Source organism: Phoenix dactylifera, chromosome 3, assembly GCF_051530095.1.
Source record: "Phoenix dactylifera cultivar Ajwa chromosome 3, Ajwa_hap1_PhDact_Kaust_v1.1, whole genome shotgun sequence".
NCBI lineage: Eukaryota > Viridiplantae > Streptophyta > Magnoliopsida > Arecales > Arecaceae > Phoenix > Phoenix dactylifera.
This window is the reverse complement of record NC_143192.1, coordinates 33,218,636-33,290,724: the sequence shown is the minus strand read 5'-3', so window position 1 is coordinate 33,290,724 and position 72,089 is coordinate 33,218,636. Positions and strand designations below refer to the sequence as shown.

Genomic DNA, 72,089 nt, shown 5'->3' with positions numbered 1-72,089 from the left:
CGGCTCTGCCTCCACCCACTTGGTGAAGTAGTCGATTGCAACAATCAAGAATTTCCGCTGGGCTGAAGCGACGGGGAATGGTCCGAGGATATCCATTCCCCACTGTGCGAAGGGCCAGGGTGCGGTGATTGGTGCCAAGGGGACTGAAGGGACTCTCTGGACGTTGGCGTGGCGCTGGCAGGCGTCGCATTTCCGTACATGATCCTTTGAGTCCTCCAACAAGGTAGGCCAATAATAGCCTTGCCTCATGATCTTGTGCGCCAAGGACCTAGCCCCCAAGTGCGATCCGCAAACGCCCTCGTGGACTTCGCCGAGGACATAGGCCGCCTCCGAGGGGCGGAGGCACCTTAACAGGGGGGCGGTAAACGAGGTCCGATACAGCCTCCCTTCATAGAGTACGTAGTGGGCGGACTTCTTGACAAGTCGCCGAGCTTGATCTTCGTCTTCAGGGAGGATCCCTTCGGCGAGGTAGGCGACGAGCGGGTCCATCCAAGACGGCTCCGGATCAATCGCCATCACCGCTCCAGCCTCGCCGATGCTCGGGGCCTCCAGGGTCTCCAGGTAGATTGCCCTCGACAAGTTGTGCGCCTCTGCGCTCACCAAGCGGGACAACCTGTCGGCCCTAGCATTTTCGCTTCTGGGGACCTGCTGGATGTCGACACTGCCGAGATCGGGAATGAGTGCTTGCACCTTCCGGACGTAGTTCTGCATGGTTGGGCTCCGGGCCTCGAACTCCCCACGGACCTGCCCGACCACCAGCTGGGAGTCGGTGAAGACCTTCAAACGCCGGATGCCGAGCTCCCTGGTGAGTTTGAGTCCCGTGACTAGGGCCTCGTACTCCGCCTCGTTGTTGGTCACTGGAAATCCAAATCTCAAGGCATACTCGGCTATCACTCCATCAGGTCTGGTAAGGACCAGCCCGGCTCCTCCACCCTCGGGGTTCGACGACCCATCGATGTGAAGCGTCCAGGTCGGGAGGTCGAGGCTGGGCATTTCCGGCGGTCTAGGTTCCGCCTCCTGCACCGTGCACTCAGCGAGGAAATCCGCGAGCACCTGGGCCTTGATGGCGGGTCGAGGCTGGTAGCGGATGTCGAACTCACCGAGTTCTATTGCCCACTTCACCAGCCATCCCGCATTCCCGGGGTTGCTGAGGATCTGTCGTAGTGGTTGATCAGTTAAGAGGGTGACAGAATGGGCCTGGAAATAGGGGCGGAGTCTCCTGGTCGCGGTCAGCAGCGCGAAGGCGATCTTCTCAGCCTTCGTATACCGCGTCTCGGCATTCCGTAGGACCCGGCTGGTGTAGTACACGGGCTTCTGGAGCTTTGCCTCTTCCCGAACTAGCACCGCACTGACCGCGGTTGGGGAGACCGCCAGATAGAGGTAGAGCATCTCCCCTTCTTGCGGCTTGGACAGTAGGGGAGGAGACGCCAGGTATTCCTTGAGCTGGTCGAATGCTGCTTGACATTCGGCCGTCCAGAGGAAGTCTTTCGGGCGTTTTAACACCTTGAAGAATGGTTGGCAGCGTTCGGCCGATTTTGCCACAAATCGTCCAAGCGCGGCGACCCTTCCAGCGAGCTCCTGAACCTCCTTTACTTTGGTCGGAGGGGACATACCTTGGATGGCCTTAATTTTGTCCGGGTTGGCTTCGATACCCCGCTGGTTGACAATGAAACCGAGGAACCTCCCGGCCGAAGCGCCGAAGGCGCACTTCGCTGGGTTCAGCTTCATGCGAAACTTCCGCAAGGTGGTGAAAGTCTCCTCCAAATCCGCGATGTGCTGGTCTGCATGGCGGCTCTTCACCAGCATATCGTCCACGTACACCTCCATGTTCCGGCCGATTTGCTCTTTGAAGATTTTGTTGACGAGGCGCTGGTAAGTGGCGCCAGCATTCTTCAGACCGAAGGGCATTACCTTGTAGCAGTACAGCCCCCGGTCTGTTATAAAGGCAGTTTTCTCCTCGTCCTGTGGGGCCATCATTATCTGGTTGTAACCGGAGAAGGCGTCCATGAAAGACAGCAGCTGATATCCGGAAGTCGCGTCGACCAGTTGGTCTATTCGCGGAAGCGGAAAGCTATCCTTAGGGCACGCCTTGTTCAGGTCGGTATAGTCGACGCACATCCTCCACTTCCCGCTCGCCTTCCTGACAAGTACAACATTTGCCAGCCACTCGGGGTAGCTTACCTCCCTTATGAATCCTGCCTCCAAGAGCTTGTCTACCTCCTGGTCGACCACCCGGATCCGATCCGGGGCACAGTGTCTCTTCTTCTGCTTTATTGGTCGGTGGGTCGGGTCGACGTTGAGGGCGTGAGAAATGACCTCCGGGTCGATCCCAGGTACATTGGCCACCGACCAGGCAAATACATCGGTATTGGCTCGGAGGAATTCCACCAACCGGGCCCGAGCTCCCGGATCGAGATTGGCGCCGACCCGGACCGCCCGGTCGGGGCGGCCTTCCTCGAGGGGGACTTCGACCACACCCTCGGCCGGCTCCCCCTGCCGCAAGGCCACCTCGTCTCTGGCATCAAGGGACTCGACGCTTAGGGCTTCCACGGGCTTCTTCCCTTTGAGGGTTGCTAGAAAATATTGCCGTGCGGTCGGTTGGTCACCTCGGACCTCTTCGATCCCGACCGCCGTGGGGAACCGCATGAGCAAGTGGTACGTGGAGACCACCGCGCGAAGGGCGTTCAGCCCGGGTCGCCCGAGGATAGCGTTGTAGGCCGAGGGAACACGGACGACCAAGAACCCGAGTCGCACCGTGGCTTCTGCGGGTGCGACGCCCGCAGTCACAGGCAGCTCAACGACACCTTCCGCCGGGACAGTGTCACCGGTGAATCCTACGAGGGGGGTGGACATTTTGTGCAACAACTGTCTGGACAAGCTCATCTTTTGGAAGGCCTCGTAAAACAAAATATCAGCTGAGCTTCCACTATCCACAAGAACACGCCTTACATCATAGTTTGCCATAGTGAGGGAGATCACCATGGCGTCATCGTGGGGAGGTCTGAACCCCCTTTACATCCTCATCAGAAAAGGTGATTACATTGCCGACCCTCTGCCTCTTTACGACGGCCGTCCCTGACGCTTCCGTCGAGCCCCCTGCGTTCCTCACGGGCCGAGAGCAGCCCCCAGTGATAGTGTGGATCACGCCCGCAATGGGTCGATTCTGCTCCCGAGGCTCCGGAGGAGCCGGGTCGGCCGGACGCGGGTCTGCGGGGGGACGTCGGTCGCTCACATATCGACCGAGACGCCCCCGACGGATAAGAGCCTCGATCTCGTCCCGAAGCTGGAAGCAGTCCTCTGTGTCGTGGCCGTGGTCTCGGTGGTACTCACAGTACGCCCGGGAGGGCCTCTTTCCAGGGATCCTTCGTATCTGTCTCGGGGCCGGGAGGTCCTCCCGCCCCTTGATCTCCATAAGGATCTGGGCCCGGGGAGTCAGGAGAGGGGTGTACCGGTTGAAACGTCGGGGCGGAGAACGAGGGCGTGGGGCGCCGTGGTTCTTCGCCGGCGACGGGCTTCTGCGCCGACGCTGGGGCGTCGGGCTCCTCCTCTGGCGTGCCTCTTTCCGCCTTTTCTTCCCAAGCTTTGGAGGGATCTCGGCAGCCTCCTTGCTCCGGTGGGCGGCCGCCTCCTCGGCGTCCGCATACTGGTTCGCCCGGGACAACAGCTCTGGGAAGCTCCGCGGCAGGCGTTTGTCCAGGGAGAAGGAGAGCCTGCCCTTCCGAAAGCCAAGCTTCAGGGCTGAAAGAGCTACCTCCTGACTCAGGTTCCGGACCTCCAGCGTAGCCCTGTTGAAGCGGGTAAGATAATCCCGCAGGCTTTCTCCCTCGTTTTGCCGGACGTCAAAGAGGGAGTCGGAGACCAGTCGCCGCCGGCTACTGACGGCGAAATGAGTGATGAAGAGGCGAGTGAACTGGTCGAAAGACCGGATTGAGTCAGCCTCCAGCCCAGCGAACCACGCCCTCGCCGGGCCACGGAGGGTTGCCGGGAAGGCCTTGCAGAGAAGGGGATCTGATGCTCCGTGGAGGAGCATAAGGGTCCTGAAACTCTCGATGTGATCCCGCGGGTCTGCCGCCCCGTCATAGGGCTCGATCGCCGGCATTTTGAACCCCGGGGGATTCGGGGTTCGCAGGATCCTCGAGGCAACTGCCGGCTGGGAGGAGATCTCTAAGTCGGCGAAGGGATCTTTGGAATGGCCCTTCAGGATCTGGAGTTGTCGGTGGAGAAAGTCCACCCGCCGATCCAGGGAGCGCGACCGGTGGGTGGGAGACAAAGAGCGGCGAGTGGGGGACCGACTGGAGCGCGGGTTCCTCGAGGACTGGGGGGTCTGGGAACGCGCCCGGGCCCGCCTCTCGTACCCCGCGCAGCTCCGATGGGAAGGTCCCGGCAGAATAGACCGTGCTCGAGAATCCTCCTCGCGCCGGCGCTCCTCCCCATGGGAGAGGAAGGAGCGCGGGTTGAGGAGGACAGGCGAGCGCTCAGGGAGCAGTGGCTCCTGAGCCCGCTGTGGCGCCCGGGACATCGCGCCCTGCAGATTCTGCACCGCCTCCGCGAGGGTGCGAACCTGCTGGGTTAGCTGGTCGAACTGGGCGGCTTCGACCATCTGAATGGGCGGTGGGGCGGTGGAGTGTTGCTGAGAGCGTGTTGGAGATGCAGCGGCCTCCCGGCCAGTGGCGCGAGAGGCCCCGCGACCGGAAGCATTGGAAGCTCCACGACCACCTCGCCGTGCCATTACGATCGCTCTGAGATCCATCCCTTCCTCTAGCGCCAACTGTTGCTAGTGGTCCAAACCGAGAACGATTGGCACAGCGGTGTGAACGGGGTTCCCTTTGAGTTGCTTTGGTTGCGCTCCGCCCTCCGCCGTGAAACCTGCAAGCAAGCCTCGCACCACCACCGGGGTAGTGGGGGCCCTCCGACGATCAAGTCAGAGGAGATCGAAGGAGAAGGAGAAGGAGAAGGTAGCAGGTGAGATGATACTCTGGAAGATATATCTTACCCTCCCCCTTCCCCCCCCAGCCTCATATATATCAGGCTGGGGGGTTTTTTCGGGGATTCGTCATCGTGTGGCACGATGGGGCTGCCACTGACATGGCCGTTACAGGGCGTCGTGGGGCAGCGCTGGGTACAGCCATGGCAGGGCATAGTGGAGCTCCGCTTTGTACGGCTGTTACAGGGGATCGTGGGGCAGCGCCGGATACGGCCGTTGCAGGGAGTAGTGGAGCAGGGGGCCGCGGCGTGCCTCAGAGGAACAGTCTGTTGTTGTCGAGAGATTGCCGACTCGGGGTCGGATTGCTGGATCAAGGGGCAGCAGACTCGGGGTCGGGCTGCGGAGCCGAAGATATCCGACCCGAGGTCGGATTGCTGGATCAAGGGGCAGCCGACTCGGGGTCGGGCTGCGGAGCCGAAGATATCCGACCCGAGGTCGGATTGCTGGATCAAGGGGCAGCCGACTCGGGGTCGGGCTGCGGAGCTGAAGATATCCGACTCGAGGTCGGATTGCTGGATCAAGGGGCAGCCGTAGTCTTCCTGGGCGCGCGTGCCGGTCACGTGGGGCATGGTGGCTAAGTTCCCCCGTAACAGATTCCATTTCGGATTGCATGGCTCCAAGCCATTTATCAGAGTCATACCTCTGCATTGCATCCATCTATGTGATCGGATCCTCATCATTTTCATCAAGTTCGATAGGATCCCCATCCCGGACCAAGAAACCGTAGTATCTGTCCGGCTGACGTGGTACTCTACCCGATCGCCTTAATGGTGCATCTAATATGGGTTCTGGATCTGATCTAATCAAATCCGACTCAACTGGTTCAGTAGATGGTGTCGGATCTTCTACATGTTGAACTTCTCTAAGCTCAACATTAGAGCTATTTGTTCCTTCACCAAGGAATTCCTTTTCTAAGAAAATTGCTCTATTGCTTACGAACAACTTTTGTTCTTCAGCAAAGTAGAAGTAATATCCTTTAGTTTCTTTAGGGTAACCAACAAAGAAACATTTGTCAGACTTGGGTTCAAGTTTGTCTGTCTTCAAATGTTTGACGTACATCGGACACCCCCAAATTCTAAGGTGAGAGAGCATCGGCTTACGTCCAGTCCACATCTCATGTGGTGTTTTATTTACAGACTTACTTGGAACCTTATTTAGAATATAGCAGGCTGACTCAAGAGCATATCCCCAAAAGAATATGGGCAGATTAGCAAACCCCATCATGGATCGAACCATGTCTAACAGAGTTCGATTTCTCCTCTCTGACACACCATTATATTGTGGTGTACCAGGAGGAGTCCATTGGGAGAGAATCCCATTTTCTCCTAGAGATGTCAAAAATTCACTGGAGAGGTATTCACCTCCTCGATCTGATCGAAGAGTTTTAATACTCTTTCTAGTTTGTTTTTCTACTTCATTACGATATAATTTGAACATTTCAAATGATTCAGATTTATGTCTCATTAAATAGACATAACCATACCTAGAAAGGTCGTCTGTAAACGTAATGAAATATGAATACCCACCTCTAGCATCTGTGCTCATTGGCCCACATACATCAGAATGTACAAGGGTCAATAAATCACTGGCTCGTTCACCTTTTCCGGTAAAAGGTGATTTGGTCATTTTACCAAGAAGACATGATTCACAGGTTGTCAATGATTCACAATCATTAACATCAAGGATTCCCTCTTTACTTAACCTGTTCATCCTATTCTTGTTAATATGACCTAGCCTATGATGCCAAAGGTAGACATCCGTGACATTATCTATTCTAGGGCGCTTATTGGATTTATACATTACATGAACAGGTTGTGACAAAATGTAAATGCCATTACTCAGAATTCCATTCATTACAACAACACCATTCCAAATGACATTGCAATAATCCTTTTTTATTGATATTTCATAACCATTTTTGGCCAAAAGGCCTACAGAAATGATATTCAATAGAAAACTTGGACAATAGTGACAATCACTAAGGACATTTACATGAGAGCTGAATTCAAGTTTAAGAATTCCTAAAGCTAGAACTGGAACTGGTCTTCCATCTCCAACATTCAGGAACATTTCTCCTTCTTCAAACCTCTTACTGACTTGTAGCCCCTGCAACGAATTGCAAATATTAAAAGGACTACCGGTATCCAATACCCAGGTCGAATTATCACAAATAGAAAAATTGCAAGGTGTTATCATATAAGTACCTTGATTGGCAACTGATTGCCCACTTTTCTTAGGCCGGTTCGGATCGAGGGATGCAATGTAAAGAGGACAGTTCCTCTTCCAATGTCCTTGCTTCTTGCAGAAGAAGCACTCCGCCTTGCTCTGATCAGCCTTTTTATTCTTTTTCTGACTAGGCTGAGCATGGTGCACCTGTTTCTTTTGGATTTTATTTTTCTTTTTCCCTTTCTTAAAGGAGCGACCCTTGGATGAACCTCCCACTAAATTCACCGTCTTCTTAAGAAGTTGGTGATCATTCTCAAACGTCTGTAGTAACCCCAACAATTGGTGATAATTCACTACAGGTTTCGTCATACGAAAATGAGTGAGAAAAGGACGGTATGATCCAGGCAATGAGTTTAGTATGGCATCCTTCCCCAATTGATCATGAAGGGGAAAGCCAAGAGAGCTTAGACGCTCGATCAACTCAATCATGTACAGTACATGATCAGTTACCGAGGTCCCATCTTTCATTCGGGCGCTGAAGATGGCACAACTAGTTTTGTGCCTCTCAACGTCGTCAGGAACGCCGAATGATTCATTCAACACTTGAATGATATCTTCCGGCTGCGTATTCTCAAAACGCCTACTAAACTCATCACTCATTGCTGCCAACATGATGCATCGAACAGTGATCCGGTCACTGAGCCACTTCTGATAAGTGTCTCTGGCCGATCTTGATGCATTAGCAGCAGGCTGCTCAGGTGCTTGATCCGTTATCACATAAAGGATCCTCTCATGCTCTAGCACTATTTTCAGTTTTCTATGCCAATTATTGAAATTTGGACCAGTCAACTTGTCATTGTCCAACAATGAGCGAAGTGATAAATTAGTGGCCATTTCTGCATAAAAAGAAAATTTGGCTATTAGTATATGAATTGACTAAACACAGTAGACTTGGACTTTAGTCTAAAGATATTCCCACTATTTTATACAAATTGGTAGCCTCTACCTCTAATTCGAAAAATTACTCCTAATTCTTTAGTGGGCACTAGAACCCAATAGATCCCATATAGGCCCGAGTGTGGCTCGGCCAACCCATATGCACTTATTGGTAGGTTCTTAACCAATTGCTTCACCAAGCAACTTCTAGTGATGATTTTGCCCTAGGTTTTCCGGCAGGCGTGTGGCGCCTCCAACGAATATCCTAGTCAGATCCAACCATTAAATGATAGGGTTAAGTCTAATCAACTAATAGACGACCAAGCCCGAGTGTAGCTCGGCTCACCTGACCGCCTATTGAAGGTACACTTAACTCATCATATATTGAATGACAATTCCAATGCTTGATAAGTACCAGGCGTGTGGCGCCTCCAATAATTATCAAAACATTGGACCCATTATCACCTAACTTAATGGGAGGCTATGACCTAGTTATCTCCATAACCATTTCATTTTAAGGACCTAATAATTTTAGAGGATTTCATAATTAGGATAGATGAGAAGATCCGGTTAGTCTAATTTCTCCCACTGACTTTACCAAATCAGATTAGACTCAAACCGGTTAAGGAGACACCTAAATCAGTCATACTGATTTTCCTTAAGGCATGGGCTAACTCGAATCATTAAGTGATCCAATCAAAATGTGATTGACCATGTCGGCCAGGTAAGTGAGATCGGTGGAAGGGATATGCCATTAACTCGACAAAGACGAATCAGTGCGAGTAGCTTCCAATTAAAAACCACCGGTCAAAACTGCCAAACTTACCTTAGACACCGACTGGTTAATCAATTTCGATTTGATTACTCAAATGACTCGGGCTACACCTCTGAGCCTAAATCAAGTTCCATCTTGGTCTAATCAAAGACATGGAATTGATCAATCTACAACTATTGTATTTAACCTAGAGTTTCCTTGACCTAATCTAGTTACTACTTAATTAGATTTGATCAATTAACTCTAATTAGACCATGTTTGATTCTAACCTTAGGTCTAACCCAATCCTAAGAACTTGATTCAAGCTAACCCATATGCCCAAAGAATTATGCAATGTCAATTAATTGAGTTACAATTCTATTTCATAACACTTAATTCTCAATTAAGTTTAGACTTATGAAAGTTTTGATCATTGCATATTTCTTTTTAATTACATATTAATTACAATCTTTCAGTTCTTAAAACATATTTTCAGATCTGAGTTTTTGTAATTAATCACATGTAATCAGATTTAATTCATGTTTAAGTCATTATGTTTTATGTTCATGCATCACATATACATAACAACATGAATTAATACAAACAACATACATCTTATGTATTTGTTTTTTCACTTTTATTTTAAGATCTGATTTGTTCATTAAAATCAGAGATCATATGAATCATAAACTTTATTTAGATCTAATCTAAACAATATTATGATTTCAGATTTATTCATGTTACTAATCCTAACACAAACATGCATCATATGCATCCAAAATTTCAGATCTACTTAATCATGCATAATCAGCAATTAAATCAATCATAAAAAGCACTTTAGATCTAATCTAAACATGTTAATGATTTCAGATTTAATTGCAAGAATTAAAACATAAAAGTTTAAACATAAACCTGGCTCTGATACCACTGAAAGTGAATCCTAGGTTCTTCGGTGTTTAGCATGCTGAATTTTTTTTTTTTTTTGAAAACCATGGCTGAACCTGATCGGGTTGCCTACGTACCCCTTCATAAGGGGGATCAAGCCATACGTAGTTCTTTTTAAGTTTTAAAACGCAGCGGAAAAACCGAATCAAACAATTTAATTCATGCATGCTTACAAGATCAAATCTAGAAATCAGCACCTTAAGAACACATAGGATTATGCCGGAATCGTTTAAACAATTATGCTAAAACTTTTATGCATGATTAACTATCAGATCTGAAACTTAAGAATTCTATTCCAATTAATCTCCGAATATCCATCGAATGGATTCTGGAGACATCTCCGTGAGGAGCCCCAAAAGAGGGTAAAATCTTGGGGAATTGGACCTAGACCTTGACACCATAATAAATGATTAATGCCAGATTAATACCTTTTATGATGGATGAAAGTTGTGAATCTGATTCTTGACTTCACAGCCACGCACACGAATGGCCTCTACGAGAAGTACACGCGAAGTCCTGAAGGATCTTCTTCCGCAACAGTGCTAGCAGCTGCAAAACACTTGAAAGCTGAAATCTGCCCGCCGGGATTCAATCAACTCTTGATCAATCGTCTTGAAGCAGATAGAGATGAGGTTTGTAAGGGAAGTAGAGGACTCAGATCAAATCTTGAATCTTCTAGATATTCACCTTGAAAACCCTATCTAAACTGGAGAAGAAGAGGAGGAGGAGGCGGGTGAGGAAGAAGGCTGCAATGGATGTGTTTTTGGTGCCCATGTTTGACCCCTTTTAATGGCCTCCGAATTTTCATTCAAAATTCGAAATTTATTTTCAGAAAACCTCTTTTAGTTGGCACATGCAAAGGAATAGGAACAACCCAAATCAGATCTCAACCAAATCTGATTTAAATTCAAATTTTAAACACATGTGCAAGAGGGAAGGAATTTGAAATCCATGCGGCAAGGTAAAACACTTCATAATTTCGAAATCACCTCTTGAAATTCGAATTTAATCCATTCAAAAACTCAGACGCCACCTTGGCTGATGGTTTGAGTGATTAAAATCATTTAACACATTGCTTAATGTTTGAATTTAAATTCAAATAACAAACAATGTCGCCATGTGTCAAGCAATGGGTCCATGTGCCATGCAATAATTTTGGTTTATTTAAAATTCATGAAATCCAATTCCATGTCACCAATAATTGCCACATCATCTGAGCCTAATCCCCTTGGGTTGCACCTAATCAAATTTGGTCAAACCCGAATTAAAACAAAGCAATTTGGTTGAACCCAATCTAATCAGGTCAGACCCTGATTGAGCTCAAATTGAATCCAATTCAATTTTGGCTCATGCAAACTCAATCAAATTGAATTATTACTTTGTGTTGGACCTAATTCAATTAGGTCAATCCCCAATTAAGAACAAATTAATTTAAAATTAATTTGATCAGCTTAAGTCCTTTTTGGTTCTGACCTAATCCAATCAGGTCAAAACCCTGATTGAGCCCAAACTTGAATCCAATTCAATTTGGCTCATCCTTAGCACAATCAAATTGAGTTTATTAGTAATTTAATTACTAATTAATCCTTCAATAATTACTTTAATTATTTTATAAGATAATTTGCCAATCAAATTGACCAAATTATCCCTGAATGATTCTTAATCATTCATCAGCTTTCTTGATCAATCAGGAATCTTCTATGCGTGTGACCTCATAGGTTCTAACCTAAGCCGGTAGTATAGGAACAATTTTCAACACTAATCGATGTGACCATCTAGCAATGGTACCCGACGTCCGGATAGGTCGAATATATGCGAAGCAAATATTCTGGAACCCTGAACTATGGTTACTGTATAATTCAATCCCTTTGACTCCTAATGCCAGGATGACTTAGAGCTCACTGTCAACCCTATAATTAGTACATCCATTATGTGATTAATTTTAGATATCCCGTGACTCCTCACTGGGATTACCCTGGCCAAGATTTTGTTAAATTAATCAGAAGACATTATCTCCTGTTTTCAGGAGGGGTCAATTCCATCTTGACTCACAACTGATTACGCAAGTACTTGACTGCACCCAGTGACCTTCCGTCACTGAATTAGAAATTCAGGTAGTCCGGTACCAAAGTACAGTGAGTTGCTTGCTAGTCACAGGTTGCGGTCTCAGGTCAGAGGGCCAAACTTATACCCATATCCACTCGGAACATCTCTCGACAGTAGAGCATTCCGGAATTGGTCACGTTTAGTGAAATGTACTTCTACACTTCACTTGTGTGGTATACCAGTGTCTCCACACTCCTTGGTTAAGAGGACAACCAACGTATATGTCACACAACGACCTAATCTCGATAATGTTGTCGTCCTAGTAACAACATATCATTTCGTCGCAAACAAGTTTAAGGACTCAAAGATAAATCCTCCTTTATTATAACATAAGTCCTAAGGACTTCATCATATAAGAGTTCATTTGAAGATGAAATGATGAATAATGCCAAATAACACTTTATTAATTTGTCAATTCATTTACAAAATTCAATCATCAATATGCTGACGATTGACATTTAGGATACAAATTCCAACACAAGTGGCGCCCCAACTTCGTCCCCGGCGTGGGTGCCACCGGTAGGGTGGTAATCTGGCTTCGCTTGCCGGAGCTACCACTAGATTATTGGAAGAAGTCGACCATGATGCAGATAGCCACAAGGGCCGGTAATCCTCTAGCATTGGATGGCTTCATGGAGCAAAGTAGGCGATATGGTTTCCCCAGGGTGAAGATCGAGTTGGATTGTTCTGAACCGCTCAAACCGGGGACTTTTGTAAAAGGGAGATCGGAGGGGGTTGAGGAGAAGTTTTGGCAAGGATTCATTTATGAGAACTTGCCTGCCCCTTGTTCTAAATTCGGGCGGGTTGGACACTCAATGAAGGATTGTGGCTATTCCTCCCCAGCGACGGTGGTGGAGGAAGCGACGGAGCAATGTGGTGCTGGGAAGGATGCAGCCGAAAAGGATCCCTTGGAAGGACCAGGGAAGGCAGATGGGGAGGGAGAAGAAGCGGAGGAGCTGTATGGACCATGGATGGTGACGAATCGCATTTGGAATCAATAGACGGCCAAAGCAAGGGGTTGGAGGAAGGAGGCGACCGAGTTAGGGAAGAGGCAGGACTCGGTGCCGATGTCTTCACATCCCGACCCTTTAGTGTCTAGGAGCCGGCTGACAGTTAACGCTTCACCTTCCAATACTGATGGATGGTAGAAGCCATCCAAGGTTGCTCTCCGGAAGACACCGGAGAGGGACGTCTCGGCGGCTACCTCGGATGTGTCCAAAGTCGGGCCGAGTCAACTCGGACACAAGCCTGAGTCCGGCGCTGAGCTGAGTGACAAACTGGGATTGGACCAGTCTGAATCCGCTATAGGCCGGACTCCTGGTAGGCCCAAGCCCAACATAGAGCAGCGGCTGGGCGGACTGGGCCCAAGTCCACTGAAGCGGCAAGGAGCCCTTCTAAGACCCAAAAAGCAATGGGTTTGGCGAAGATGGGATCGGAGGCCTCTGCGATCGTGGAGGCACGGCGACCGGAGGGCGGCGCTCGCCGGAGGAGTAGAAGCTCTCCTCCACCTCTCGCGATGGTGCGCAACCGTCCCCCATGGGTGGATCCTGGGGCGCCGGCGACTGGAAGCAGTTTGGGGACACGGAGAAGTCGGGTCGGAGGCTGGCACGGGTGTTTTCGGCGGCGGCGAGCCTATCGAAGATGGGGACGTCGGCAGCTCAGGGTGTGGCACTAGATATGGCGGCGGCGGAGCGGGAGGAAGCGTCCAGGGCGGCTGATGGCCACGACACTGGCAAGGGGATGAAAATCACAGCCGGTATGGTGAAGGCCTCCGCAAACAAACCATGCCAATTGGCACGGATGAACGGCAAGGCAGATCCTTTGGTTGGTTCGGCTCTGGGGAAGACACAGAGTGCGGAATCGAACAGCGATGGCAGGGGATGCTCTGAAGGTGGGCAGTAGGGGGGGATCAGTGATTGAAAGCGCTATGGATCCTGTGTGCCGTGTGGCACGGTGGAGGGAAGCATGTTAATTTTCTGCTCCAATTGATGGCATCAGTGAAGGGGGTGACTCCCGAGGAATTGATGAGTGGTGGGGAACTTGAGTTGGAAGTGAGTCGCGGCAGTGGCCCCGAGGGAGAGGGCTGCGTCAATCCACCATGTGAATAATGAAGATCCTCGCATGGAAGTGCCGTGGCGCCGAAAAATCTTTCTTTGCCCCGGCATTTTGTAGGTTGGTGCATCAGCACAATCCGAACATTTGTGTTCTACTTGAGACCTGACTATCTAGGAAAAGTCTTCAGAAGGCTAGGAGGGCGGTATCGAGGTCATGAGGCTTCTATGCAGTGGAAGCTCAAGGATTGTCGGAAGAATTATTATTACTTGGGTGCCGGGTTGTTATAGATTGGATATCTTCAATGTTTGTAACCAAGAGGTGATCACGGTGATCTCGGAGGACAGTAGAAGTCCTTAGGTTCTTGCAGCTGTGTATGCCAGTACGGACTTCAGGAAGAGAAAGATTCTGTGGAAGGAGGCTTCTCAGTTGATCAGTTAGGGCCACCCTATGTTGTTGGCAAGTGATTTCAATTGTATTACCGAACCATAGGACAAGATGGGGGGGGAGGCTTTCTCTTATACGAGGAAGACAAAGGAGTTTCAAGACTTCATTATGGCGAATGGTTTGATAGATCTGGGCTTCATGGGTCCAATGTTTACATGGTGCAATAATCAGCAGGATCGGGCTCGAGTATAGAAGAGACTTGATAGAGCATATGCGGCAACTGGGTGGGTCCAGTCCCATCCAAATCATCGAGTCAGTCATTTGCCCAGGATTGCTTCAGACCACAGTCCATTATTGGTGAGCATGGACACACTTATCCCTGTTCGGGCCCCCTTTAGATTTGAGAAGTTCTAGATTTGTTATCCACTGTCCTGGGAGATGGTAAGGAAGGCATGGGGAGCTGATGAGGAGACGATTGCGGAGATGGAACCATAAGGAGGTGGGGAATATTTTTAGGATGATTGAAGAGTCTGAGGAGGCCATTGCCAGGCTACAGGCTCAGGAGGTCCGGAAGGGAGGTTTATCGGATGAGGAGATGGGGAGAGCTTAGATCGCTATTAGCGTTGCATGATTTACTTCTTAGACAGTAGGAGATATTATGGAGACAAAGGTCCAGAGTGCAGTGGATTCTGGAGGGTGACCAGAACACTGGGTTCTTCCACCAAGCGACAGTGATAAAGAGGCACCGAAACAGGATTAGGACCATCAGGAGTGAGGTCGGGCAGCTAATAGAGGACCCTGATTTGATTCGAAGGATTGTGGAGTGTTTCTTCAGGGCTAGGTGGATTGGGCAGTCGAAGGGAGAGAGTCTAGCGACTATACCGATGCCCTCAGCTCGTGTGTCGAATGAGGAGACGGCAGCACTGATCAGGCCGCTATCGGAAAGAAAGATTAGGGAGGTGGTATGGTCCCTTGAGGGGGACAAGGCTTCAGGGTCGGATGGCTTTCCACCGTTGTTCTTTTGGAGGTATTGGATGATAGTTGGATAGGACATGATAGCGGCCATACAACAGTACTTCAGCACAGCCGTTATGTCTACAGAGTGGCAGAAGACCTTTGTTACACTGATATCGAAACAGCAGGATGCCTTTGAGCCTAGTCATTTTCGCCCGATTAGCCTATGTACGACCTTGTATAAGGCTACGGCGAAGATGCTTGCAATTAGATTGAGGAATATTCTACCGAGGTTGATCAGTCCAGAGCAGGAAGCTTTTGCGGGAGGGCGGAGCATTTCAGATAATGTGCTTATTGCCCAAGAGTTCATGTTTGATCTAAGAAGGGCCTCGATGAGGAGGTGCTTGATGTGGATCAAGCGCGATATGGAGAGGGCCTACGACAAAATAAGATGGGATTTTTTGTGCAGCAGTCCATGCAGAAGTTTGGCTTTCATGAGACTTGGATCAGGTGGGTGATGGGTTGTGTTAGAGCTGTGGACAATCATACAATGAGCCTGATGATCACTATGAACTGTGGACTATAAAGCTTAGAAGCGGTCAGACAGAAAAGCTGGCGGTGCTGGTAGTCAGCTGTCAGGTTAAAAGCATGTATGTCGACGATATACGAAACCAAAAGAAAGCTGCCCCTTCATTTGCTATCTTGGTGAACGGCACGCCATCCTGCTTCTTCGAGTCTACTGGAGGGTTGCGCCAGGGCTGGCCCCTCTCTCCACTGATCTTCATTATTTGTGCAGATGCGCTTTTCAGAGCTCTTCGACATGTTGTGCTCACCCAGGAGTTGGAGGCTTATAGGCCCGTGCCAGATGCCACCCCGATCTCTCATTTGCTCTTCGCGGATGACTGTTTATTGTTAGCCCAGGCGACTCGGCAGGCAGCTAGGGTCATTCGCAGGATTCTTTGGGACTACTGTGCAGTATCGGGACAACAAGTAAATTTGACCAAGTCAGCTATCCGCTTTAGCCTGAAGACTAGATCAGTGGTGAAGAATGCTATACTAGAGATCATGGGGATAGGAGAGCAAGAAGGATTGCTGAGATATCTGGGGGTCCTACTCTTTGGTCAGCGATTGCGTTGCAGGGATTGCGCTTCACTCGAGCTCAGCATCAGAAACATGTTAGAGGGATGGCAGATGCATTAACTATCCATAATGGGTAGGATTATCCCGGCGCAGTCAGTTCTCACTTCGATCCCCATCTATTTACTGTCCAACTCCTTCATTCCAGTGATGTGCCTTAGGACTCTTGAGCAACTTGTTAGGAACTTTATCTGAGGGCGAAGTAGTGGTAGAGGGGGTATACACTTGCTGGCGTGGGAGGTTGTCTGTCAGCCGACTAGGTATGGAAGGTTTGGGGGTGCAGTCATTGGTATCGAGACGGGAGGCATTAGTGACACGCCATGCAGCCAAATTTGTGCTTGAGCTGAACAATATGTGGTTCTCCTCGATGAGGGCCAAGTATGAAGCGTTGTTACTCAGTGCTCGAGCGGGCCATCATCATTCATCGGTTTGGAGGGAGATATATGCCAAAGTCGCGCTGGTGTTTTTGGAGATCAGATGGGTTATTAGTGACGGGCGATCCATTGATGTTTTGGAGGATAGCTGGATGACCGAGCAGCCGATCAGTCGTCTACTGACTACAATGGACTTGGCAAGGTTAGCTAGTTACAGGGTTAGCGACCTGTTGGAGTCAGGCGGTGGGCGGTGGAGGGAGGGATTGATCCAAGAGGCTTTTAGAGAGCAGTTGGTAAAGATGGTCTTGGCTCTACCGATCCTTGCCTAGGTGGAGCCTGACAGGCTAGCGTAGGTGCCGACGGAGCGATCGCAGGTGCGAGCCAGGGATCTTCATCACCTAATCAGTGGGGAGTCCGCTCGGCAGATCGAGGGAGGATGGATTTGGAGGATGTAGATTCACCCTCGTGTGCCACTTTTCATCTGGAAGGTGGCATGGGATTGCCTACCGACCAGGGGCTTGCTAGCGCGGTGAGGTATGAGGATTACTCAGTTTTGTGAGGTGTGCATGGATACCGAGGAAACTATTGATCATGTGTTGCTACAATTCCCCAGGGCCAGGAAGATATGGAGTAGATCACCTATTTCTTTGCCTCACTCGGTGAGGATGGCATAGGACCTGATCCATATGCTAAGGGCCTCAGTTCGAAGGCCTAGTACTATTGAGGGGGGCATCCTTAGAGCATACTTATCTTATTATATTTGGCTGGATAGAAACGCTAGTTTGTTTGAGGGCAGGAGGGCGTCCTTGAGGATAGTGGGAGGTCACCACTGCCGCGCTTTATCCTCTTTCGAGATGGCTAGGGACATTTGGGGTACTCTTGCCGCTATCATAGCGCCCAGGTTCATCCTAGTTCATTGAGTTCCCCCATCCCTTGGTCATCTCAAAGTAAACTTCAACGGTAGCAGGTCGGTGGATGGTGCATCTGGAGGAGTGGAATTTGTGACTAGAGATCACCTAGGCAGACTGATAGCAGCTGGTGGCCAGCGTACGCCTGGACTTACTGTGGTTCGGGCGGAGCTTTGGGCAGCCTGAGAAGGCATATCCTATGCGAGGCAGGTACTTGGTGCTATGCAGGTGTGTCTTGAGAAAGATTCTGCTATGGTGATCGACTAGATCCGGAGAGTGGACAGGTTTGGAGATGGGCATCCTATCATCCGGAAGACTCGCAGACTGGTTCAGAAGATCAGAAGATGAGCGATTTTCAGGTAGCACATGTGTTCCGGAAGGCGAACCGGCTAGCAAACTGGGTCACCTCCTTTGTCATCTGGCATACTAGAGAGTTCCTCTGGAAATTTGCAGTAGATATACCCATTCTGTTGCACTCTTTACTTTCTCGTAACTTGGCAAGATGTACTCACGTTAGAGCTATATGAATTATTGTTTTCATCAAAAAAAAGTATCTTTTGTGGCTGATGTATGTGAAGCTACACAGGTTTGTACATTTAAATATACAAAATACTATATACATTCATAAATACTTGTATATAATTTATTTGAATATGGAACATAAACACTTAAAATTAAGATAACTACAGCTATTAAGATAAGAAGGGGAGGTGCAGGAATAATCCAAACTTGAAGAGGTGAAACTATCATGTTTTTCAAAAAAATAATAAAAAATTAGAGTCAAAACCAGAGTAGAGCTGAAATGGGTAGTTCCCATGATAATAGAAAGAATATATAATACAATATATACTCTTACTAGTATAAATATGTATTCTTCTCAGAAAAATGAATATAGTGTTGTATTAAAAAATTTTACTTCAATGTTAGAATATCATGCGATCCTTATAAAGACCATGTTATCAACTTTGAGGTAAACTAGATAGATTTGAGTTGTAATATGGCATCTAGCATGAATAGTTTAATAATTATATATTATGAATTGATATTGTAACTAAAAATACACACTCAAAGAAAAAAAAGATATTGTAACTAAAATAGTTAGTTTCGAAAATTAGCAATACTTTATCTTATTATAAATTAACCTCAAGAAAGAATTATGTAAAGCCCAAGTTTTGCATGCCTCAAGACAGATTCATATCAAAGTGGCTTAAAATTTCAAGCAGTTAGGTTCACTTCTATATTATGTTAAATTTCATTAAGGTCTTTTTCTGGATATATCAGGCATTTTCCAAGTCAAAGACATGCCAAGGACAAAACCTAACAAAAATGTTTGCATTAAGTTAAATTATGACATATCAATGTATTGCACAACTTTGTTAAATTATAACAAAAATGTTCTATCGATCATTCGATCCCCTCTGAATCCTCTATTACACTTTTCTTTTTTTCAACAGCTCTATTCTACAATAATCTCAAGGAGTCTTTGTACAGGGTATCATCACTCCGAAGTAGGAATGAGTGTTTCGGTATGCCGAGCATCCCTTCTACTTCCCAATTGGCAGAGAAGCCAATAGAGAATGCCAGAGAGGAAGAAGCTCACAAACCAGGCGTTGTTGTAGGCTATAACGAAAGCTTCCGAAGTGTGGGATAGAATACCGACCTTGTGAAGGAAGCCTGGGATTATAGGCAAGATGCCGGCCGACAAAGCCACCATTGCCGCGATATTAAATCCTTTGCAGTAGTAATAAGGACCTCTTGGATTCTTCGAATACAACGCGCTGACCTCCAAATTCGTGCCCTTTACAAGGTAGTAATCCGCGAGAATTATCCCGCCAATCGGTCCCATGAGCGCCGAGTACCCGAGCAGCCAGGTGTAGACGAAGCTCTCGCTGGAGCTTAGCAGCCTCCAAGGCTGGAAGGCGATGCCCAAGAGAGCGGTGAGAAGAGCTCCCCTCCTGAAGGTGAGCATAGTCGGACTAAGATTCACGAGAGCGTTCGCAGGAGCTACGACATTGGCGGCGATGTTGGTGGTGATGGTGGCGAGGCTGATGCCGAGGATGGCGACGAGCGTGGTCGAGAACCCTCCGATCCGTCCGAGGAGGTGGATCGGATCGGAGATCACGCGGCCGAAGATCGCCTCGGTGGAGGACGTCACGGCTAGACCGACGAAGGTGAAGATTCCCATGAAGAGCGGCAGCCCGGCCTGGCCGAGGATCTGGTCCTTTTGGCTCCGGGCGTAGCGAGTGAAGTCCGGGATGTTGACGGCCAGAGTAGCCCAGAAGCTGATGTTTGCAGTGAGGGATGGGAAGAAAATGGACCAGAATTCAGCTGACGAGAGCCGAGAAGAAGAGAGCGAGAGCATTCGGCCGAAGCCGCCGGCCTTGACGTAAGCCCAGCAGAGGAGCGAGGAGGTGAGGACGATGAGGATCGGCGCCGAGTACTTCTCCAGCTCCCGAATTCCATCCATTCCCCTCCAAACGATGCCCATCTGGGCCAGCCAGAAGGCCATGAAGCAGGAGAATTCGAGCGCCGAAGTTCCCAACCAGGGGACTTGAGACGGAGCAGAGGATGATGCCTTCAAGGAAGGAGGGAGGAGGAGGAAGACGGCCTCGCCGCCGATCCACGTCTCGATACCGTACCATCCGCAGCCGACTAAAGCTCGGAGGAGGGTAGGGACGTGGGCGCCGCGGACGCCGAAGGCGGAGCGGGCGAGGACCGGGAAGGGGATGCCGTACTTGGTCCCGGGGACGGCAGTGAGGACGAGGGGGACGAGGACGATGAAATTGGCGAGAACGACGGTGGCGACGCCCTGCCACCAGGCCATGCCGAGGTCGACGAGGCTGCCGGCGAGGTAGTAGGAGGGGACGCCGACGACGAGGCCGACCCAGAGGCTAGCCATGTCCCACGCGGAGAAGGTGCGCTGGGACGGCGGAGTCGGGGCGAGGTCGGAGTCGGTAGGAATGCCGCCGTCATCCATGTCGGAGGATTTTGGGGAGATGGGAGAAAGTGGGGGGCGTCGGAGTCGAAGCGATGGGAGATGGCCGGAAGGAGTGATGGTGGCGGGGAAGGCATGGTGTTTGAGTGTGAGAGGGTGGGAGTGGGGGCGGAGGTGGTTTGGAGCGGTGGTGGAAGGGGTGGGAAGCAGGGGACGGCGGGGAAAGCGATGGAGACGGAGGCAGGAGGATTCCATGAGGGACTTGGAATCTAGTTGGGCTCGGGGTGTGGAATCTGGGGCCGGGGAGAGGGGGATGGATCCATAAGATATCGAATGAGAGGTGGTGGTTGTGAACCTCTCACGAGGAACGTCCCCGCCAGCAAATGACCAAGTGGGAAGCCACAGCCCGTTCGAGGTTGGATTAATATAAAATGTTATCGCTAGAGATCACCAAGTGGAAGGCGGCGATCATCTGATACCACTCCGCTCTCGTGTACTGCTTAGACTACCGGTGATTGATAGTAATTTTCGAAAAATAAGAAAAATATATATTAGTTTGGTAGTTGGTTTGTCAAAGCCGTCGACCACAAGATAATATGTTGAATGCATCAAAAGTTTGGCAGATTAAGAATCTTGCATATTTTATCTAGGAGCGTAAGCTAAACGCGGAACTGAACTATTTTAAACTGATTTTCTAAGACCGAAATCGACTATCAACAAAGACAGTTTACCGACTTGAAAAATTCAGTCCAATTCGATTAACTTTATTAGGTTAATATTCAATGATCTAGACTAAATGGACTGAATTAAATTGAAACATAAAATATTTTATTTTATATAGGGTTGATATTCAATAAATTAGACTAAATAGACTGGCAAAGTCTAAACATAACCACTATATTTTATATATAAAAACTCTATTATATACATAAAATATATATAAAAAGTAAAAAATTTGTATATATATATGTGTGTGTGTGTGTGTGTGTTGAATCGGATTAGCTTGGTTGGAGTCGATTTTTCAAAAATTCAAATCGAAATTGAACTCATTTTTTTTCAGCTCAAGGATTTCTCATATCAAAATCAAATTGAATTTAGAAAAAAAAAACTAATATAAACCAAACTGAAGAAACTGACTCGAATTGAGTTCACAGTTCGGCTCAATTTTTTTTTGCACACCCATAATTTCATGCACATGAAAAGTTCTTGCAAACAGAAAAGTGTACGTAGCTGGGGACAAAGAACATTGGACCAAGTAACCTAGCCTTACGTGGAAATGAAGATCGAGAGTTTTAACAGAATCTGTTCCGAGCTAGAAGCTGTTCCGCGCCGCGGACGGTGCATGCTTAGATGGGGCGACACATTGCCCACCTGTCCGTCTAATTCTCAACTGTGTCAAATTAAGATAGCATGCCAAATAAGGCAGGTTGAGAGACGGGCCACATCTGAAGCATGCACTACAATACAAGCACAGGATGCTGACTTTGAAATAAACTGATACCCTAATGGTTGCTCAGGACTAGGCCATCATAGATGCTTTGATGACCTGCCAAGGAGAAAGGCTGACACCCAAGTATCATAGCCACTGCCAAGCTCTGGTCCGATTGATGCAATCTAATAAAGAGGCTGCTCGGCAGGTACTACCTTTGATTCACGACTGTAGATCCCATATATTATATTTTGAGGATGTTCTTAGCAACAGGCGGAAATGGCCACAAGCAGGAGGCCACTTGGTCAATTTTGCCTGCGTATAAGAAGGGTTTCACCCCAATAAGGTTGGGGAGATGCTATATTCTGACATCTCTGAGATCTATTTCCTCAGAACTGTGTAATGACGGTCCTTCAGTGACCATATCTAAAATTAAAAAAATGTTCTTACTGAAAGAATAGCGCACATATAGAAATTGGTGTTGAAGAAAGTATTTGCACAACTACCTGCTATTCCTTAGTTTTATTTTCACTCTTTTTTAAAAGCAATAAATATTTGCTGCTGGAAGCTCTAAAAATGTTTTACAAGCAATTTTTCAGAAAAACAAAAAAGGTTTCCCCAGATTAGTTCATTTTTCTTCTTGGACTACTTTTTGAAAACACAAACACAAAAGAAAGACCATAAATCCTTAACTCGAGTTATTTCACAAACTGAAAAGTTGGAAAATATAATCACTTTTATATAGTTCTGAAGTAGCAAAATCTAGGGCTAGAAGTCTCCTACAACCAACAAAGAGGAAAACAAAAGGAATTCCATTCAATTTCTTTTATTGAGACATCGATGGGACCAAAAGATGCCGCTTGTGAATCCACTCAACATTTCCACGTCAAAAATAATCGGGGAGCACGAGAGGCAAAGAAAAAATGGAGAATAATCGATACACCCAGGACAAACCTGATATCCAAATTTTGCTACCAAAACTCCAGGCCCCTGCAACTTTTCTTCCCTCCTTCCCTTTAATCTAATTTGTTAATCCTATAGTATGGAATAAGCTCTGATCACCTCAACAATGGGTGCACGGCACAACGGGCACTTCCCTCCACTTCGAACCAACTCACTAGCACAGTTGAAGCAAGCACACATATGCCCACATCTGGAGGAGAGGGAAAGAAATATATGTATTGGCCACCTTTTTGTTTCCTCTTGTGATCGCTACTCTACTTAATTTAAAAATTGTGCTCCATGTTAAAAGTTTGAGGAAGAGACGCACTGACCTGTATAAGAGGGAATCAATATGGCTATCACAACAGACACAGCAAGTTCCTTTCCTAACATGACCCCATTTGGATCCATCCTCTGATGATTCTCCACCCCTCCCTGAAACAGAGAGTAGTTTGAATTCAATGGTGTTGGTATTGAGGACTAGATGTTCTTAAGTTGAAGTGGGCATGCATTTAACATATTTACACATACATATATACCTACATATACATATATACATGTGTGTGCGAGTCCGGCGCACGCATATAACCTGACTACTAGGGGTGCAAATGAGCCAAACATGAGCAAGCTGACCAGCTCGAGCAAGGGTCAACTCAAATCAAGCTAGGAAACCATAGCTCAAGCTTAGCCCATATATAGCTGGGATAGCTCATGCTCATCTTGATCTCATCAGCTCATGCAAGCTCAAAAATTTGAGCCAAGCCAAGCTAGAGCTAATTCGGCTCAGATCAAGCCTGACTCGACATTTAATTTGGCTCAATAATAGCCTTGAATTAGTAAGTAGCTCGTGAACTTGATTATGAGCTCAATTTCATCATGAAAATAGCTTAATAAAAGTTATCTAAAGTAGTAAAGCACTAAAGCTTTTATCCAAAAACTAAAAAAACTCTGTAACGAGGAGAGAATTCCTCGTCACAGAAAGAAAAGAGAATTCCTCTTTTAGCTCAAACCTGTGCAGCAATCAAAGAAGAATAGAAATTTCTATTTAGATTTGAATTTGGAGAAAACTAGATGAAGAGATGATATGATCGCAGACATACCTTGATGGAATTACAAGCTTGATCTTCAAGCACTGGAGTCTTGTATTTTTTTAGAAAAAAAAAAGAAACAAGAAAAATAGCATTGCCTTCTCAAATAGTGTCTTGGACGGGGAATCTTGAAGCACCAGTGTCTTGAGAGGATCTTGCCAGGATGTTGACACATTGCCACCGAGGTCTCATGGGAAAGAGAGGATCTCAAGGCAAAGCAACATGAATGGAAGTAGAGAGTACTAGAGAGGTAAAGGAAACCTAGAAACCTCGAGGAAGAGGAGATTAAAGAGGTCCAAGGGAGCTGGAGATGCACAAGGAGAGTTGGAAGGTATGGTGGTGGCTGGTAGGAGCGGGAGCAGATAAGGATGGAGAAAAGGGAAAGTGAGTGTTTAGCAACTGTGAAATTTGGTAGAGTTGGTCATTAGTGCTTCTGGCTTCTTAAGACCTATGACTGTTAATAGATCCTACAGTTGGATTAAAACCCAACGGCAAGTTAGCCTTTACCAAAGCAATAATAGATATCTATTTACTAATATATAATACATATTATTTATTAGAATACAATATACATATATATAATTAGAAATTTAATTTGTATAAATTCCTTTTTTAGTGTGCATATATCTATATATTCTGGTTGATGCCAAATGAGACAATCTAGATCAAGCTCAGCTCTTTAATTTTCCAGCTCCAAACACTGGCTCGAGCTCAGCTCATTCACTAATCGAGCTGAATATTGAGCCAAATACAAGCTGGCTAGCAAACAGTTTAGTCATCTGATAGCTCTATTGACTACTCCCCTCATGTCTATCCGAGCTTTGTGGCCCACCCTCCACTTATCCCTGATGGCATAGCTGCCAGTGACCATCACTAGTAGCTCTCTCTCTCTCTCTCTCTCTCTCTCTCTCTCTCTGTGTGCGCGCGCGCGCGCGCGCACTCTCACCTTCCCATCTGCATGCCCATGCCCCCCTTGCCCTATGACCAACCCACCCCCACCATCTATGGCATTAACAACCACCAAAAATTTCCTCTCTCATTCTCTCTTCCTTGCTCTTCCTAGTAGCATTGACCTGCCAACCCCTCCACAAACAACAACAACAAGAAAATCCTAACCCCAAAATTCATAAGTATATTTTTCTTGATATAGCATACATATATGTGTGTTTAAGTTTATCCATCTATGGTTCAGTTACAGGCCCACATATCCATTTTGTTACTATGGTTATGTTCATATTAAGTATCCAGAACATTTATAAAGGTTAAGGTTCACGAATCTCTTGTTACAGGCACACTGCCTACATCTATAATAAGAATTTGAATCAGTTTATGTTTCATAGAATTAAATCATGCAGCATGAACAAATAAATGTACACTAACATTGCAAGAACAACTTACGGTATCACAACTAGTTCACAAGAAACATGATGGTCTAGTTCAAGAAAATTTGTACTAACCTTTTCCAGAAGAGCAATTCAAAGCGGCTGAAACTTCCTGTCGAACAGAGCGCTGCAACTCTAATTGCATATCCATGCATGCCTCCAACATACGCTGCATATTACTCATCCCTTGCTGAAGCCTAGCCATGTCAGCCCTTAAATCATTAATCATATCCCATTCCTGCACCAAAAACACCATGTCGGTTTCAGAAATAGAGTATTGCAGATGAATATGTGATATTAGGAACTAAGATTCTCAAAGCATGTTAGTCAGCAGGAGCTTTGTTAGGATGAATAGGTATAACCTATAATTATAATACATTTTCAGTTACAGAAGTAAATGAGCATTTCATTTTCCTGTCAATTGACAAAAGCTTATTAACTGCAGGGAAAATATATAAAAAGCATATAACTAAATCATATAACAAGAAGATTAAAATATATCAGTTTGACAACGTAGACCCAGAAATATCAGATTGGATTATTTTAAAACTAAAAGCACAGGGCAAGGTTATTGTCCTAGAATGTCAAAAATGCATCAGAGGGTAAAATCGTGTCTAGTATTTGCTCCATTCAATATTCTAAAATTTCAAACTGCATTTTTTATGAAACATAATAAGGAATCATAACATTATGAAAGGTAGCGCACAATATATGAACGATGAATGCTCTGTCGAGTCCAATGATTGTGATGCAATTCCGAGTGCCACATTGGTTGTGGTGGTGGCACTGGTGGACGTGGCAGCACAAGTGGAGGCCTGGGACTAGTTTCCTGCTGGTCCTGATTCAGATCATCTCTCTGCTGGGCCTGATCTTCCACTGGTGATGCAGTAGGCATGCTTCCTTGCAGATCCCAATCAAAGGGAGCACGTCCTTGCCGTTGAACATATGATTGTATAAGTTGGTCTAAACTTTCACGGAACCCACTTCGAAGAAGATTAGAGACACTTCTCCTACAGAATGAAGTATGACGGAGTCAACACACGATAATAAATCACACAATAGTCACAGGAACTTTCAAAAAAAAAAAACAAAAACAAAAAAGAAAGGAAAGGAAAAAAAAGAAAGAACAATTACCTGCTCAAGAGTTCCCTAAGCTCCATGCTGTACACATTGTCATCATCAGGTGGAATAAATCTATTGACTCTTCTCATAGAAATGGATTCTTGATCTCTTGGAGGATCTGAATGTCCATCTTGCCAGTCTGCAACATTTTCTTGAGAATCATCCTCATGCCACTCCTCATTTGCTTCTAGGAGATTACTATCTTCTCCATCTTCATCTTCAGGTGTTTCACGAGACCATTCCTGGTCCATATGCTCCTGCCAGTTCCCATCAGATTCTTCTCCGGTTCCATCATGCCATTCACTATACCCAACTTCAATAGACTGTTGCCAGTCCCTTCGACCATGTTCTGCATCTTCCTGCCAACTCACCTCTTGAGTATCAGATTCTTGCCAGTCTATATTATCATTTAGCGTGTTACTTTCCACTTCTGTGGCTTCATGTATCTCAGTTGTTTCATTTGTCTCATCATTCACATTAGTAATTTGAGATGAATCATGGTTAACATTTGACACCTCCACTATAGTACTTGGTTGATATTGATCATTTCTAGAGCCACTGATGTTATGATGAGGCTGATCATTCCTAGAGCCATTGCTGTTATGACTAACCGAAGCATCGGAATGGCTGCTAGCTTGACCACGGACAATATTTTCAAGTCTGTAGCGAAATCCTTCCCTAGATGCAAAAGATAAATTTTGTCATGACCTTACAAGTTCTTGTCAACCACGCTCAAAACAATAAACTAAAAAGAAAATTGTTAGACACGAAACAAAGAAATAACTTCTCCACATGCAGGGGTCATAGTGGCAGGAGCCTTGCACATTGGGATGCCCTTTTTTTACTAGGCACGAAACGAAATGGTAATTTCCATAAGCACAGATCCATTTTAAAGAACATAGAAAAAGATAGTGTAATGTGTGTGCGCGCGCACGTGCTTTTGTGTGTATTACATACATACGTACGTACGTATTGAGAATATGGTACCTCAATCAAATTAGACTACTTGCTCTATCTACAAAAAAAAGTCCCCAAACCCAGAGAGACAGAAGATACTTCAGCAAAGACAGAGGATGAACGGTTGATCATTTGATCCCGTATCAACAACAACAGTCAATAAAGCTTCGTCGGTTTATTAGTGGACTGTCCAGCATGTGGTATGATTAGCTTGAAGGGAATGGAATTAAGAATACAAGCAAGTGTATGGATTTTAGAATCTCACTGTGACCAACTTTTTAGTCAATTGGTGTAAGATATACAGCTCAATTAGCTGGCTAAGTTAACTTTTAATGTACCAGTTTTAACTTCATTCAATTGTTGTTTGACTTGGCTTCCTCTATGTTACTAGTAAGGTTTCGCCAGTTGGGTCATTTTCGATCATTTTTATTACAATTTCCAACCACATAGTAGCTGTAGCGTGTAAACCATGAAACGATAGCCTTTATTAGTAATTGACAGTGGTAAAACCCCAACCATTAAATCATGGTGGTAGTCCTTTAAAATAATGGTATGTGTGAGTAAGAGGATAATACGCAAATGTTGATGGTCATAAAAAGTTGAATCTGTGTCTTCTATAATAGCAAATAAATTTGTACAATAAAAGGTAATTTATGGTGAGACAGAGACATATTAATGCTTAACTAAGTACACAACATTGGTAGTTTATTAAGGTTGCAATAGAAGAAAGCATGAGGTCACATGTGATGGATTTTTATCCACATAACAACAAGGCAGAGAAAAGGACGAAATGCAAGTGTTTTAAAGCTTTTGCATAGGTGGCATATAAACCACTAGCATATGAGATTTGAGGTACCTATATGCAGTGCACTGCATAGTCGGCCTGCGGATTGCGTAGACGAGCCAAACGACATCTGGGCTGCTTTATCCGGATCCAAAAACTATGCAGATTTGGGTACGCATTTATACAAGTCAGGCTAATTAAAATTGAATTCAGGTGGGTGATAGATAGTATACTTCAAAGTTCTTTAGTATACTATAAATTTGAGCATAGATTACGCTTCCTAGGAATTGTAATTTTAATAGATTAACATATCTAACCATGCTAGAATATGAAGTCAAACAAGTGAACTTGTGAATATTTAATATTTAATATTTATTTATTTTTAAATAATTCAATTCTAATTTTTAATTCTTCTATAGACGTATATTATATATTAATTATTTTTTAAATATTTGAACAATGAGTTGCATGTGCACCCCATATTCTGCAAATGCACTATGCAGTGACCTGACCGCCCCAATACTGTGGGCCTTTACTAAAACATTGGCAAAGTGTAGCTGAGATGTCAAGGATTCGCTACATTCTCATTAAGGCAAACATGTCTCTTGAAGACTTTGCCTAAGAAATCGAACTTGTATTTTCCCTTTCCACTGTGTAGCTTGCACCACCTCAAGACTTTAAGCATAAAAGGCATAACATTATCATTTATTAAATATGCAGAGCTTTAGGAATTAGTGCCTCCATCTGTGCACTTGCAAGATAATTCACAACAATTTGATAAAAGAGAATGTATCTAATTTTTCCTTCTTTAATCAGTGAGGATATTCTGAAACTACAAAGCCCTTATAATGTTCTCATAATAACAATAATAATCTTATGAAATTGAATATGTCTACGTTTTTTTATTCCTCAGCTAATGCATATCTTTCATTAATCATGCAAAGTAATTGAATGCAAGATTCAGATCCTATATGCTGCTCCTATCCCTAAATAGGGAAATAGAAAACTTCAATATTAGAGCGCTTATGCAGGTCACCACACATGGAAAAAGTTTTAAACTTTTAATCATAAAACAATCAAAGAGTCTGGAGCCAGCTGTAACTAAATAAATGGCCATTTTCTAAATGTTGATCATTCATAAGTTCTAGAAAAATAATAGTAGTAACAATATCAACTTGTAAGCAGGCCATCAAGGAAACCATACCTCAAGCCAGTGACAGGATGGCGTTGTCTTAGCTGACCCAGCTCTCTTGCTGCAACTGACGGTGGTCTCTCTTCCTCAGTTGATCCTCCATTTCTTAAAAATCTACCTCGGAGTAATGACTGGAAGATGATTTGCATTAGATTCCAAAAAAATAGTCATACAAGCAAAACATTATCTCAGTATTTCTTAGCAAAAACATGAACATAAATGTAAATTGGAAGTAGTAATATTTCCAAACTCTAAGGATATCACCTTAGTATTTCATATTTAGTTCCCTTGCACATATCATCTTATATTCATTGGTAACATGTTACTATAATTTACTATTTCGATTTGACCTGTTTGAATGGCATTTGTCTGTAAGAATGGGTATTATGTCAAAGATATGATGGGTACTGCCTTAATTTACTAATATGATGTTAATCAAGATCCGCCGTACTAGTACCGGTCGGCGTACCGGTGGCGGCCCAGATCAGATCCGGCCCCGTACCAGTTCCGTACCGGTTCTCCAACAATAAACTACCGGTACCGGATTCCACGCTGATCCGGTACCGGTCCCAAACCGGACCGGTACGTGCCAACCCGTACCAGCCGGTATGGCAGACCATGATATTAATATTCATGTAGTCATGTGATAATTTGAGTTCACTAGCAAAATAAACTTTTCAAGGAAATATAAGGTTCAGCATGGAATACCATGAGCATCATCATAAGCAAATAAGAAAATTCTAAAAGTACGTCCTTTGCAAATATACTAGGTTACTTCACTGAGTCAAAATCTGAAAGTATGCCATAAATATTTACTCAAGGTTTATTCAAATCATAGCATAAATGAAGATTTTGTCCTCCTTCAAACTAATGAACAATATTACCTGACAAAACAGATACTAGCCTTGAGAAACTATTAAGAAGGAAAGAGATTCTTGGATGCCAAGAAATTGGGTTTATAAAGTTGGTTATTTTGATCAATGGAGGCTGCTTTGTTCTCGAGTAATATAACCAGGTTTTACAGCAGAATTATTTTTGTTATTCCTAGACAGCCTTGAATCTATCCAGTATACTTCAAAACTCTTCTCTGTTACTTTTTTGACCAGTAAGGGTCTGATCAATTTGAAACGCAAACAGTGAAACCATTCTAAATCAAATGAAAAGCTCAACCGACTTTTCTTTATTTGTTATAATTTTTGAAAAAATAATATTTCTTTTTCTTGATTTAGGTTCTAATTAGACTATGGAATTTGAAGCAACTAAAAGATGAAAGGCACCAAATGTTTATGACCTCAAGTGTTACTCTTAAGAGCTTGTAGACAATTAAGAATGAATGCCAAATGATACGGATGGGCATGTATAAACCTAAGATAAATTGTCATAGGCTGACAGAAGCTCTTTTATTTCTATAGTACCACACTAATAAATCTATCAATTAGGGATGTTCAGTACCTCTGTATTCAGCATTTTTTTTACCTACAATCAGATGTAAGTTTTACGTACAATAGCCCTTAACAACAAATGATTTTCAATCCCTACATCAATGGATGTTTCGCAGGTATGCACTTATAATTACACCATCCATGGCAGCCCCCAACACTTAACATCAGGAATGGCAGTTCATTCCTCCCCGCTGTAGTGGATTACATGGGTTACGCTATAAAATAACATCAGAGCCAGCTACAACGTCGGTACTATGTGTACATCCCAAGCATGTTATTGATGAGAAAGCTTAATTGTGTTCCACTGTATTGTTTAATATGAATTTTGAGTTTATTATTTTGTTAATATGTAAAGTAGTTATAGAAGACCAAATTATAGAACATATAATGCACAATTTGAAAAGCAATTAACACAAATATCTAGGATATTCTATAAGTGCTTGATTTCAAATAATTAACAGAAAAATGTAATAAAGGAGAAGAAAGAAAACTAAAATGACAGCAGACTGACCTGAATGCGATTCCGGTGAGCGAAGTCTGAAACAGCCCGATGCTCGGACAAACCCTGCAGCTCCCTCTGCCTTTCCCTCACGATCCTCGTGATAAGATCGAGCCGAGCCTGCCTCCCGCGCAGCCTCGGCAGGTCTCTCCGGACGTGCTCCGGCTGCCCTTCCTCGTGATCCGTGACCGACCCGTCCCGGCCCCGCTCGTCCCTCCTGCTAGCCCGGGCTTCCCTCTGCTGGCTCGCCATCTGCACCGACTCCCTCACAAGCCTCACCCTCTCGCGCTCCGTCTCGCCGAGCCACTCGGCCCTCGGCGACATCCGAGATGCCTCATCCGCTATCCCATTCTCCGTCATCCACCCACGAACAATCTGCCTCACCCTCTCCCTCTCGCCGTCCCCGAGATCAGGGGACTGCTCCCTGCTCGAACCCCGGCCCTCGTCATCGTCCACCAAATGAGCATCCCGCCTTCTCCCGGCCGGACTCAATGGTTCCTGAGCCCAGCGATGGTACTCATTGTCGTCGCTCTCGCTAGCATCCTCCGACGTGCCCCCGCGCTCCGCCGCCCGGCTCACCTCCGGTCTGCCGGGGCGGTTGCCGGACACGGTGGGGCTCCCCCGGTCCCTCACGGCGGTGGCGGCCTCGTACTCGAGCTCGCGCCACCGCTGGAGAATGGATGAGGCCCGGGCGGCCACGGGGCGCTCGACCGATGACTGGGCGGCGCGCCGGGACTCGCGGAGGAAGGACGAATCGAGCATGGAGACCGTGTGGAGCCCGGCGAGGGCCATAAGCTCGTTCTCGCGGTTCCGGCGCTCGATGGTGGTGATCATCTCCTCCGCCTGCCGGGCGACCCACCGACTGAGGATCCGGGAGTGACGTCGAGCAGCGGCGGAGGATTCCGCGAGGTCGTCGCCCTCGAGGTCCGACCGCCGCCGCCGCCGGGCGAGGAGATCGGGGGCTTCGCCGCCGCCTCCGGCGGCAGAGGGGCCGTCGTCGTCGTCAGCGACGGAGCTGCAGGAGGCAAGGGCGGTCATGCAGCCGTCGATGTGGCCACGGACCAGCTCCTCCAGCCCCTGCCGGAACTGCCGATCGGCATCCTCCCGCTTATGCCGGAAATCCACCATATCCGATCCTTCCCCCGACGGAACCCTAGGCCGGCATGAGTCCTAAAATCTACCGCGATGGAATCGATCGATCCTATTAGAAAAAGAACCACACAATAAGAGAGAAAGGGGGAGAGCGATGGGGTAATTTATAGAGATTAAAGAAAAAAAATTCGCCTTTCAATGCTGCTTAAAATTTGTAGCTCTTGTTCTTGGAGTGTGGGAGAAGGAGAGAAACGCCACCGATCCCCATGCGGCGGACGAAGAGGAGAAGAAAGAGGGAAGGAGGAGGCAAAAAAAAATAAAAGAGAAAACTGGCGATTATGGGCATTATTTGGGTTTTCAATTCCACGTGGTAATAATTTGGATGATGGCCGAGTCGATCTGTCCGTTTGTGCGCGGCTGGTGAGCGAAATTACGATGACGCCTCGTCGGGGACCCTTTATTTATAATATCAAGGTCTAAGCGATGGAAAGAGGGGTGGTGATGGTATCCGGACGTCGGACCATATCTTCTTGGATCCGCTTAATAAATTCGGTACGGTGTACGTGGACGGCCCCAGCATTTTGACGGTCCTTGTTTTAGACTTGATTGGAGAGTTGTCCTGGAGCCGGGTGATTAGAATCAGGTGGTCGAGATTGAAATTGGTAGGAGCACCATGGGCATTCTCGGATACGGATTAGGAGGGGGGGCAGGATGTTAGAGCCGCAGCGGTTGGTTAGCTACGGACCCAACCGCCAGGGTGAGGAGGGAGGAGGATGTTTTTTCACTCCAAAGGCATGTACTTTATTAGTGGTTAAATTTCCAATCTAAAATGACGTGCGACAAAAAAGCGCCAAGGGTTTTTTTGCCATGAACACACTCTTCCGTGAGGCTTTTGAGCCCTCAACTTTATTCGAGTCCATAAATATTTATAGTTGGATCCGTTAAGTTAGTCAAGCCATTCAATGTATTCCTTCTTTGGAGACATGATCTCAGGAAGCTATGTCATATGTCCATCGTATGACAAATTTGCTTCCATAGAATCACAGGGATAAAATGATAAAAAGCAACCGACTATAAATGCAAGCTTAAAAATTTATAATAATTCAGAATCTAATTTAAAAAAAGATAGGCTCTGACATTCTCATCAGATCACGATCGATTCATGATCAGCTCTAATAGATCCATGCTACAATGTCTCTTAGTTTACACAGATTAAATCTCATCTAAAAAAACTAGCTTGAATGTATTATTTGAATTTCTTAATTCTATATAGGCATTCAAAATTTATTCAGCAAATAATTAATATAAATTAAATATATATCAAAATAAAATAAAAAAAAGCAACCGAGGATAGATGCAAACTTAAAGATTTGTTAACGGATCTTATTCCTGCACGATTAAAAGAATCTGATAGGGGGCTATGCCTAAAGGCAAGAAAGACAGTGGAGCACCAGCTTTCTTGTCTTTTCCTTGAAAATAATAATTTTTATATTTTTACTACCCATGTAATGGAGATTATATTTATGGCAGGGAAAAGTTGCTACTTTTCAACTTTGTCATGAACGCATAATGAAGTGCAATACTTAACAATGTATTTAAATTGTGTTATTGGCGGCAGGTATTCCAAATCATTTTTGATGTTGAATCCTAGGTCGTTGTTACTTTTAATTTACAGCTCCAAAGTCGCTGCAATTCCCTATATTAATTTCCTACTGCTCTGGTGCAAGAGAGTTGACTATATATCAACTGCTGCAGCACTAAATTTAATCCTTGGGATATTTGATTCCTGAGTTTCCAATTGTGTTGCCAATCTACATCCCCTTGTACGGAGATGGATAGAACCATTGCTAAAAGAGAGATACAAATCGGAATTTAATCCCAAAGCTATCATGGAGCAAAGAATATGGAATTCTAAGGTGATCATGCCATAAGGTGATGAATTCTTTCATATTTCTCAAACTTGTGGATGATATGTATTAATTAACACGCATTCTCTTTTTCTTTAGATGGTTCGAACCAGTACTTAGAGACTTGGATATGGTCACACATTTTTGTTTCACAAATTAGATGTCATCAACATTGTATCATACATGAGGTATAAAACACAAATTAGTTTGTTATGATCTTGGTGCTCTTGTAATCTTTCCTCCAGACACACACACACACATACTTATATATTGTTAAACATTTTTTTTCCTAATTCAAAGCAAGGGATGGAAACTTAATTAAGTGGACAGACCGCAGTTTTCCTAATTTCATTCTCTTTATTTACAAAACCTTAATTAAAATCTCCTATAAATTAATCATGTGCATTACCTGTGCCATGACTTAATAAATAACCTAATCGACAATGGAAAATGACTAAATGAGTCCTCAGCTGAATTAAGGATCTATTTTGGCTTCACTTTATTAAGCTGATTTTCTAGCTATCTAATCTTGAAGTTTGGTGAGGTACCTTTGTTTGCTAAACATTAAAATGTGATATCAAATAGAGTATGTTTGTTTCACCTAAGTGACCAAATAAGTGAAAAAAGTGACTTTCTGGTGTTTAGTCTGACAGTATTAGTCACCAAAATGTCTAACTTATGCCTTGACTTTGTGAAAAATACTGTAGTGACTTTGGTTTGGATGGTCCTAAGTCACTTTCGGCAACTTATTTTATAGCTTTCACTTTTAATCACCTATGGTAAACTAAATAGACATCACGTCGTGATGATTGAATTAAATGAACCACTCAATGAGCTAAGTTTGGTTCATTTACATCTCTTCCTAGACTTAAAGCAATTAGGGTCTAGAATTAAAGTATTTATACCTTTCATATACACGTTGATCTAATTCGTCTTAATTTTTTTCTCCTTTCTTTCTGAGACATATCTTAAATCAATTCTAATGTTATGCATAATCATTAAACCTTCCTGTTTAATCCTTGCTTCCTGTTTAGTCTTGCTTTGATGAAGCCCATGTGCCTACGAAGCACGGGCGACCTCGCTCTCAACTAATTAAATACATACATCTAAACCAACAGCTAACATAATTTGGTAACCAGTTTCAATGACAGAATGATTAACATGGTGCAGCTCGTTCTTTGACTAAATCATCAAATCAAGACTAAGCCTATATCCACCCCAACCAAACCTCTCCACTTGGCATCTAAATTTCTTTTTCCTTCATCACCTACATGTCTCTTATATTGATGGATGTGCGAGTGAGACGCGCCACCATGTGGCACCATTTAGCTAGGTGATCCTTTTAAACCATGCGAATCATATCTATCTATGATTCAAGGTAGAGGTTCACGTATTGTACGTACAAGCAATAGTTACTACGCAAGAACCTGCAACTCTAAACCATGCATGGTTTTGTGTAAGAGCATCATTAATTTGATGTGTTGTTCATCCTATATATATATATACACACCATATACAAACCCGTATCTCCTTTTGTGGATTCGAACAAGCTTCGCTAACATGCACAAACCCACCAAAGAAAGAGGAAAAAAGATCAGAATTGTCCTTAGTCTATATGTACTCTACGGTCCTCTATCATCTTTTGAACTAAAAAACTGAGTGATACCGTCTCCACGAGGTTGGGTAACCTAAAGGCGTTAACATGTGAGCATGAAATGGGTCATCCCCGAGCCATGCAGCCAATCACGTACAAGACCACAAGCACGAAGCCTTGCACGCACGCAAGCACAAACCTTTTCCATGGTTACTTTATGCCAACCATTCGAGGCCACGTGGTTTCTGCCATGACCCTGATCAATTTCCCCAGCCATTCATTCAGTGGCACCTGAGCCACGCAGTGGGGGAACATACCACGCTGCCCCCTCACTCCATTCTCCACGCTCGCACATCCTCCAAGGGAGTACCTTTTCAACTCTGAACCATTTCTCCCTCTGAAGATAAACTTTTTTTTCCATGTAGGCCGCGGCTTGTCCCCTAGCAGGAGAATGCAACTGCCCTTAGTAACATTTTTTTTTTCTCTAGGGGAAGGGTAAGTCAGGGACATGTGGACAAGAAGGTGAAGTCACTTCTTCTTAAGTGCGTGCCGTCGTACTAAATGCATGCAAGGAGAATTTTTTTTCGCTGACATCTAAAGATAGTCTCGTCCGAATACATGCAGACAACACTCGGTTTCCAAGGAAAAAAAAAATATTTTTTATATATATATTTTGTTTTATTTTTTAAAATAATTTATTATATATATATAATAAATCAAAATTTTAACTAAAATGGCTAACCAAAAAATATTATTTAAATTTTTCAATCCAACAAAACCTATCCAGCAAATAACCGATGTAGGACTAAACACATGTCCACACGGATTCCGACATACTCTTTCCATTTAGGCCTTAATGTTCTCATCAAGCATCGGCCCGTGGTCAGCTTCAATGAATCCGTATTGCAGTGTCTCTTAGTCCACATAAGTTATAGGTCAGATCTGCTCTTATATTATTTTTAACAAACCAAAACCTTATATATTCAAAATGACCAGAAAAGGTATAATTTTAGATTTTTTAGTGCGGTATAAATACTTAAGATCTCCATCATGAATAACTGATATGTAACTAAACAGGGACTAAACACACATCCACATGTGTGTGTGATCCTATATTTGATAGCTAGAATAGAAGCAGCAAATAGGAAGAACTGTGACAAGAGTTTGCTTCCATGTGTACCTTGTGGATTTACAGAAGCAGCTGCCTTCTTGGACAAAATAACTTAATATCTAGATAATTGAAACAGTAACGTGGCACGTGCTGTGGATAAGGATGTGGTTGTCTCATCCGCTTTGGCTACGCATGTGCGGCGGCATGCTAGTAAAAGCATCTAATTATATGAATAGAGAGTAAGTTTTTAACAATTAATAGGTAAAATTATTGAGGAAAATGTTAAGAAATTGTTTGGTGCTGTACCTGTCACACTGAAAGAGATTTGAAAGATGGAGTTACCAGGATCAAACACTCCGTAGTAAGTTTTTTCTCAGAGTCTATGCACGCCTTAGCAAAATGCAGCAAGGAATGATAAACAGGAAGTGGTAGACTGCGACGCAATATTTAACTGAACTTATTAAACGAGTATCAGTCAGATCATATTTAGTACTGATGAGCTTGTCAAAGATTCCAATATTGTTTCCAAGAGATAAGTAGGATGGTGCTCAGTATCTAAAAAAATATATATATTCTAGAGGAGTTTACGCATGCAGTTCTTCACTTTCCGTCCTCTTGTAAGATCCATGCATGCATATAAGACTAATTTCATTATTGGAGAGACCTAATATATCCATGGTCGATAACCCTCATGAAATTTGAGGCCATGGATTCTTAATTGCTACTGGTACCTTTTCTGAGAAAATGCATCTTTACTAACTTGACATTCCATATGACATTCGATGCAAGCCATTTATAAGCAGTTTGATCTCTCATTCAAGGTTTAGCTACTTGATGGATATCATGTTAATCAAGCCAACAACTTTAGATGAATACCCACATGATCACAAAGCATGATGCAGCTATTTGACAGTGGATACTGGCACAAGTTTTATTGTGATTCTCTCATTTTCTTTGAATCTCTATTCTATTATCCAATTAGAACTATTTCCTCTATAAATTTAACCTATTTTAGACCATCTATGCTTATTGGAATATGTAATGAGAGATACATACCATCATGAAATAAATTCTAGTTTTATATGCTCCAGGAGCCGAAAGGTACAGCAGCCAACAAAAGGAGAGAGTGAAAAACAAAATTTATATGATAAAGGCCTATGGTATAGTTGAAGGGCATTCCCGAGGCTTTCTTAGAAGACTTGGATCCAGCAACAGATAAACTGATACAACAAACTAATATTATCTGCTATTCAATCATATAGTACAATAGCCTCCCTTATCCCCATGAAAGCCTCTCGTGGTTTAAGAACAGGAAAACCTTATATTCCTCCTCTTCCTTGTTTCTTTAGAAGGCTCAATCTCCTATGCTCAAAACTTCAATTCCTGTGGACAAATTTGTCTTTCACATAGACCAGTTGATTGTTTTTGGGAGAAGGAATACAAAGGATTAAACCTTCAGTTGACAATAAGAACCATTTCATAAGTCCGCGTGCATGTGTTGAGCTGAGTACACCAGATCGTTCTTTATCATAATTCTGCTATGTTTATCATCAATTTGGATTATCACCTCTCTTGGTCTTTACTAACTTATCTTTTTCTCCCTTGTGTTTTATGTAAACCACTCCCGCACTAAATCATTTTTATGCCTTTGAGATTGATGGTTTATTTGTTGTGGGGGACAATGCATATCTTTTTTCTAAAGTGATAGCCCAGTATATGGATGTCTTGACCTGCATGGAGAATCGCATTACTGAGACAATCTTTTCATCGGGCCGAGGGCATTCTGTCTGAGTTTCTGCAAAAGATATTTCTAAATAAACACATTATCTTCTATAAAGTGCCTGAAAACCAGCAATTCTCTCATGTTCGCATTTGCTACTTTAAGTTTGTACCACTTATCTTCTTTTTTTATATATACCTAAGAATTCTAAAATCCAAATTGGTAGCTTTTTTTTTTGAAGAGCAAATAATGAACCTTGCAGGCATATATATATATATATATATATATATATATATATAACCGGTATACAAGACCATAAATATTTACTAGATGAAGAAGACAAACAAAAGAGATGTTCCCGGACCCATGTCATGAGGCAGGAAAGCTGGCCTTTTGGTGTTCATGTGCTTGTCTGCATGGGGACAAAGGAGTGTGCTTGGTCAGTCGTCCTCCATTGCTTCGCATCCATGCACCTTGTCCCCCCGCTACCCATCACTCCATGAGATTTTAGCTAGGCTTCTTCCTCCTAGGTGCCAAAAATAGTTTAAGACACGATCCTTTGCTTCCTTGTAGCTACTCTCAGAGGAATCTTGGTGCACTTTTCTCCCCCCTTTTTCACCTTGTTGAGATAGGGGTCAGTGCTCTTGGGGATATGGATCGACTTTGGTAGTGAGATCTCACAATCAAATTAAGTTAGGAGATGATTACTCACTCGGTTGACATGTCTCACGGACGTGGCTTCTTGTATCAGAGTTCCTTCAAATCCTGGGTTTCATCAAGCTGCCATGAGAGAATGCAGCCTAATAGGGCAAGTGGAATAACATCAACGATCAATCCTAGGTGGTTCCCGAGCCTAAAAGGAACCCTAGTGGAATAACATCAATGATCTATCATTTCTTTTTTTTTTTTCACCTTACATTTTTCTGTCCCAAAAAAAACCAATCTAATTAAGAAACTAGCAATTAAATGGGTTCACAATGTATGTCAGGCTTGATATAAAAACCCACATGGAACTGCACTTTCTAGATGATGTTTAAGATAGTACATGAAAAATCATGATAATAGAGAAAGCATGATCGACAAATTGTTCCTTAAAATTAAGGATTTCCACTTCAGAAATCTAAGCCATGATTTAATTTCTTGCCAACATGCAAGGCATGCATTATAGAAATGCATCTAAAGGCACCGACTAGTTTGGTTGATAAAATCACTGGCTCATAGGGTTTCGGCGCCAGCAAGCATTCGGAGTTGGAATCTCACCTTCACCACTGCTCATGATCTCACTGAATTATAATATACCTTGGCCATCTTCTAAGAAGTGCAGCATATGAACAAAGCAAATTAAGTGGAAAAAGGTCATCTGTAATATCATTTTATGCATCTGTTAAGCTTTTGTGTACTGATATTAATTCCAGTATACCAAACTACACAGATGTGAGATTATTAAATCCGAAGAATGCCACCAAAAAGAAGTTCATGGAAAGGAGAGTAGAGGATATGATTAGAGAAGAATGGCCAGCTTTTTGTTCGGCATATGGTCGTCTGCCTGAAGACTTGAAAGAGAACTCGGATTAAAGAAAGCAAGGAAGTGGGGTTGAGCATGGTCAGCTGTCGCTCATCTTCACTTCCCCTTCACTTTGTCCCCTGACCACTCTTTAATCCCTTGTTTCGTTGGTGTTACTCCTATGTGAGTGGAATGCCAGCCAATGATGAGTCGCCGCGGGAGACTCTCTTTTTAATACTCTCTCTCTCTCTCTCTCTCTCTCTCTCTCTCTCTTAAAAAAAAATTTATTTGTTGAATCAAATCCATCAGCTCAGCGGTGAACCAGTCAAACCAGAAAGAAACAGGCACAAACACGAACAAAGAAGAAAGAGAATGAAAAAGAGAGCTACATGGGCATGTTCCTCCATGCTGCTTTCTGGTTGAACCATTCCATCAGTGGTGGACCTGATCCAACTAAATTTTTTTTCTGTTTCCTCTTTCGGTCTTTTTTTTTTTTTTTTTTTAGGCTGAGGGCTGTTTTTCTTTGGAAAAGTTAGGGCTTATCGTCTGAGTTGACTGCCATTTTAGTTTCTGTCAATGACAATTTAATTTTTTCATTAATTTCTATGGCTATTATAAATTTAATCTCTAGTACAGCATGCCTAAATAGGTATCCAAACCGGGTTAATATATAGGGCTAAGGGGTTTTCCTGCTTGCGTGGATTTTCTACAATTAGGAGGATTGTCTTGCATTCATTCCGTTTAGACTTTGGAACAAATTTGCTCCTACTAACAAAAGTTAATATCATCATCTTCTTCATTATTATTAGTACAAAGTTCATAATTGAAGCTTCCATATATCTTGTCACATATAGCATGCATATGCCTTATTCACGATGGGTCCACTTGAATCTTTTAAGCATGTATCGAATGGTTGCCATCATAGCTGCAAGTGGGTTTTGCAACTTGGCTGAAGAGGATGAGGGTGCAGGACATTTGGTTCAGCTAGTGGATATGTTATAACAACTTGCAGTGTAGCTACAAATAGATATTATGACTAGATTATAGACTTTAGGATTAATCCGGAGTGGGATACTTTTGTCTTGATATATTGAGATAGCCTGATGGCTAGAATGATAGAGTTTGGATCCTATGCATGGTGTTTTTTTGCACCGCAGAAGTTTTTACAATTCTAGATAGTCGCTACATCGTTCATCTTGGACATTGAGCGCATCGAGAGGATGAGTGATAGCCGTTCATCATCCAGATGGATGATTTGGTGGCTATCTACAGCTCTTTTATGGTTCAAAACATGCACAGGAGGGGATTCTGAGTTAAAATGGTAGAATTTTGGATCGAAGTAGAAGTTTTATTGTATTAGCATTATTTTTGCAAGATGGGGAAAAAATATCCGTAATCTTCAAATTGTTGTGCTAGTTGGAATTGATTCGCCAACATTGTCATTTCTAAGGGCAATGGATCGAACAAGCATAGAATAAGCGTGATTAGTGATTACACTTGACTAGTGAGTTCGAGACAATTAATCAATGAATGGAAACATACGATAGAACAAACAAGATAAAAGCATAATTGTTGCTCTTCATCCTCCATTTGGAGGAGATTCCATGTTTGAGTACCATTGGAATGAATGCTTTCCTTAGTGTGGACATAAGTAATTGCCTCATCAATGATGTGTTATGACCATTTTGATGCTTAGGTTCAAGATCACGTCATAGTATTTTTAAACTTGATACTTAGGTTTTTGGTTAGGTTAAGCACCAGCAAAATACCTAATTTTTGTTTTCTAGACAGTTTTTTGATTGTAGATCATATTCAATACTCTAGATCTTAAAATTGGATGGATTTCCATTGATATCAAAGTATATAGTATATGATCCAACTCTAACATAAATGTAACATTATTCATGATTACGCCAATAGCACAAGGGCATGGATGCAAATGTTCCTAATTAAAAGTTATTGTACCAAAAAATACTCAGTGTTCATGAAGTTAAACCATCTCAATCGTGAAATGAATCGATTCTTTTTGGACAAATATAATGAGAATGTCACCATCCTGGATCAAAAACCTTAGAGGCATCTTCACTTAGAGAAATAGGTGCAAACTTGGCAGGTCCAATCGATCTTGTGGAATGAAAGAGATAAAGGTTAGCTAGGTCATGGATTTTGGCCTCCTCATGGTGGCTTAGTTGTTAATCACAAACCACTCCGAATTCATCCATGCACGTTGTTCCCTTACCACCCATCACCCTCTATGATTTTAACAACACGCCCACTCCCTAGAAGCCAAAAGATAATTGGGAGATGATCTATTGCTTTGTTGGAATTTTCTTAAGTTAATTAGCAGAATCTTGGAGGATTATATATGGACCATGACAAGAGCCACTTTAGGGGAGAAAGTCACGCTCTTGACCACTTAGTGGAGTCATTAAATACGAGGGTGCATGGATCTAGCTGTAGAGAGGAAGCATGGAGACGCTTGTGGCTCAAGCCACAAATGCTTAAAGAATCGCCTCCCTTTGCATCAAACAAAAAAACAAATACTTGAGAATCCAAAGTGGCTTTGATATATCATAATGAGTTTACATTGGTCAAATTAGGGTCCCGGAAATGTTTGAAGCATATGATAGCATGTTATTATGGATGATCATATAGTTAACCCATTAAACCATAAAATAATTAGTGTAACTCTTCCTTCTTTTGTTTCCTTTTCGGTGATAGTAGAACAATTAGTATGATGCAAAAGCTTCGTTAGTTAATAACAAATGTTGTTTGCAAGCTATACTAGGTCTAACTAATGTTAAAAGGTAGTCGAACCAAATCGTAATGGTCATTTCCAAATTGCATCAAATTGGTGTAGAGTTTCTATGTAGTAATCGTTGGCTCTGATACCACTTATAAGGAAGACGGGAAGTTCTAATATCAGAAGAATTAGAGATGCATGTGGGAACCCAATTCAACTTAAAAGTTTATCATATTATATTTTGGGCTCAATCATCTACATATCAATCATTCTAATTCCCACTATTATTCCATATAAGACTAAACCTTATATATACCTGGTCCTCAATAAAATCCAACTTCTTGCACATGCATGCATTCTAAGATAAGGTGCTCGTTCCTCATTTAAACATTATCACACTTGATTTAACTTCTAACAGAGAAAATAACATCTAAAAAAAACTAGAGACACATGGGGATCACTATATAGGAGAATTTGGGTTTAAACCTTTAGTTTGCTTGTTTATTGTTCCACAAGTATTTAATCTAGAGGCAATTCTAATAAAAAGCAGATCAACTAATTAAGTATGATTAACAAATATATGCAACAAAGCCTTCCTATTGTTTATGTCTATTTGAAACATTTGCTCGTTGCCTTATTCTAGGCCCCTGGTATTCAGAAACAAGAAGCTCCCCAGAGCCACAGTAGAAGTTGACTCTTCTCAATCATCTTTATGTATTAAAAGCCGACACTTCACTTTGTATTACAACAATGCCAATGCGTCCAAAAAGTAAATAGAATAGGTCCATTCCTTCTTTTAGCTTTCACTCCATATTATTTCCCTTTAGGAGAGTGAGAAGAGAGAAGGCAAACTAACTAAAGATTTAAGTATTTATCTATCTGTATATAATCTAAACTATTTGTAAACGCCTGCTCATCAGCACTCATAGCATAGAAATGGCTGACGAGATCAAAATTATCCATAAAATATTTCTTGCACTTGAATCATCCAACACATTCCAAACATCATATTTCGATATATAACAATGTTTTAAAATGCTTTACAGATTTTAAATTCCCATAATATCTCTATTTATCTCCATTAAAAGGTATCACCACCCCTAAATCTATCTCAGTGCACTCTCCTAAGCATGCCGTTGAATTCCTCTCCATCTTTTAGTCCACCAATCCTAGCCTTTTCCTACCCTTACCAACTCATGATCCAAAAAATTCTTCATCATTATTGATTGAATGTTATGCAACCTTTCACTCGTAATAACCATTTTCTTACAAAATTCATAGATCAATTCTAATTTTAAAAATTTGTAATAATTAATTAAAGTATTGGGTAACTAAAGTTTTTAACAACTATATATATTTGTGTGTGCACCATGACCAGTAAAGTGTTTGCCTATAGGTATACCAATGGGCAACCATAAGGACCAATTTTGTTATTCTTATGCCTATCTTGAGCCTATTTATTATTGTTGCTGAAGTTAATGATCTAAGTATTAGCTTGGTGGTTACAGTTATCTGCTTACAGCCGGATGGTCCGGAGTTTGAGTCTTAAAGCAATGTTGTTTCAAGATTTCACCTCAAATAAAGGTTGAAAAATCCTAGATTTAAGCTTCAGACATGACCAACCACTTACATATAGGTGGGATCTCCTACCAGCCATAATTTTTTTTTTTTTTTCAGTAGGGATTCCCTTAAGGGAGGAGGCCACAACATTCTTCCAAGAAGACATCCACAAGGCACGTTTCTAAGGTTGCTGGTCCCAATAGTAACACTTCCTCCTTCAGTAACATGGAACATCATCATAAAAGGAAGAAACCAACCAGTTTTGTGGGTTAGGACCTCACCCAGATAGGCTTATTTATGATCTCTATAAGGGTGCCAACCAACCAACTTTGTTGCCAATGGGTCAGCCACCAATAAATTAAAACAAAAAACTTTGTTGCCAAAGGGTCCAAAGTGGCTAGTGAAAGGGTGCAACCCCATGTAACATGATAGCAAACAACATGAGCTACCTACTTGGTGAAAAAGCAACATACTGTTTATCTGGTGAGACAATACCCCACAAACTAGGGCTGGCCATGCATTGAATTGAATTCGGATCGAGCCGACAACCTCTCAACCTGAACGAGCAGTAGCCAATTATCGAAAGTGAGTTCGGCGAGGGCCAAGAAACCTTCAACCTGAATCTGATCTGATTATATATTAGGGCTGAAGCAAGCTGATTATAAAATAAACATCTTCCTGGGAGTAAACTGAAGTTAGTTACCTGGTGGTGGTCTCGATACAAGATGTACAAATATCAAGTCTGCAACCATACTAAGCATGTATGGTTGGCTGAGCTCCAATAGGTCTAAAATTAGCTCCTGATAAAATTGTGTGGAATGGCCTGTGGGCTGTACTGGGCCTGGATTGGAGAGATCCAATTCCACCTCCTGGGCCCATCCTGCTCAGTTCCCAGAATAATGTATGTGGGAGTTGGAGATTGGTGTAGTACATGGGGAATGAATCCCTGACCTTCAGCATTTTCCACTAAATGATGTATTATGCAGCATACCATTACATCAATGTATTATGCCCATCCTGGTACAACCACCATCAAAATTTTTACCAGCAGGGTGACTGTACTATCGAGTTCTAGGTTTTTGCATTATTCGAAATAAAGAAATCCTGCAGCCCATGAAGTATTACTAGCAATGATCTCATCACAAGATTACTAGCAGCCAAACATTAGTCAGGCAATGAAACTCACCCAACACCATTGAAGATCTCATTCAAGATGACAAATTTCATTCGTAAGTTAAAAAAATAAGCATCCAGCAGTGTTATTGGACAGGTTTTGATCACATTCTAGGATCTTTAGACTGGAATTCAGAAGTCAGTAAGGTTCATATAAATTAGCAACACCTCTAAGGAATCATTGATAGAGCAGTGCCACCATTATCAATAGCACACAAATCTTGAAAGAGCTGCAGTGCTAAAGCAATCCCCTTGGATCCTACAATATAAAGCCATGGGTCCCAATGGGATCCAAAACTTATTGTACCTAGATTCAGATCCAGTGAGACTGGTTGCCATGTGCAAATCCAACCAAAAACTTTTGCTTGAAATGGAAGACTGCAAATTGCAGGAAGGCAATCTCTAATCAACTCCAATCCGGCATCTCATAATTTCTTGATGGGAACCATTTCTGGAGCCCTGGTCCCTGAACCACACCTTGCATTCTGGCCATGCAGAACCATTCCTACTGGATATGCTACCAGTAATTGGAAGTTGAAAAACTATGAAGCAAATAGAGAAAACTTTTGAACACATCAGCCTAGAGCAGTGGCGAGATGAAACTGATACCACAATTTTATTCATTGCACAGTTGTTTCTCAACCATTTTGCTGCTTGAATGAGAACATCACAACAATCAAAAAAGAATCAAGAAAGACGGATGTCGAAATCCTTGATTTTACACCATAATAGAAAAGGCCAACTGCAAAAGAGTGAGGCATCTGTCTGCAAAAGCCACCAATACTCGAACAGACCAATAATCGACATCATGCATGATAATGATAATTGACTGTTTAACTTTGATCAAAACTTTGCATTCAAGTAATAGATCTAGACAGTAACCTTGGTATAAAGGAGTCTTAAGATGAAGTACCAGAGAGTAGACATCATGATTTTTCTTTTTTTAAAGAAAGAAAGAAGACAAAAAAGAAAACATCTGCTCTTAACATCTTCGGATGCTAAAAAAGCCCACTTCAACCGCATCAAAGAGTCCATTAAATATAGATATCGCCCTAAAGAATGAGTAAACACATTTTGCTTTGCATAAACATGATTCTGCGTCGCAAACTTGCAATGGAAATGAGCACCTGCAAGCAACAAAGCTTTTGCTCAACAAGAATAATAAAAAATGACTTTTCATCATAGAACAAATGCATGCAGGTAGAATTGTTAATTGGCAGGGTTTGGACATAGGTAAAGCTCAGTTTGATTGGCTTGACTAAAATTAGTTTGTCCAGCCTGACTCCCTGCCAAGTAGAAGCCCCACAAGCAGGAAATCAGAGATTTGATGTAAATCATTTGCATACCTCTACGGCCTGCTAGTCTTTCCAATTGAGCATTTCCCAGAGAATAAATGCTTCGGCTTCAAGTTAGGAATGACTCTATCAGCCTCTCCCCGGCGAGCAGCCTTATTCCTTATCTTCACAGACTTTTTTGCTATCTTAAGTGCCTTGAGTTTCTGAGAAGATTCCTTGAATCCTCCAGGTGTGACTTCACCAGGTGGTTGTGATTTGGACCTTGACTTTGACCTTGCTCTCGATCTTGTCCGCAGTTTCTTGCTGAATTGTTCACCATCGATATCCATAGCATCTCCATATTCAACTTCTCTAGCCAGTGACCCCTCGGGTTTTCGACCTCTTCTAGAGACAGATCTGCTCCAAGCATGATTAATAGCTGCAGTGGGGTCCAACCCCAAAGCAGACAACTGCCTTCCCATTCTCTCAGATGTGAATTTCCTGTCTTTGTCAAATTTTCTCGGCACTACAGGATGGCGCTCAGCAGTGCTCTTCTTCATTTTATGCTCCTTCTTTAGCAAACTCTTCTTCTTTCTAATTTCAGCCAAAGCTTCTTGCTCCTCAAGGGTCAACTCTTTCCCATCAATCTCAAAATATTTTTCCTCTGCCTCTTCTTCTAGATGAAGCCCCTGTTCCCCATCCAACTCTTCCAACCTCTGTATAATATCTGCATCAACAAAATCATGCACATTGTGCCCATCCAAAATCTCTGGCATTATGTCCTCCTTCCACTCATCATTGGCCAAAATATAATGCTTCCTTAGGTTAGCAGAATAAACACCAGCTCCACCATTCTCATTTTCCAGATCTTTCTCAAGCTTCCGCTTTTCCTTCTCCACATTAGCCTTTGCCCTGGCTTCCAAGACAGCCTGAGGAATGCAAGGAGGCCGCTCTTTAGTGTCTCGAGGCTTTGGAATTGCAACATGAAACCGATTCAAACAATCATTGATCTTATTTGATTTCATCTTCATCTCTACCCTCTGATTCAGAAGCCTCTCGCAAGCAGCATTCTTCACAGCTATTACTCCGTCATCAGTCAAAGCACTCATAGTCAGCAAGACACTCTCATCACTAGGCTCACCACCATGGGCCATCACAGTTTTAATTGCCTCAGCCTTCATCTCCATTACCAACTTCATGTCATCATCAGAAGCCCTTCCAGAGGCTGCAGATCAATCTTATTGCAAACAATAATTAGTGGTTTATTGATGAACAATAACTTGATGCGGTGAAAGAGTGCTGCCTGCTGGGCAATGCCATATCCACAGGAGCCTGAAATGTCCAAGAAGAATAGCACAGCAGTCCTTACATGTGCCAATGCCGTGATGCTGCACATCTCTATAATGTTTCTGTCCTCAAATGGTCGGTCAAGAATCCCAGGAGTGTCAATTACTTGGTAAGGGAGATACTTGTAATCTGTGTGACCAACAAACAAGGACTTGGTTGGGAAGGCATATGGCTGGACATCCATCCACATCAGCCCTGGTGATCTTATTTATAAAAGAGCTCTTTCCAACATTCGGGAACCCACAGATCAGAACAGTATGAGCATTGGGGTCAATAGAAGGGAGCCTGGCCATGTGCTGACGTATTTGCTCTAAGTAAGCCAAGCTTGGACCAATGCGCTTTATAACAGTGCACATGCGACCAAGACCAGCAACCTTCAAGCATTTGCAATGGTACAAGGAGTCCCCATACTTGAGCAACCTTACATATTCTTTTGCAACCCTTGCAATGATGTTGCTAGCTGTGTTGACCTGGCCTAGGGCAAGCTTGTAGTGATCTCTGTTGTAGAGGACATGGAGGAGATCACCGTAGAATGGGTGGATGTCATCCAATCGAGGGAACTCATTAATTATGGTAGAGAGCTTCTCATGGAAGTTCTGCTGGGTGAATTGCACCTTCCGCATGTAGAAGCTACGAAGGCGGGAGATGCTGCATCCCTTATGGACTACTGTTGGAGTCTGGCGCTGAGTGCACGAAAGGTTAATGTTGATGAAGTCTTTCTCAGATGGCACAACCGTGATGTTCTTGAAGTATTGAACCATCTTATCAATACTTATCCAGAAACCTGGATTATTTCTGAAATTGCATTTAGTTGAGAAGTTAATAAACAGAAGAAAAATATCTGAAGAAAGAAATACAGAAATTGAAATACAACTATAGGTTTCATGGAAGCCATAGCTAACTTTAGATTATTAAGAAGGTGAGGTAAATTGTTATATCTATTTATCCTTTAAGCAATATGAGTAAAATATACGCATAAACAGTGAGACTAGTCTGTCAAATTCATGTCAATTGTACATATCCTATGTGTGAGTATGTTGTACTTTGCTAACTATCCTAGCCAATAGTTGAATCCTCCAGAAATTCACAACGGAAAGCTTTGAACTTAGAGCAAGGTTTGCTGTACCGATACCGGACCCCGTACCTGTGCCACACTAGCATGGTGTTAGTACGATACGCAGTACGTCGGGCGTACTAAGGGTCAGTACGCCACCGGTACTGGTACCGTCCAGTTCGGTACGATACATCATACATTGACTTAGACATAAAGAACAATAATAGAGTAGAATCATCATTCTTCATCATTTAATCAATTGATTAATAGTTGACTACTGTAATCGAATCATAACAAAAACATGTTTCACATTAGACTTCACATCATGATCCATACAAAAGTTAAGATAGTGTGGTCTCTGAGATCTATAATGTGTATCATAAGACATTATAATATGACATTTTTTGGCAGACGTGTATGACACCATTTTTGCATGAGGATGCTCGACCAAAAGGTCACTGTGTGGACTGGATGTAGAATGGTAATCATGTTCCAAGATGCTGCCAACGTTGGTTCTTGCAAAGGTCAGAACCAAAGATCAAACTAATGCAGGGCCGGCACAATGCATTTGGAGGAATTCACTAAGAGAAGCCTTTCTTTAAAATATAATAAAAAGTTTTAATAAGTGTAAAATACTTTAAAAATTTATTTAAAAATAATTCATTTAGCTTTTTGAGATGCATTGTCAACAGAAGCATTTTAAAATCCTTCTAACAACTTCCACCAATACTATATTGAAAGTTTGATCTATCATCTATTCCTCTAATTTTTATCACCCAAAAGTACGGAATAAGTAAAATGACCAATTGATCATATCCTCATATGTCATATACTCATATCCTATCAGTATATTGTTTAGTCATGTAATAACTCCAAAAAAAATTTTATATAAAAAAGGATAGAATAGTCCTTTAAAATTGATATAAGAGGCAAAATTGAAAGGAATCAAAAGTTAATGGCATAACAGTAGATATGTTGAAGTGTTAGGGGCAAAATGAAAATTTAATAATATTAAACAAAGGGTGAATAGTGCTTGATGTGACTTAATTAGGGGGTTTGAGTGTGCTGTGTCAGTGGAATGAAACAGAGAAGGAGAGGGAGGTCTGAGGCGTTGGATTTTAAACAGAGAGGGAGAAACACAGAGAGAAGAAGAAGAAGAAGAAAGAAGAGAAGGGAAGGAAGCTCCGGTTGCGCTGTCAGCTGAAGGAAAAAGTGTAGGTCTCCTTCCCCTCCACGCAAATACCTCGATTTTCCGAAAAAAAAGGTAAATACCCGTTCCTACCTAGTATTCTAAATAAATTAAGCTATACAAAGAGTGAATTTGGTTTTGAGAGGTTAGATAGAAGTGGTTAAAGGAGAGGAAATCGGATTTCGACAAGTTTTTCCGGCACTGCGGAAAAACTATGTCGAAGTCCCAACTTCGGTGAATTGTTTCGGGGGTCAATCGGCCTCCGATAGTAATGCATCTTACCTCTTTGGAATCCTCCATGAGTGTAGAATGTTAGGTAAAAATTTCACAAAATTTGGAGTTTGAAAAGTGGACCAAAACCGGAATGAAATAACCCGCTGTCGGTCCGGATTACTGTTTATCCGAATGGAAAAATAAGAAATTTCATGCCATAATAGGGTATTAAGCCTAAATTAGGCTAAGGGGAACCTTGTACTCATGCAAGGGAGTCCCTAATACACATAAATGGTGAGTTAATTAATTAAAAAAAAAAGAAAGAAAAGAAAAGATTTAGAGAAGGGGGAAGTTGAGTCAATTAAAGTTTTCTATGTTTATGGTTGATACATAGATTATGAGTCCTTGATACAAGACTGAATGTATAATTAATGCATGTCACAGTTGGACAAGGAGCTAGAAAACAAGAGGAAGAAGTCTCCCACTGCCTATTGTAGATTTTTGGAGGTGTATCAGGACCGTGCCGGATTGGCAAGTGAGTGGGAGTCATGTACTTTGCACCATGAACATTCTTAATTCATTTTCATGAATGTCGCCAAGTGTGAATTGATTCCACTTGTGCATATTGATTGATATTGTAGTAGATTCATCTATAATCTTGTTTCTCCATGCTTGATTAATTTGTACATGCATTTGAGGGAACATTGAGAGGAATTACAAGGAGTAGAAGAGTAGTCAAATTGGTTCCAAATTGTAAAATGATTTCTTTTGTAAATTGATTTCATTTCCTCTATTTCAAAGATTTGTAGAGCCTTTTCAGTGATATATTGAGTTGCATCGTACTCCCTTGACCCCTCACTCCCAACCCTGATGTTAATTTATGATTGGGTTGTGGTCGAGTGAGTGGTAGTCTTGATTATGCTCTTTTTTAGTATAGTATTGGGAGGGTGCATTATGTTATTTATGCATGGCTTGGCAGTATCTACAGGACACCTATAGTCGATAGGGTTAGACATCGGCCTGTGTGCATATAGTAGCCTTCTACGTGGGCGGAGCCCAGTCCCTTCCTAGGGGGGACACGGCCCTAGGCGAGGATTGGCCGGTCCTGCGACTTATATATAGCTTGCCGCCGGGCAAAATAAGACCCCGCGAGGTGCCGTTTAGTATACAGATGTGAGATGTTTCTATGGATTTATGTTCTGAATACTGGCCAGCATTTATTTTATCAGTATGGTGTCTTATCCTGCATATGCATGTGACAGTAGGAAGTTGTTGTGGTTCACCTAGGGCGTAAGACCCACCTCCCGACAGCTGTCTAGTGATGACTTCGCATATTGACACCCGATTTGTATGTTCCAGCATTATGATCTGTTAAGCATATTCATGAGTAGCATATATGTTTACTTGATTATTCCATATGTGCTTCAGATGAGTTGATATTGATTATGGTCATATTGATGATTTACTCCATATTCTTTATGTTGAGTTCATGTTCATCTTGCTATTCATCACCATTCATACGCTCTTGAGATTTCATCTCGAGCCATGATTATATTCTGTCTCATATGCATAGTACTCTCCACTCCACTCACTAAGTATTTATATACTCACTCCCCAGTTGATATTTTTGTTGCAGGCCAGCTGATATATAGAGAGGAGCAGGATTAGTGGTTGCCTGCTATCTGTGCCGCCCCATAGCATAGTATAGTGTAGAGTAAAGGTTTATATATTTGATGTATTATAAACCCTCAGTTATATAGTGTACAGTTATAGACATAGATCTTGTTGTAGATATGGGTTTGACCATGGATGGAATGGGAACCAGATTTTTATACAAATAAGTTATATGCCTGTAATGATGAATTGATATAATATTGTCCAGGTTCATTATGTGACAGATTATGTGATTACGGCTCTAACAAGTAGTGTTGTTGTATGTATTGAGATAATCCTAACAGGTCAATATAGGAAAGGTGATCATTTTGTGCATGCATCATGCCAAAATTTTCAGAATTTATTGATGATTGATAGGTAATAGGATTCTACGCGGTGGCTGGTGGCCTTATGCCTACCTGCACCCTAGGACCGTCGCGGCGGTCCGCCGGATTAGGACGGGGGTCGTGACAAGTCATTAATGACTTGTTGATTACTTGATTAGCAATGAAAAATCAAACAGCAAGTCGGAACTCCCCTTGCTCGTTTAATCAATCGGAAGTTAAAAAAAAGGGGAAGTCGGAACTCCCCTTGCTCGTTTAGTGACTTAGTCATTTAAAAACCCCCTTGCTCGTTTAATCAATCGGTTCGGAAGTCAAAAAAAAAAACCAAAAGTCGGAACTTAGAAGCTCACTTAGAGGCTGGACTGCTGGAGAGCCAGAGAGGGCGGAGGGCTGAGGCACCGGCCGCCAAGCCAAGAAGAGAACTGTCTTCGGACTTCGGCCGAGTGCCAACGGCGGCGACGGGAAGGAGTGAGAACTGAGAAGGAAGAGCTGACGACAAACGGCCGAACGGGCGAAGGCGAACGACAGAACGAGCGAAGGACGGCCGACGGCGAACGGCCGAACGGGCGAAGGACGGCCGACGGCGAACGGCCGAACGGGCGAAGGACAGAAGAACTAAGGAGTTCCGATCGTCCACTCGTCTGGAGGCAGGAACAGGGTTACAGGAAGGAAGAACCGAACTCTTGAAGAAGAAGAGACCCTAGACTCTGGTTTACTGGTTAACTGGTGCGGTGGTGCCGTGACTAGACTGGTAAGTGGTAACTACGGCGGATCGCGGATGGAGAAGACGCGCTATGGTCCAATGGCTGGGCTATGGATGGCACTCGGCACTCGGCACTCGGCACTCGGCAGGAGAACAGAGGCCGGGCTAAGACGTCTTGTCCCGTAAGCGGTAATCCCCATTGTCCGTTGGCGACGGCTGGATCGTAGGTAGGCAGCAGGCAACTATAGCTATGGCAGCTCTCGTAGGCAGTAGCTTCTGCTCCACTAGCGTGTCGGTGTTCCGAGTTCCAAGTCTCTGACTTCAGCTTCGGCGGTCCCAGATTCTCAATCTCCCGGAGGCCTTTCTTTGGCCGAGGCCTTGGGCCAGCCCTGAACTAATGATCTCCCAAAAAAATTGAAGAAATTTGTTCCAAAAAAAATTACAGACTTTGAGAAAATTCAACTGGATATAACTCCGATAACACTTTTGCTGCATTTAATAATTTTTTTAACTGCTTCTCAGTATGATGACAGAAGTTTGCAACTCTGCTGATACTTTAGTACTATCAACAACGACTGCTTCTCCTTTTTCTCTAATTAGGATCATCATTGTAGAGATTTTAGCTATTATAGTTTTGGCCAAAACGTTATATAGCAAGTTCTGTTATGCCTAAATATGGGGAAGTAAAAGAAAATCCAGATGGGAGTATTCACTAACAATGCGAGAGAATCAGACATAAGCCAGACAATTTTTCGATCTAATTCGGCCAACCCTTGACTTGAATCAGTGAGTTTTCAAACCATGGCAAGAATGAGATAAGAAACTGTATTCAATACATCAACTCAGTACAAGAAAAATCCTATTTCAACCATGAAAAATCTCATAATCAGTACAAATTGAAAGCATACAAAGAGAGAGAGGGAGAGATGGATCCCAAAACACGAAATATCTTGAAAATAATTACAAAATAAATCAATTCTATTTTTTTTATACAGATCGGTCATAAGGAGCTCGTTTCCAATAGAATAATTTACAGGGCTCAATCATGTTAGATTTTTTGGTTAAATTGATGATTAAAAGTTTTCATACTTAAAATATATATATGTTATACATATATATTAACAAAGGAGTATGGCTTGGTGGTTGGTGCGTTGTTTGGGTGAGGATGAGATGACAGGTTCGATTCCCCATTCCCTCCTTTTTCATTTCTTTTACGTAAAGCATGGTTCTCCCTGCCTCTGCTCGTCCGAGGCTCTTTGCGCATGTTCTTTGCGGCCGAGCTGTGCTTGTCCGAGCCAAGGCTCTTTGCGCATGTTCTTTGCGGCCGAGCTGTGCTTGTCCGAGCCAAGGCTCTTTGCGCATGTGCCCTGCTCGTCCGAGTTTCCTTGTGCCCGTGCCTGTGCTCGTAGGCCCTGCTCGTCCGAGGTTCCTTGCACCTGTGCGACCCAGAGCTGAGGTCGTCCAAGAGACTGAGGCCCTGCTCGTCCGAGGTTTCTTGTGCCTGTGCTCGTCCGAGGTGCCGAGGCTGAGGTCGGACCACAGGTGCAATGAGCCCAGAGGAGCCGAGGTCGAACAACAGGTGCGATGAGCCAAGAGGCGCATGAGTCGTGCTTCGCACCCTTAGCACGAGGAGCCACGTCGCTTCCTCGTTAGCACCTCTTCGCAACCGACCTTGCATCCGCTGATCCTACTCCCAGTGTTTTTTCAAACTTTCTTACCGGTTTTGACCGTTGGATCGGTTTTGGGTCGCGTCTGTCCCGAAGAAGTCTATAAATAGACCTCTTCGGATTAGACAGGATATAGAGAATTGAAAACAGAGAACTTTTATTCTTCCTATTTGCTATTTTTCTTTCAATCGGGCTTGCTGCATACTGATTCTGGGTTCGAAGGCTTCTTTGATCCGTGCAAATCATTGAGGCAGAAGGAACAGTGCGAGAGGCTGTTGTATCTCAGGAGTAGAACGCCATCTAAGCCTAGTGCACTGTAAGGCGGCGAAATCTACTTCAAGGAAAGTGACCAACATACCACGCCTCAGCATCTCGGGTTCCATTTTTCCACTTTCTCTATTTATTTTCTCTAAGCCTATTTCTGTCTATTATTTCTTGAAGTAGAGTATTATAGATTTAAAATTTTCTGGGACAGTATATTCCCAACATTCTTGAAGTAGATTTTCTTCATACATATAATAGGCTAGTACTTAGAGTTACTCCAATGGCCAATGCAAGTGACCCGGTTCCTCCTGAAAAATTAATGGAAACAACTTTAAACGTTGGAGACAGAAGATGGAAATCTTCTTAACCACATTTGGGTTATTTTCCATAATCTTTGACTCTCCTCCAAATGAGGAAGAGAATGAACCAGCTAGAACTTGTAATTTGGAAGAATTTAAGAAGAAAGACTACCTGTGTAGGGGAAGGATTCTGTCCTATCTTACTGATCCCCTTTTTGATGTCTACTGCACTTTTAAAACCTCCAAGGAGATTTGGGATGATCTTAATAAGAAATATGGTATCCAAGATGCCGGAATGGACAAGTATGCTGCTAGTCAATTCCTGTCTTATAAGATGGTTGACACCAAGCCCGTAGTTGACCAAGCCCATGAGTTAACAGTGATTTATCATGAATTAGGCTTAAGGGGAATGGGAATAACTGAGAGCCTTCAAGTTGCTTGTACCATTGACAAGCTCCCACCTTCTTGGAAAGACTTTGGGTTATCCCTGAAACATAAAACCGAGGATATGACAATGAAAACTCTATTGTCTGCCATTAGGATCCAAGAACAACACCTTGAGAAAGATAATGAGCAACTCATGAATCCTGAGCTTCTAACCAAGGTGAACTTTGTAGAAGGCCAGAATAAGACCCATAAGGTCAAGAACTCCAAATTTGAAAAGGGTGGACCTAGAAACAAAAGAAAACCTATGAAGCCAAAACATCATATCAATAAGAATGATCGGAAGCCGATTTGCTACAATTGTGGGAAACTCGGTCATATGGCTCGAGTATGCCGGATGAAGAAGAAGAAGTATCAGAACTATGAACATGCGCCTTCTCAACCTGCAAATCCACAAACCAACATGGTGCTATCCAGTACTGGTCCTACTAGTACTGATGATCGGTATGTAACTTTAAGTCCAGAATTAAATTTGGCAATTTGCTCTACCGATTGGTTAGTGGATACAGGTGCGAATGTTCATATGTGTACTGATCATACCCTTTTTACTACTTATCAGGTCCGGAGCGGCCTAACAGTAACTATGGGGAACTCCACCTCGGCACGAGTGCTTGGAACAGGAAAAGTACTTCTAAGGCTTACGTCTGGGAATGTGCTTACACTATTTAATGTGTACCATGTGCCCGATGGAAGGAGGAATCTGATCAGTGGATCTCTTCTAAATAGAAGTGGTTATTCTTTGTTATTTCAATCTAAGAAAGTGATTATAACAAAGAATGGAATATTTGTAGGCAAAGGCTATGAGTGTGATGGCTTGTATGTAATAAATAATGTATCTTTGGATTTTTCTTCTGATAATAATAATAAAATTGTGCTTTCAATATGTTCTTCATCTCTTTGGCATGCTAGATTAGGACATGTGAATAATAATACTATTAAAAGAATGATTAGCTCTGGTTTATTGCCTAATGTTTCATTAAATGAAAAGGAAAGGTGTCAAATTTGTGTTCAATCTAAACAACCTAAAAAACCATTTAAAATAGTAAATAGAAATTCAACTTTATTAGAATTAATACATTCAGATGTATGTGATCTAAATGGAACTTTGACTAAAGGGGGTAGAAGGTATTTCATTACCTTCATAGATGATTATTCTAAGTATTGTCAAGTTTATTTAATGAAATCTAAAGATGAAGCATTTGAGATGTTTAAGACTTATAAATCTTTAGTAGAAAATCAACTTGACAAGAGAATAAAGATTCTCAGGTCAGACAGAGGAGGAGAATACACCTCTAATGACTTGAATGAATTTTGTAGAGTTAATGAAATTCTACATGAAGTTACACCTCCCTATTCACCTCAGTCTAATGGAGTGGCTGAAAGGAAAAATAGGACTCTGCAAGATATGGTAAGATCTTTGCTTGCCAACTCAGGTTTACCTGAGGTTTGGTGGGGGGAAGCAATGCTTACTGCATGTTTTCTGCTTAATAGGGTTCCATTTAAAGGTTCTAATGAATCTCCTTATGAACTTTGGAAAGGAAGAAAACCTAACCTAAACTTTGTAAAAGTTTGGGGTTGTTTGGCTAAGGTTAATATTCCTTTAATCAAGAAAAGAAAATTAGGACCTAATACTTTTGATGCTGTGTTTCTTGGTTATTCTCTTAATAGTGTTACTTATAGGTTCTTAGTCATTAGTTCTGATATTAATGGCATAGAAAAGAATACTATAATTGAATCTAAAGATGCTTCTTTCTTTGAAGATATTTTTTCATTTAAGGATAAAATAGAAAAGCATGTAATAAATAGATCTAATGATACATCTTGTAGTTCGCCATCTAATTCTCTAATTATTCCTAATAATGAAAATGAAAATGAACTTAATGATATTAATGAACTTGGTAAAGGGAAAAGAATTAGGAAAAAGAAAGATTTTGGATCTGATTTCTATACTTTTATGGTTGAAGATGATCCTAAAACTTATCAAGATGCTATGAACTCATTAGATTCTATGTTTTGGAAGGAAGCTATTAATAGTGAAATGAATTCACTTATGACTAATAAAACATGGTTTTTAACTGACTTACCACCTGGTAGTAAGGCTATAGGTTGTAAATGGATATTTAAGAAGAAATTTAGACCTGATGGTTCTATTGAAAAATATAAAGCAAGATTAGTTGCTAAGGGCTTTTTTCAGAAAGAGGGTATTGACTACTTTGATACATATTCTCCTATAACTAGGATAACCACAATTCGTACTTTAATTGCACTGGCTTCAATCCATAATTTGATAATTCATTAAATGGATGTCAAGACTGCCTTCCTTCATGGTGATTTAGAGGAAGAGATCTATATGGATCAGCCAGAGGGATATGTGGCTCAAGGACAGGAAAGAAAAGTTTGTAGGTTAGTCAAATCCCTCTATGGTTTAAAACAAGCTCCTAAGCAATGGCATAGGAAATTTGATAAAATAATTGTTTCTTATGGCTTTAAAGCAAATAAATCAGATAAGTGCTTATATTCAAAGTTAGAAAATGATTCATGTATTATCTTGTGTTTATATGTTGATGATATTTTAATTTTTGGTACTGATATGAATATGGTGACTGATATCAAAACTTTCTTATCTAATAATTTTGATATGAAAGATTTAGGTCAGGCAGAGGTAATTCTTGGTAACAGGATTACCAGAATACCTGATGGTATAATCTTTGATCAATCACAATATATTGAGAAAATATTGAAGAAATTTGATAAGTACAACTGTAAACCAGTGAGTACACCTTATGAGCATGGTTTGAACTTGAAGTGCAATAAAGGTGATCCAGTGGCCCAAGAGAAATTTGCTCAAATTATTGGGACACTGATGTATATTGCAAATACAAGTAGACCTGACATTTCTTATGCTATAGGAAAGCTCAGTAGGTTTAATAGTTGCCCTAGTCTTAGTCACTGGGAAGCACTGGATAGAGTACTTAGATACTTGAGAGGTACCATGTATTATGGTTTACATTACTCAAGATTTCCCGCTGTACTTGAAGGATACAGTGATGCTAGTTGGATCACTGATTCAGTGAACCGAAAAGGAACTAGTGGATACATATTCATGTTGGGTGGTGCAGCTGTTGCTTGGAGATCATCCAAACAAACTGTGATCACAAGATCCACTATGGAGGCTGAGATTGTAGCCTTAGATTCTGCAAGTCAAGAAGCAGAATGGTTTAAGAATCTTATGTCTGAAATACCTATTATGGAAAAGCCTATACCTGCTATCTCTTTGTTATGTGATAATGAAGCTGCAATTAATACTTGTAGAAATACTGAGTATAACAAGAGAAACAGAAGACACATTAGTGTGAGACATAAGACTATTAGATACCTAATTAAAAATGGTATCATAACTTTGGAATTTGTTGGATCTAAAGATAACCTAGCAGATCCTTTAACTAAAGGACTGGCTAGAAGCAAAGTCATAAAAACATCAAAGGGGATGGGATTGAAACCCATAAGGAATCATTGACAATGGCAACCCAACCTATTCTGACTGGAGATCCCAAGACGAAAGGTTCAACGGGAAAAACAAGTTGTTTAATGATTAGTTAGCACTATAATAAAATGACTTTATGTCATTTAGTCTCTCCCTGTGATGTGAGTGCTAAATACAGCAGAGGTATACGGAAGAGTTTAAAACTCTGAATGAGTCCGAGTCTATGGCAAGGTGCTGTGCTGCGAGCACCCTTGGAGGACTCACCTATGTGAGTGTGACTGTGTGGCCGCAGTCTATGGGGATAAGGGTTTAACCCCTAGAGCACTCATGAAACTGAGATATTGGTGCATAAGGCCAGAAAAAGCACCACCTATGATGAACCCAGTATTTGCATTTGTCATGGGTGAAGTATATAGAAATCTGAACCAAAGAATTTGGTTCAAAGCTTTTTAGCTACCACTATACCTTTCAGATGAAAATATACTTTCACTAGGTAAAGTCAAAGCCGCAAGCTACCTTTATTGAAGTCATAACATAAACAAGCCCGGTTTGACTATTTTCTGATTTTATAAAGTTTTGAAAATATTTTAATCAGGTGGGGGAATGTTAGATTTTTTGGTTAAATTAATGATTAAAAGTTTTCATACTTAAAATATATATATGTTATACATATATATTAACAAAGGAGTATGGCTTGGTGGTTGGTGCGTTGTTTGGGTGAGGATGAGATGACAGGTTCGATTCCCCATTCCCTCCTTTTTCATTTCTTTTACGTAAAGCATGGTTCTCCCTGCCTCTGCTCGTCCGAGGCTCTTTGCGCATGTTCTTTGCGGCCGAGCTGTGCTTGTCCGAGCCAAGGCTCTTTGCGCATGTTCTTTGCGGCCGAGCTGTGCTTGTCCGAGCCAAGGCTCTTTGCGCATGTGCCCTGCTCGTCCGAGTTTCCTTGTGCCCGTGCCTGTGCTCGTAGGCCCTGCTCGTCCGAGGTTCCTTGCACCTGTGCGACCCAGAGCTGAGGTCGTCCAAGAGACTGAGGCCCTGCTCGTCCGAGGTTCCTTGTGCCTGTGCTCGTCCGAGGTGCCGAGGCTGAGGTCGGACCACAGGTGCAATGAGCCCAGAGGAGCCGAGGTCGGACAACAGGTGCGATGAGCCAAGAGGCGCATGAGTTGTGCTTCGCACCCTTAGCACGAGGAGCCACGTCGCTTCCTCGTTAGCACCTCTTCGCAACCGACCTCGCATCCGCTGATCCTACTCCCAGTGTTTTTTCAAACTTTCTTACCGGTTTTGACCGTTGGATCGGTTTTGGGTCGCGTCTGTCCCGAAGAAGTCTATAAATAGACCTCTTCGGATTAGACAGGATATAGAGAATTGAAAACAGAGAACTTCTATTCTTCCTATTTGCTATTTTTCTTTCAATCGGGCTTGCTGCATACTGATTCTGGGTTCGAAGGCTTCTTTGATCCGTGCAAATCATTGAGGCAGAAGGAACAGTGCGAGAGGCTGTTGTATCTCAGGAGTAGAACGCCATCTAAGCCTAGTGCACTGTAAGGCGGCGAAATCTACTTCAAGGAAAGTGACCAACATACCACGCCTCAGCATCTCGGGTTCCATTTTTCCACTTTCTCTATTTATTTTCTCTAAGCCTATTTCTGCCTATTATTTCTTGAAGTAGAGTATTATAGATTTAAAATTTTCTGGGACAGTATATTCCCAACAAATCATAACCCCTACCACCAAGAATTATTTATCAATTCAAGCAAAAATCACTATAAAATAAAAAAAGAATCTTTTCGGGTAAATCTAGTAGCATGATTTTCTTATCGAGCAATAAAGCAACGCATCAACAAAAATGGAGAAGAGCAAGAAAAAATAGCACATCGATCATTCACCTGCAAGTGAAGGAGGGAAGGGTACCTCAGCTCATAGTCAGTGCTGAACTGTAGAGTTTACTTAGGGTTAGGGTTTTGGACCCGTAAGTTGGAGGAGGTGGTGAGGGGACTTGTTTGGTTTGTGCAAAAAGTTTTTCTCACTAAAATATTTTTTTCTGAAAAGTTGATGCCTAAGTATATGATACTTAGAAAATTAGTTTTTTGCATGTCTAGTTGAACATGAAAAAGTGACACATTCTAGAGTGGCTTATGTTTGGTTGAGCAACTACTTTTCTATGAATATTATGTAAAATATCAATTATGCCCTTAATAAAGAAAAAAATCCACAAAAAATAAAATCTACTTTGCTAGCATCTACTCCATTCTATTTAAAAGTTTAAGGACACTTTTGAAAAAAAAAATGGTCTAATTATCGGCCGATGGGAATTGACCACACTTTTTGCCCTCCTCTTCCTGCAAACCAAATGAGTCCAAAGGAGTTTTACCCGGAACTCTCTCCTAACCTCCTCAACATATTTTGATAAGGGTGTTGTGGAGTGATTGATTAAAACCCTATTTGATTTTGATGAGATCAAAGCAATTGAGTATATTTCTTGTTTACTAATGAATTCAATTAAGTGTTTCAGTGAAAATCTTGTCTAAGTGTCTCAAGACTTGGTTCATAATTTTTGGATAAGTTAAGAAGACAGCTTGAACCAAAGTCTGAGACTCGAGTCGACTCCAGAGTATCACGAGTCGACTCCAAGCGTATCAAGTTCACTGGCACGGGCTCGAGTCGACTCCAGATCTGTACGAGTCGACTTCGACTGAGAACAGACAGAAGAACAGAAAGCTTCAACTCAGAACCTGTCAACGAGTCGACTCCCAAAGTGCGCGAGTCGACTCCGATGTTCACCGAGTCGACTCCAGGATAGTAAGAGTCGACTCCAAGAGGAACACAAAGAAAAAGTCAGAGAGCAGTTTTCGGGTCTGAGATTCGAGTCGACTCCAGTGAAACGCGAGTCGACTCCGATGGATGGCAAGTCGACTCCAAAGAAGGTGAGAGTCGACTCTCAGAGGAACACAAGAAAAAGTCAGAGAGCAATTTTCGGACTCTGAGATTCGAGTCGACTCCCGCAATATGCGAGTCGACTCCAAGACTCCGCGACCATCAACAGACAGAAGACCAAGTTACTGCCTCTGAGATTCGAGTCGACTCCCAGACAGCTCGAGTCGACTCCAAGACAGCTTCACATCAAAAAGGCAGAAGACCAAGTTTCGGAAACTGAGAGCCGAGTCGACTCCGAGGAAGTTCGAGTCGACTCCAAGACTGGACGAGCCAAAAGACAGAGAATCGGGAGTTCGGGCTCTGAGATTCGAGTCGACTCCCAGGACAGTCGAGTCGACTCGAGTGGATCAAATTCAAAATTGGATCCACGGACTTCAGTGGATGAGCCGACTCCGAAATTGCTAAGTCAGCTCCAGAAGTTGGTGAGTCGACTCCAGGTCAAGACGAGTCGACTCCCAGTCGTGAAGGCAACTTTAATTTAAATCTGGAACAGTTGCCGAGTCGACTCCGGAAAAGCTTGAGTCGACTCCCGCTACAGCCGAGTCGACTCCTGATCGCGCGAGTCGACTCTAACCCACCAACGGACACATTGTCAGGCTACGCAGAGTGTGCAGAACGGGCAGAAAAAGCTCTCTAACGGCTAGTTTCCGTGGGGGTTGGTTTAAATAGCCACAGAAGACTGTAGCAAGGCAGAGAAGAACCATTCCACTCCAACTAATCAAGCATTCAAGCTCTGCAACGTGTTCTTCAACGAAAAAGAGGAAGATCTGCATTTACTGCATCCACCTACATCTTTCCAGCAATTAAAGCCTTCTCCTCCTGCATTCAAGTCGACTACTCACTCAAGAGGAGACCAGAAGTTTAAGAAGCCATTCCTCTTCTCCAACCTAAAAGCGTTTGAGGCTTCTTAACTTCATTTATTGTTCATATTGTCTTTTATCTGCTTTTGAGAAGCTGTATTTTTCTGTTTCTTCTTTTTATTTAAACATTATATTTGCTTGGTTCAATCGGGGGATTGAATCAAGGGGATTGAGGTTGGTTGGTGAGCCGAGTGTAAAACCAACGTGTGTAAGGGTTCGATTGTGATCCCGAGAAAACAATCGGGGTGGTTCTAGTTGGTGAGCCTGGGAAAACCGACCGAGTTCGTTGTGAGCTCGTAAAACAACAAGTTTGGTTGTGAGCTTGGAAAACAACCGGCTGTAATCCAAGGGGGTTATAGTGAATTTCCAAGTGAGACTTGGGGAGTGGACGTAGGAGCAAGGGTTAGCTCCGAACCACTATAAAACTTAGTGTTTGCGATTGCGTGTCTCTATTCTTCTTCCTTTCATATCACTCACAGCACATAATAATTAATTAAATAACTTACACTAGTTTTAATTACTTATCCACATCGTTTTAAATACCCAAATTATTTTAAAACCCAATTCACCCCCCCTCTTGGGTTGTCTATCTGGGCAACAAGTGGTATCAGAGCCTAAACTCTTCCACCCAAGAGTTAAAAGATCAAAATAACAACCCCATTTGGATCTTCCCACATTGAGGGTCAGTCCACCCAAAGACCCCCTTTCTTTAATGGATCCGACTACTCATACTGGAAGGCTAGGATGAGAATATTCATCCAAGCCCAAGACTATGAGATGTGGACCATTGTAGTAAATGGCCCATACATCCCATCCACATATGTAGAGGGTATCACGGTACCCAAATTAGAAAAGGATTGGGATGAACATGACATGAGAAAGGCACAACTAAATTCTAAAGCTATGAATGTGTTTTACTGTGCCTTAGACAGAAATGAATTCAATAGGGTCTCTACTTGCAACTCTGCAAAAGAGATCTGGGATAGACTTGAAGTGACCCATGAGGGCACAAATCAAGTTAAAGAATCCAAAATTAATATATTGGTTCATAAGTATGAACTATTTAAAATGGATTCTAATGAGACAATCACTAGCATGTTCACTAGGTTTACTGACATTATCAATGGCCTAAAAAGCCTTGGCAAGAACTATACTAACAGTGAGCTTGTCAGAAAAATCCTTCGGTGTCTACCAAGGTCGTGGGAAGCTAAAGTGACGGCAATCCAAGAAGCCAAGGACTTGAACAAATTACCACTCGAGGAGCTTCTTGGATCCTTAATGACGCACGAGCTAACCATGAAGCAACACAACGAGGAAGAGTCCTCCCACAAGAAAAAGGTAATAGCTCTGAAATCTACTTCATCTAACAAGGAATTATCTTGCAGTAGCAGCAGTGAAGGAGAAGAACATGAGGAAGATGATGGTGAGGCACTTCTTGTGCGCAAGTTCAAAAAATTCATCAACCACAAGAAGGCTTATCATCAAAGGAGAGGCCCCTCAAATTCCTACCGCAAGGACAAAGGTAAGAAAAGGGAAAATGAGGGGATTGGGTGCTATGAGTGCAAAAAGCCGGGACACATCAGAGCTGAGTGTCCCTTACTAAAGAAGGGCAGCAAGTACAAGAAGAAGAAAGCCCTTGTCACCACCCTATCGGACTCCGACACACCATCTTCATCATCGGATGAAGAACAAGAAGAGAAGGCCAATTTCTGCTTCATGGCCAATGAAAATGAGGTAACTTCCGAAACACAGCTTGATTTTACATTTGATGAACTTTATGATGCTTTTAATGAATTAATGATAGAATATAAGGCAATAAATCTTAAGAATAAAGAACTAAAAATAACTAATCAATCATACCTACATAAATACGATAAATTAGTTAAGGATAAGGATTTAATCACCAAAGAAAATATAGAACTTAAGACAAGCAACCAGCTTTTAACTCAAAAGACTAATACCTTAACTAAAGATAATGAAAAACTAACTAAGGAATTTTCAGAATTTAAAAACCATAAACAAATCTTAAACAAGGATCTAACAAACAAACTAAATGATCTAAAAACAGAAAATCAAACACTAACTAAAGAACTTAACAAATATAAACCCTTAGTTGAAAAATTTACATATAGTTCTGAAAAGTTAAATATGATACTCAATAGTCAACGAGCAGTATTTAATAAAGCGGGTTTAGGATATAAATCAAGAAATAAACAAAAACTTCTTAGTAACTTCTTTGTTAAAGCTGGGGAAACTAAAACTAAGAAAATAACCTGCTTTTGTTGTGGAACTATAGGTCATAAAGCAAATGTGTGTAATTTTAGGAAAGGTAAATCAAGAAGGAAAATTAAAAGGATATGGGTTCCAAAAGGAACCAACTTGACTAACCATGAAGGACCCAAGAAAACTTGGGTACCTAAGTTGACATGATTTGCTTGTGTAGGAGTGTCTTGCAGCCAAGGTCAACAAAAACTGCTGGTATTTGGATAGTGGCTGCTAAAGGCACATGACGGGTGATAAGGATCATTTTTTCACCCTTGAAGCTAAGAAGGGAGGTGCTGTGACTTTTGGAGACAACAACCAAGGTCACATCATTGGTATTGGTAAAGTTCAAATCACCCCTTCAACTTTTATAGATAATGTTAGATATGTTGATGGTCTTAAGCATAACTTGTTAAGCATTAGTCAATTATGTGATAAAGGATATGATGTTATATTTAAACCATCACTATGCATTATAACAAACCCTAATGACAATAGTTTAGTTTTTAAAGGGATTAGACGTGGAAATGTATATGTTGTTGACCTAGAAGATCTTGCAAAACATAACCAATGTTTAGTTGTTAATGAAACTAAAGATAATGATGCCAGTTGGTTATGGCACCGTAAGTTAGGTCATGCAAGCATGGACACAATAACTAAACTAGTTAAAAGAGATTCCGTGATAGGTTTGCCAAAATTAAAATTTGAAAAGAACAAAATATGTGAAGCATGTCAATTTGGCAACAATCTAGGAACTCATTTAAATCCATAAAATGTGTCTCTACCTCTAGGCCTCTAGAATTATTACACATGGACCTATTCGGACCAACTAGAACAACAAGCCTAGGTGGAAATAAATATGGTCTAGTTATTGTAGATGATTACTCTAGGTACACATGGGTCATGTTCCTAGCACGTAAGGATCAAGCATTTTCTGTTTTTAAGAAGTTCCATAAGGAAGTAACAAATGCTAGAGAGTCTTCAGTCATAGCCATTAGAAGTGACCATGGAACTGAATTCGAAAATCAGTCATTTGAGGAATTTTGTAGTAAAAAGGGGATAACACATAATTTTTCTGCACCTAGGACACCACAACAAAATGGAGTTGTGGAAAGAAAAAATAGGACTCTAGAGGAAATGGCTAGAACTATGTTATGTGAAAGTAACCTCCCTAAGTACTTTTGGGGAGAAGCCATTAATACTTCTTGCCATATATTAAATAGAGTTTTATTAAGACCTATCATAAAGAAAACACCTTATGAACTTTGGATAAATAGAAAACCAAAAGTTAATTACTTTCATGTTTTTGGATGTAGGTGTTTTGTTCATAATAATGGGAAAGATAATCTAGGTAAATTTGACTCTAAATCGGATGAAGGAATATTCTTAGGTTACTCTACAACTAGTAAAGCCTATAGAGTCTTTAATAAAAGAACCTTAGTTATAGAAGAATCTATACATGTTGTATTTGATGACTCTAGTGACATCTCCTCTAGTAAGAAAGTTAATTTTGATGATGATGTTGAAATTCTTGAAGAAAAGATAGATGAGATGGCATTACAAGATGATAATCAAAAGTTGAGTGAAGGAGCATCATCAAGCCAAGAGGCTATTGTGGATCATGGGCTAACTAAAGCTCGGAGGTATGCTCACGGGCATCCTAAGGAACTAATTCTAGATGATCCATCTCAACCGGTTAGGACTAGAGCATCCCTTAGAAATTTAAATAACCATCTAGCTTTTGTCTCACACTTTGAGCCCAAACACATAGAAGAGGCCGAAAATGATGTAAATTGGATAAATGCAATGCAAGAAGAATTAAACCAATTTACTAGAAACAAGGTATGGAATCTAATAGAGAGACCTTCTGAATATCCTATTATAGGCACGAAATGGATTTATAAAAATAAACTTGATGAAAATGGAATTGTTATAAGGAATAAGGCTAGACTAGTAGCAAAGGGTTATAATCAAGAAGAAGGTATAGATTTTGATGAAACCTTTGCTCCTGTAGCTAGACTTGAGGCTATTAGACTATTATTAGCATATGCATGCTCTAAGGACTTCAAACTTTTTCAAATGGATGTAAAAAGTGCATTTTTAAATGGGTATATTAATGAGGAGGTATATGTAGAACAATCTCCTGGTTTTGAAAATCATCAATACCCTAATCATGTATATAAACTGAACAAAGCACTTTATGGTTTAAAACAAGCACCCAGAGCATGGTATGAGAGACTTAGCAAATTCCTATTAGAACATGAATTCTCTAGGGGAAATGTAGATACAACCCTATTTCTGAAAAAGCAAAACAAAGATATGTTATTAGTACGATTAATGAGAGCGCGTGACCAAGTTTTCACCAAGTCACATACTTCCATAATCGTATCCAGATCTTTTGGTAGCGACACTATCGATTCAAAGTCCTTCCTTTTAAAAGGCCTAGCCAATTGTATGGTTTTGGCCAAGGAGAACCAAGAAAGGTAGAGTTGCACTAATTGATCTGCCCGATCATCCTTTCGAATTATTAGCTTTCTATGGAACGCAGGAATGATCTTTGGGTACCCGGACCTAGTGAGAAGAGAATCGGGCTCGAATGAAGGGCCCTCCTCCCTTTCTCGTTTCCTGAGTGAGGAGAATGAACCTCTTCGGCAAATACATTTATAAATAGTGTTTATTCTATGTTCAATGGTTATTGGAACCGTTTACAGCAGTTAGGAAAAAGGCGTAAAGCCGAAACAGGCAAGCATTCTCCGAACCAAAAGCAGCCCCACCCGAACGTACCGATACTGATAGTTATGCTGGTGGGTTGACTGGTCTTGTTACTGGTGCTGGCTATGCTTATACCTTTGCTCGGCCCTAAGACGGATCAAAGAAGAGTGGGGAACCTCTCGCTGGTTTTTGGTTTATGTTGATGATATCATTTTCGGTGCTACTAACAATCGCCTCTGCGAAGAATTTGCTGATTTGATGCAGAGTGAGTTTGAGATGAGCATGATGGGAGAGCTGAACTACTTCCTCGGGCTTCAAATCAAACAGTCTGAAGGAGGCATCTTCATCAATCAAGCCAAGTATATCAAGGAGATGCTCAAGAAGTTTGATATGGAGGGAAACAAGTCAATCAGCACCCCCATGAGCTCATCATGCAAATTAGATCAAGATGAATCAGGTAAATCTGTAGATCAAAAACTTTATAGAGGTATGATAGGATCCTTATTGTATCTTACTGCAAGTAGACCTGATATTATGTTTAGTGTTTGCATGTGTGCTAGATATCAGGCTAATCCTAAAGAATCACATCTAGCTGCAGTTAAGAAAATTTTTAAATACTTAATAGGAACTAAGAACTTAGGGCTATGGTACTCTAAAGAATCTAGCCTAAACTTAATAGGATACACAGATTCAGACTTCGCTGGATGTAAGCTTGATAGAAAAAGTACCAGTGGGTCGTGTCAATTTCTAGGAGAAAATCTTATCTCATGGTTTAGCAAGAAACAAAACTCGGTTGCATTATCTACTGCTGAAGCTGAATATGTTGCAGCCGGGAGTTGTTGTGCTCAAATCTTGTGGATTAAACAACAATTAGAAGATTATGGCATTAAACAAGATAAAATTCCCATTAATTGTGATAATACAAGTGCCATTAATCTAACTAAAAATCCAATTCAACATTCAAGAACTAAACACATTGAGATAAGACATCACTTCATAAGAGATCATGTATTGAATGGTGATGTGACACTCCAATTTGTTTGTACTGATAATCAATTAGCAGACATTTTTACAAAACCCCTAAGTGAAGAGAGGTTTAGTGTGCTTAGGAGGGGATTAGGAGTGATTGATCCATCCTAGTGGTGGTTTCCACTAGATTCATTGATTTTGATGACTAGATTGTGGTTAAAATAGAGTTTCTTTTCAATAATCATCAAATCAGATCATACTTTAGTGTTTTTCCCTCATTTGGCACGATTATAGCATGATTTTTAGGTGCGTGCCAAGGTTAGAGACGACTCAAGTAAGTTTCAGAGTCGGCTCCTAAGGGGGAGTCGACTCGCGCATTTGCGGGAGTCGACTCGCAAAGATGGCAGCAGAGGGGGAGTCGACTCGCATATAGTCGGGAGTCGACTCGAAGTCTACAGGCGCATAAGGAGAGTCGACTCGCGCATATTCTGGAGTTGACTCGAGGTCGAGTCGACTCGCGACTCAGTGGAGTCGACTCGCAGTCGGGATCCGACTTTTTAACCCTAGATTTGTCGTTTCGAAAACACTTTTCTCTCAAGCCGCCACTGTTCAAAAGCCCTAGAGCCGACTCCTAGGTCGTCCCCGATCGTCTCCAACCCCTTTTCCGTCGATCTTTCACCGGTTCTTAGGTTTTTCATCCCTTCCTAGGTCGCCCCCGGTCGGTCCCAAGCCTCCTCCGTCGACCTTTCTCCGTCCTTTAGGTTTTTCATTCCGTCTAGGTCATAATGCTGCGTAAGACCGTTGTCCGGAAGAGGTCCCGACCCGAGGCCGGTCCCGAGCGGCGCTCCAAGGCGCGGCACGATCCCGCGAGGCAACCACCTCCGGCTCGTTCCCCGCCTAGGGCGGTTCCCGCGAGGCCATTGGCCGGGAAGGCCATCACCACCGGGAGATATGTCGATTTCGACTATCTCTCCCGGGAAGGGTTCACCATAGGTGATAGGCTTAGGGCACAGGGATTAGAGTACTTCCTCACTTTAGATCTCCCCACTTACCCTGGCCTTGTTAGAGAGTTCTATGGTACCGTCCATCGGGGAGATGGGGGTATCGAGGGCACAGTAGCCGGTGTCCCTCTGTTTGTTACGGAGGATCTTATTGCCCACATCCTCCACCTTCTATTAGTAGGGGTGGCTCCCACACACCCTGAGGACAGGGTTGAGGCCCTTACGGCCGTTCTAGGGCATCCACCCCAGTCACCTCTAGACGAGGTTTCTGCTAGCTCACTTCCGATTGAGGTGAGAATCCTTTTGAGTATACTGTCTAGGTCCATCTTCCCTAAGACAGGAAGATTTGATTTTGTAAATGAGAGAGACCTAGCTCTTATGTTTTATATTCTTCAGGACACCCCGATCAACTTCCCCAAACTCATCTATAGGTATATGTGTGAGCCCCTAGATAGACCTAGGCTCACCCTCCCATACGGCATGATATTCACCCTTCTGTTTAGGGAGTACGAGATTCCCATTCCTGAGGGGGAGCCCTTTCGCGCATTGCGATGGACTGATCGCATGCGTGCAGGGACCCTACACAGGATGGAGTTTCGGAAGAGAGAGGGGATCTGGGTTAGGAAGTCGTCCCTCACCTCACAGACCACCAGACCTTCCCCCAGTCCTGAGCCCGATTCAGACTACCCAGACCTTCCAGACCATCCAGATCTTCCATCCACTCCTGCTCCTACCACCTCCGTCGGACCCTCCTCCTCAGCTCCACCCACTCAGCCTATGGAGGTCCGGATCTCGTCTGAGCAGCTCCGGGAGCTGCGGCAGGAGATAGTCCGAGATCTGCTCCAGGAGCTCCGGGGTGCGGTGCCTACTCCCTCTCCTGCGCCCACATCTTCCGCATTGGTCCCTTCCCTGACAGCCGTGACAGACATGACGGCTGAGGTGCGGCAAGAGATATACAACATGAGGACCTTGATACAGGCCCAGTTCCACAGCATGAGTGAGGTCACGAGCACCACTCGACAGATGCGGGATGACATCGGCCGTGACATGTCCACCACCACCGCAGGGGCCGAGCGCTTGTCGAATGTGCTCATCGACAAGCTGGACGGACTGCAGAAGTCAGTACTCGAGCTGGATACGACACAGAGCAGGGCCATCCAGGCCATCATTCGCCAGCTAGAGAACGTGACCAATGCGGTCCAATCACTCGTGGAGCGCATGCCTCGAGGAGATACATCCTCGAGAGGAGGAGCCACATCCTCGAGAGGAGGAGTCACATCCTCGAGAGGAGGACCTACATCCTCGAGGAGACCGTAGCTACTTTTTGTATTTTGCTTTGACATGTATTGCTTTACGTTACTTATTGTATTCTGAAATGTACTTACATACAAATTAATACAATGAGTAGCCGCATTTTTCTTCAATAATGTGCCTTTTGATCTATGTTTGATTGTGTGTTCTGTTTACCTTCTTTTTGATATGATGACAAAAAGGGGGAGAAATATGTAAAAGGAAGAAAAATATGCATAAAATATGT

At 42.6% G+C, this 72,089-nt stretch overlaps 2 protein-coding genes and 1 pseudogene across 3 annotated transcripts; all 3 read right to left on the bottom strand.

The window, feature by feature from the left end:
• Positions 1 to 19,016: 19,016 nt before the first annotated feature.
• On the bottom strand, positions 19,017 to 21,029 carry NCS1 (permease, cytosine/purines, uracil, thiamine, allantoin family protein). Its single transcript, XM_008805235.6, has one exon. It carries the CDS (start codon positions 20,891 to 20,893, stop codon positions 19,202 to 19,204), a length of 1,692 nt encoding a protein of 563 aa, XP_008803457.4. The 5' UTR covers positions 20,894 to 21,029; the 3' UTR covers positions 19,017 to 19,201.
• A 1,841-nt stretch (positions 21,030 to 22,870) lies between these two features.
• Positions 22,871 to 32,890, bottom strand: LOC103716994 (uncharacterized). Its single transcript, XM_039123660.3, has 8 exons — positions 32,760 to 32,890; positions 31,488 to 32,676; positions 29,547 to 29,665; positions 26,614 to 27,279; positions 26,186 to 26,489; positions 25,555 to 25,717; positions 23,342 to 23,444; positions 22,871 to 23,220 (listed from the first exon to the last, which is right to left on the bottom strand). Exons 2-8 carry the CDS (start codon positions 32,601 to 32,603, stop codon positions 23,103 to 23,105), a joined length of 2,589 nt encoding a protein of 862 aa, XP_038979588.3. The 5' UTR covers positions 32,604 to 32,676; positions 32,760 to 32,890; the 3' UTR covers positions 22,871 to 23,102.
• A 13,867-nt stretch (positions 32,891 to 46,757) lies between these two features.
• Positions 46,758 to 50,243, bottom strand: LOC148714330 (nucleolar GTP-binding protein 1 pseudogene; annotated as a pseudogene). The gene is made up of 2 exons (XR_016399841.1): positions 47,226 to 50,243; positions 46,758 to 47,006 (listed from the first exon to the last, which is right to left on the bottom strand). The product of XR_016399841.1 is annotated as a nucleolar GTP-binding protein 1 pseudogene (transcript).
• Positions 50,244 to 72,089: the final 21,846 nt, after the last annotated feature.

Coding starts and splice junctions, on each gene's coding strand:
- NCS1 (XM_008805235.6), bottom strand. CDS start 20,893: ATGGAATCCTCCTGCCTCCGTCTCCATCGCTTTCCCCGCCGTCCCCTG.
- LOC103716994 (XM_039123660.3), bottom strand. CDS start 32,603: ATGGTGGATTTCCGGCATAAGCGGGAGGATGCCGATCGGCAGTTCCGG. Junction 27,280..29,546: donor CATCCTGTCACTGGCTTGAG/GTATGGTTTCCT, acceptor TTTTGCATCTAG/GGAAGGATTTCGCTACAGAC. Junction 23,445..25,554: donor GAATTGCTCTTCTGGAAAAG/GTTAGTACAAAT, acceptor TCTCTGTTTCAG/GGAGGGGTGGAGAATCATCA.